Source organism: Henckelia pumila, chromosome 4 (genome assembly GCF_033568475.1).
Source record: "Henckelia pumila isolate YLH828 chromosome 4, ASM3356847v2, whole genome shotgun sequence".
Classification (NCBI taxonomy): Eukaryota; Viridiplantae; Streptophyta; class Magnoliopsida; order Lamiales; family Gesneriaceae; genus Henckelia; species Henckelia pumila.
Window position 1 is genome coordinate 69,891,849 of NC_133123.1, and position 72,089 is coordinate 69,963,937.

General features: G+C 36.0%; 6 protein-coding genes across 8 annotated transcripts; 4 read left to right on the forward strand and 2 right to left on the reverse strand.

The window, feature by feature from the left end:
* The first annotated feature begins 6,331 nt into the window (after window positions 1–6,331).
* LOC140865425 (protein TIC 21, chloroplastic) lies at window positions 6,332–9,403 on the forward strand. The gene is made up of 4 exons (XM_073270069.1): window positions 6,332–6,648; window positions 7,136–7,393; window positions 8,517–8,720; window positions 8,951–9,403. Exons 1-4 carry the CDS (start codon window positions 6,358–6,360, stop codon window positions 9,062–9,064), a joined length of 867 nt encoding a protein of 288 aa, XP_073126170.1. The 5' UTR covers window positions 6,332–6,357; the 3' UTR covers window positions 9,065–9,403.
* A 1,030-nt stretch (window positions 9,404–10,433) lies between these two features.
* LOC140866294 (uncharacterized) lies at window positions 10,434–12,968 on the forward strand. The gene is made up of 2 exons (XM_073271263.1): window positions 10,434–10,835; window positions 12,370–12,968. Exons 1-2 carry the CDS (start codon window positions 10,566–10,568, stop codon window positions 12,634–12,636), a joined length of 537 nt encoding a protein of 178 aa, XP_073127364.1. The 5' UTR covers window positions 10,434–10,565; the 3' UTR covers window positions 12,637–12,968.
* A 407-nt stretch (window positions 12,969–13,375) lies between these two features.
* On the forward strand, window positions 13,376–18,952 carry LOC140863998 (uncharacterized). 2 transcript variants are annotated; one of them, XM_073267853.1, is made up of 10 exons: window positions 13,376–13,600; window positions 15,470–15,537; window positions 16,333–16,358; window positions 16,626–16,716; window positions 16,974–17,069; window positions 17,293–17,361; window positions 17,562–17,620; window positions 17,699–17,821; window positions 18,395–18,466; window positions 18,544–18,952. In XM_073267853.1, exons 1-10 carry the CDS (start codon window positions 13,508–13,510, stop codon window positions 18,606–18,608), a joined length of 762 nt encoding a protein of 253 aa, XP_073123954.1. In that variant the 5' UTR covers window positions 13,376–13,507; the 3' UTR covers window positions 18,609–18,952. The 2 variants fall into 2 exon arrangements, with proteins under 2 accessions (XP_073123954.1, XP_073123955.1); XM_073267854.1 differs by having other exon boundaries at window positions 13,471–13,600; window positions 15,442–15,537.
* A 6,240-nt stretch (window positions 18,953–25,192) lies between these two features.
* On the reverse strand, window positions 25,193–29,219 carry LOC140865509 (triacylglycerol lipase 1). Its single transcript, XM_073270179.1, has 9 exons — window positions 28,925–29,219; window positions 28,265–28,366; window positions 27,232–27,372; window positions 26,750–26,860; window positions 26,523–26,666; window positions 26,404–26,444; window positions 26,240–26,316; window positions 25,968–26,063; window positions 25,193–25,713 (listed from the first exon to the last, which is right to left on the reverse strand). Exons 1-9 carry the CDS (start codon window positions 29,084–29,086, stop codon window positions 25,391–25,393), a joined length of 1,197 nt encoding a protein of 398 aa, XP_073126280.1. The 5' UTR covers window positions 29,087–29,219; the 3' UTR covers window positions 25,193–25,390.
* A 24,895-nt stretch (window positions 29,220–54,114) lies between these two features.
* Window positions 54,115–58,159, reverse strand: LOC140863553 (uncharacterized). Of its 2 annotated transcripts, none has more exons than XM_073267058.1 (3): window positions 57,714–58,159; window positions 55,139–55,251; window positions 54,115–54,719 (listed from the first exon to the last, which is right to left on the reverse strand). In XM_073267058.1, exons 2-3 carry the CDS (start codon window positions 55,241–55,243, stop codon window positions 54,267–54,269), a joined length of 558 nt encoding a protein of 185 aa, XP_073123159.1. In that variant the 5' UTR covers window positions 55,244–55,251; window positions 57,714–58,159; the 3' UTR covers window positions 54,115–54,266. The 2 variants fall into 2 exon arrangements, with proteins under 2 accessions (XP_073123159.1, XP_073123160.1); XM_073267059.1 differs by having other exon boundaries at window positions 55,643–58,159.
* Window positions 58,160–60,664: 2,505 nt separating this feature from the next.
* LOC140861180 (uncharacterized mitochondrial protein AtMg00300-like) lies at window positions 60,665–61,100 on the forward strand. The gene is made up of 2 exons (XM_073264189.1): window positions 60,665–61,009; window positions 61,065–61,100. The coding sequence occupies exons 1-2, from the start codon at window positions 60,665–60,667 to the stop codon at window positions 61,098–61,100; spliced, it is 381 nt and encodes a 126-aa protein (XP_073120290.1).
* The last annotated feature ends 10,989 nt before the right edge of the window (window positions 61,101–72,089 follow it).

Genomic DNA, 72,089 nt, shown 5'->3' on the forward strand with positions numbered 1-72,089 from the left:
ATGCTATATGCAAGCCTCGATGTCTGATGAACTCCAAAGGCAATTTGAGGACACCGTGAATGCTGCTGACATTCACGTACAACTCAAGGAACTTTTTGGGACTCAATCGAGAGCTGAAAGGTTCGCTACTGTAAAAGAGCTAATGACGTGTCGCATGCGTGAAGGAACTTTGGTCCGTGATCATGGGGTACGAGTGATTTGGCTCATACAGAAGTTGGTAACGCTTGATTTGGTGTTGGAGCATGAACTCAACGTGGACTTATTACTTATATCTCTTCCTTCTTCGTTTGACGGATTTGTGGTGAATTTCAATATGAACAATATAGAGGTCTCCCTTGAAAAGATGGTCAATATGCTTGTAACATATGAATCCACTTTAAAGAAGGATAAACCGGCTTTCTTGGTGGGCTCCTCATCTTCTGCTAAGAAGGGGCCAAGTACAAATGGTAAGAAACGTTCTGCCCCACCCAAGAAAACCGAACCCGAGAAGAAGTACAAGACAAAAGCTTCAAACATGGAAAAGTCCAAGGATGTTTGCCATTACTGCAAGAAGCCCGGTCATTGGAAACGTAACTGCAAGGAATATCTAGAGCAGTTGCGAACTGCGAAGGGTATGTTCTATATTGAAATAAATGTTTCACTTAATACTACTTCTTGGGTATTGGATACCGGATGTGGATCTCACATTTGCAATGATTTGCAGGTGATGACAAGAAGTCGCAGGCTTAGAATGGGTGAGACCCAGCTGAGGCTCGGAAATGGTTCCAGAGTTGAAGCTAAAGCTGTGGGAGATGTTTATTTAATTTTGCAGAACGGTTTTAAGTTACTTTTGAGAGATGTTTTATTTGTTCCAGATTTGATTAAAAAAATTATTTATGTTTCTATTCTTGATAGAGATGGTTATTCTTGCAATTTTGTGAATGGAATTTGCAATATTTACAAGAATGAATGTTTGATTGGAAATGGACAACTTGAAAATGATCTATATAACTTAAAATTAAAAGACGTTCCAATAAATTATGTTGATAAACCGGCAACAACAAACAAAAGGAAAATCGATAGTCAAAACCCGGCAAACCTTTGGCATGCTAGGCTAGGTCATATTTCCTCAAGGAGGATGAACAAGCTAGTGGGAGAGGGCATGTTTGATATGTCTGATATTAACTCTCTATCTACTTGTGAGTCCTGCCTAAAAGGAAAAATGACTAAATCTTCTTTTAAGGGGAAACCTGAGCGTAGTCAAAATCTGTTGGATTTGATCCATACAGATGTTTGTGGTCCATTTAGAATTGGTACTCAATATGGCCACACCTACTTCATTACCTTTACTGATGATTATTCAAGGTATGGGTATTTATATTTAATGAAATATAAGTCTGAAGCATTTGAAAAGTTCAAAGAATTCAAGGCTGAAGTAGAAAACAAGCTAGGTAAAAGTATTAAAGCACTTCGATCGGATCGAGATGGAGAATACTTGAGTACCGAGTTTTTGGACTATCTGAAAGAGAATGGGATTCTCTCTCAGTGGACTCCTCCTATGACACCACAGCTGAATGGTGTATCGGAGCGTCGTAATCGAACTTTGTTGGACATGGTTCGATCCATAATGAGCTTCACTGAGCTTCCACCTTCGTTTTGGGGCTACGCGCTTGAAACGGCGGTGTTGTTGTTGAACAACGTCCACACCAAAGCAGTGGACAAAACACCATACGAGTTATGGAATGGCAAAACTCCTAAGTATTCGTACTTGAGGATTTGGGGATGTCCTGCTTACGTGAAGCAGACAGTGGGAGATAAGTTGGATAGTCGATCCACCTTATGTTATTTTGTAGGGTATCTGAAGAATTCAATCGGATATTATTTCTATCATCCTGCTGAAACAAAGGTGTTTGTTTCAAGGAATGCCACCTTCTTGGAGAAGGAGTTCTTATTAGATAAGAAAGGCGAGATGATGGAACTCGAAGAAATTCGAGAAGAACCCGAAATACAAAATAACGATCCTACACCTCAGGAACCATTGATAGACACGCCTATACCTAGAAGATCCGAGAGGACTTCTAGACCTCCTATTCGATATGGTCTTCTTCTTGAAGGGGATCAAGATGAACCCGATGTTGGATGTGATCCAAGAAACTTCAAAGAAGCAATTTCTGATGCGGATTCAAATTTATGGCTTGAAACTATGCAGTCGGAAATAGATTCGATGCATACAAACCAAGTTTGGTCTTTAGTAGATCCTCCCGATGGAATTGTTCCAATAGGGTGTAAATGGATCTACAAGAGAAAGCTTGGGCCTGATGGTAAGGTATTGACTTACAAGGCGCGATTGGTGGCGAAAGGTTATACTCAAAGACAAGGAGTTGACTATGATGAAACCTTTTCACCAGTTGCAATGTTCAAGTCCATAAGAATCCTTATTGCCATAGCTGCTTGGTATGAATATGAGATATGGCAAATGGATGTGAAGACTGCATTTCTTAATGGAAACATTAAGGAAGAGATCTATATGACGCAGCCTGAGGGATACACATCCATGGGAAGCGAGCATAAGGTATGCAAGCTTCAGAGATCAATCTATGGTCTAAAACAAGCATCAAGAAGTTGGAACCAAAAATTTGATGAAACAATAAAGGATTTTGGTTTCATCAAGAACCCGGAGGAACCATGCGTGTACAAGAAAGTAGTTAAGGATGCTGTGACATTCTTAGTACTTTATGTTGATGACATCCTACTCATTGGAAATGATGTAGGGATGTTGCAGTCAACAAAGATATGGTTATCAGGTAGATTCTCGATGAAGGATTTGGGTGAGGCATCCTATATTCTAGGGATACAGATCTATAGAGATAGATCTAAGATAATGATAGGACTTACTCAAGCTACTTACATCGAAACCATATTGAAAAGGTTTTCAATGGATGAGTCCAAGAGAGGACATCTACCTATGTGTCATGGAGTTTCTCTATCCAAGTCTATGTGTCCCAAGACTGATGAAGAGATAGAGAAAATGACATATGTACCATATGCGTCAGCCATAGGTAGTATCATGTATGGGATGATATCTACCAGACCGGATGTAGCATTTGCTCTGAGTGTCACGAGCAGATATCAAACTAATCCCGGTCAAATGCATTGGAAAGCCGTGAAGGACATTCTTAAGTACTTACGAAGGACTAAGAATATGTTCATGGTATATGGAGGAAGAGAACTAAAATTGGAAGGCTATACCGACTCTAGCTTCCAAAGTGGCGTGGATGACTCGAAGTCAACCTCTGGATTTGTGTTCATGCTCAATGGCGGTGCTGTCTCTTGGAAGAGTTCCAAGCAGGACACCACAGCGGATTCCACCACTGAGGCAGAATACATTGCAGCATCAGCTGCTGCTAAAGAGGCCGTTTGGATGAGGAATTTCGTCCAAGAGTTGGGCGTCATTCCTGAAGTTGTTGGTCCAGTCCCGGTGTACTGTGACAACACGGGTGCCGTTGCTCAGGCAAAGGAACCAAGGTCTCATCAAAGATCCAAACACGTACTGAGGAAATACCACATCATCCGGTAGATTGTGGAAAGAGGAGACATCACTGTCAAAAGAGTGGCCTGTGCAGACAATATCGCTGATCCACTTACTAAGACCTTGCCAGGACCATTATTTGACAAACATCTCGAAGCAATGGGTCTACGTAGTATGACTAGTTGGCTTTAGGGCAAGTGGGAGATTGAAAGAGTGGGTGCCCGGTGAGCCAACTTGTGGCTAAGGGCTTTGATGACTCTTTGTATAAACAATCTTTTGTTTAATATAATTTACACTTTTATTTATGGCAATGACTTTATCTTTCTTCATATTGTTATATTGTGATATACTATTGTTGTTTTGATAAAGACCTTGAATATACTATAGTGTATGTAAGATGTGGTAGTACATGGGGATGTCTATCATGAAACACATCTTATAATCACTGTATATTCTAAATCGTTCCTAGTCGATTGAGCCATCCGTTAATAAGGATAAGGATCGCTCGAGTTTGAGACTAGCATTTGCGATGCAGAGTACCACGTTTCATTGGTAGGGAACATAGAGATGTTCGACGCATGCAAATGTATATTCATATGATGAATGATCGAACTACCCTATTCGGACTTTCCAAGTGGTTATCACTTATCGAGTGGATGAAGTCCGCGGTTTTGGTTGTACACCATTAGTCCTTACTACTTGAAACATCATTGAGACTCTATATGCTAGTACTGTGCTTTGACTCGTTTACCGACTCTATTGGGGTCATCAGGTGTCGGGATTGGGTACAGTTACAACACATATAGGAGTCGATGCTTTGTTGTCAAGGATTCACCACATACTTGTGAGTGTGGATATCCTATGCGATCTGAGGAGATATTAGTGTGACGAATCTCTGGCCAGAGTACATGATGTGTTTTAAGAAATGGTTTCTTAGTAGCACATGCGATGTCACTATTTGATCTTCAAGATGTATTGCATAGTTATCGAATCTCGAACGACTCTCGATTTACCAATGGTTGTTGATTCGATCGGGATATATGGATGAAGGGACCGTACTGTACGCTAACCAAAATCTATTGGTTCTTGTAGGCACTATCAGTGATACCTAGGGAATCATGGGGCGATGTTGCTAGGCGCTCTTACCATGATTCGATGGGCAAGTCGGAAATTGTTGTTCCGAGTCACAAGGAGTTGTGAGCCAACGGCTAGCTGTATCCCTGTACTATTGAGGGTCACACAGAGTAATGGATTTTTAATCTCCGTTGAGATAGTTAAATTTAAAGAGTTAAATTTAATGAACAAAGAAGTTGGACTTCTTATTTAAGAGTAGAGGAGTAAGATTTCCTAAAATGACATAGGGATGGGCATTTTTGGAAACCACTGAATTCGGATTCAGAAAAATTTATCTTGACTTTAAAAGGTGCAGAAATGGTTTCTGTGAACATTGGTAAAATCGGTTTATCAATCAGAATCACGATGAATTTTATATTAATTTCTGAACATGCGGGCTTTGCTTGTCAGGCTTGAACTTATGACTAATGGGCTCTAAGCTGTTAGCAGTCCACATTATAAATAAGTTATTGCAGTACAGAAATTAGACAAAAAAGGTCACAATTTTCGAAAACCTAGCTGATTTTCTCTCAAAGTGGCCGCCCCCCTTCCCTCTCTACTCGGGAAAAATCCAGCCTGTGAATTTTGAATTACAGTCTGGTTTAACGGATCAAATTCGTTAATTCTCTTCGTAGAAACTTCTGATAGATTTTCTAGTGCAATCTATCAGAGGGATTAAATCTCTGTTCGTGGACCTGATTGAAGAACAGTTCGTCCATCAGTTCCAGGGATATACAACAAGAGCAGAGTAATCTGTTGGTGTCCATAATCTCGATTCGAGATTGGAGGTAAAAATTTATAATTGTTATTTAATTTTTACACACACAATTTAATCGTAAAGTTTTGATACCCATTATGGAATCGTTCCATATAAAATTTTTAAACTTCCGCTGCATCGGGTATCAATTCTGATTGATCTGATCGCCGTTATCCAACAACAAAGGCACTTCCTACGGCAATATTCAGAAATCATATATATAACATTGGGATGCGCAATCTACGGAATATGTGAAGAATCACTCGTGTTAACATGAGGGGGAGTTTATGTGGCTGCATTATTTTTTTCTTGCTATGGTTTTTATCCCATTGGGTTTTTTCTAGTAAGGTTTTTAACGAGGCAGTACAAAAACACGTAATAAAGACAGTTATCATATCACGATCATCATCACAAAGGGGAGTGTTGAAAATATATTATATATATATATATATATTGTTTCTTTCAAGTGTCCACCTATCATGCCCACTACCATGCCCACCAATGATGTGACACTATTCTATTGGATGTGATAAAGATGTGGTCCAATAGAATAGTGTCACATCATTGGTGGCCATGGTAGTGGGCATGATAGGTGGGCACTTGAAAGAAACTCTATATATATATATATATATATATATATATATATATATATTAGAGTTGAATGTTGAATATTGAGTTGTAAAATATTAAAAATTAGTGTGTGATGATGTAGATGATGATGTATTAATTTTTGGACTAATCTCCAAATGAGATCTATAAATAGGTCTCTCCATTTGTGAAGAAATACACAATTGAGTTGAGAGAAAAATATTATAAAATGTAGAGTTTGATATATTTTAAGTTTTGAAATTTTTAATTTTTACCATAAATTTTTATTTTTTCACATCAAAAAACAATTTATTTGTTTTTTTAAAAAAAAACTCCGAAGACGTTAAAATCGCTGAAGACGAATCGAGAACTTGCTTCCCGAAACGCGACTATGCCCACTCTACTGTTGCCTGCAGCTCGCTCCGCTGTCTCACCACCACCTACGCCGTGTGCGGCGGCGCTGCGTAAGCCCTTGCCGTGTAATCTTCTTCCCTCTCGACCACTCCGTTTCAGCAGCACCATAAATCCTCATTCATTTCTTTCTTCTTTGAATTGTCTTAGAGGTTTATCTTCTCCTTACTTTATTCTCAATAACCACAGTAGGAAACCCACAGTTTCGGTTCCCATTTCTGCTGGCTATGGCTCTACCAATGGTGATTCTGAAAATGGAAAACTCGCTCAGGTATGTTGTTTCCCTTTCTCTCTCTGAACGCGTGTGTTTTACCTGGATGGGAATTGCAATGGCCTTCCTTAATTGACGTTTCTCTGGTGACATCTGAGTTGAGACTTTTATCATTTTCAAGTTTCATGTTTTGAATTTAGGGTTTACGATATTGTGGTTTGTCGGAGATGAACTTGTGAGTTGTGATTATTTCATGTTAGGTGTTTTAGGATTAAAGATCAGATTTTGTTCTCAATTAAGTGTTTTTTATTTTTGTTTCGCTGAGCATTTTAACTAGATGTCTTGGAAGCTGATGAAGTTTGTATTTGGGGTCTTCTATTGAAATTATGTAATAATCCATTAAATCAGAGAAGAATGATCTTAAAAAATGCGAGAAGTGAACTTAATCCAGATTTTGGTATCCTGCTTATTAGATTTGCTTAGTATATTAGTATAATGAGGGGTCCCAATTGTTGAAGCAATCATTAAGTTGAAATGTCCATATTAGGTTTCAAAGAGATTAGAGAGCACCTCGAGGAATTTCAAGAGATGGGGAAGTTTTGGTTTCTGGGGACAGCTAGTGTGTACGGTAGTTTCTGCCACGATCCTTTCATTTTCTGTCGTTATCACTGGGAAGATCACGTCGCCTGCTACCTTTTACTCTACTGCTGGTGGTATAGCAGCTGCATTCATATCTGTGTTCTGGTCATTCGGCTATATTAGGTTATCTGAGAAACTTCGGAAAACAGCCAACGATCCTTCTAAGGTAATGTACAATTATGCACAAGTAGCGTTAGATTTAATGTTTGAGCTTCAGTTGGCCAGCGTTACATATTTCCCTCTAGTTCAAACAATATGTGATCCCATTGTTACTTATGATTGTGTATATCTGTTGATTTTTTCCCCCACTTTTATCTACTTGGGCGGAGCCTTAAATGTTCAATTTCAAGAAGTTATACTCTTTCCTTGTCTGAAAGTAGCTAACATATTTTGCCTGAGGACCAATGCTGAAAAATTTAACTTTGGTTTGGAAGTTGGGAGAGAAAAGAAGGGAGGAGACATCTCCTTTCCTGCCAAATCCTAACTCCCAAATAAAGCGGGTGTTTCCTGAAGGAAATATCTTTACTCTCTAGGGAAGCCAGAAAAGATGGTTTTTTTCGAGGGACCTACCAACTTTTCTTGATACATCAAAATTGACAAGATGATTATCGTAGTATTTTGACGTCGTGTTATATTGTATTATTTACCAAAAAAAGATGTTAATAACACAAATAAAATACATACGGGTCAAATTCTTTAGGATGAGATCAATCTTTCAATCCTTGGCTGTGAGTTCAGAAGATTTTAACATTTATGTTAGATTTTTACCAAGTTCGCAATCCTTGTATGGCTGGTTCACATGAACATGTTACTTATGTAATCCAGGACATGTCCACAATTTTATTTCAATCGCTATGCAAACTTGATCAAGCAAGTGGAGCTTTGTCCGTTGCCAACAGTGTGTGCTTGTACTTGTGCTTCCATAACCTCTATATAACCAAGTTCAAATACTTGGCTACCTGCCCTAGTCTTCTATGATCTATAATTTGGTAGCTCCCTCCACGAACTGACCGTGAGTGGACCCACCAGGGGGTGGGGGACAATCGTCTCCTCTTCAAAATCCAAATAAAATTTTAAAGGTTTGTTTGTAATTTCTAAAGATTGTCTCACCCCCTAAAAATCCATTCAGTTACCCTTCCTCATCCCACTAGTTTTCTCCCGTCTTCCGAATTCCAAGATCCACCTACGGAAGAAACCCAGTATATCAGTGCATTTGGTATAAACTATAAACTTAGTATGCTGGTTATTTCATGTCCTGTCAACTTATTGCAAGTTGAATTTTCCTCCAGGCGCCACCTCGTGCGGATGTTGTAAGAAGTCTAAAAAATGGTATAGTTGTAAATCTCTTGGGCATGGGCGCGGCAATACTCGGTATGCAAGCAACTGTCGGTTTATTGGTGGCCAAAGCTCTTACAACCTCAGGTAATCCTTATTACCAAGGTTCCTCTCCTGGGAGCAGTCCTGTTCTTGCCTTGGATGTTTTCTTGGTGCAGGTATCCTTCAGACTATTACTGATCATTTGATTTATGCGTCTTGCATCAAAGAGTTGGGAAATTAGGTTTTTTGGGATATGGGTTTGAAAAATAGATTTTTAGAAAAATTACTGTGAAAGTTCAAATTATCTTCTCATCGGGGGATGAGAGAATTGGCTACTGCTAGATTCGTCCTCAGGACGTTGGCTTGTAAATCTGTTATCTTCTCATTATATTTGATTGTTTTACAGGCATCTGCAAACACTATACTCTCACATTTTCTGGGGCTGATAAGCTCGTTGGAGCTACTGCGATCTGTCACAATACCGCCTTCGGAAAGTGCTCCCAGTCCTAAGCTTGCATGAGGTATTTGGTTGCTTAGAATCACTGGTGAAAATGAGGTTCATAAGCCAGTTCAGTGGTTGGTGTTTGGCCTAAGAAATTGTATCCAACTTCGAGCTTGAATCTTTTTATAGGTGAACCCTTTTGCGTCGGATTCGTGCGTGCTGAACTTGTATCACATAGCCAGCATTTGGAAAAAGGAAACCCTTCTTATAATTTCCATTTTTAAGTTCGTAATTGTTCTATGGCTGCATTGAAGGATTGAACAAGTCCAGTATATGTGAGTGGCCATGCCACTGAATCGAAAAATGGAAAATGTCACCAACGAGGATTATTTAGCCAATACTTTTGTGCTAAAAAACACCTGGTAAATAGTTTTATATTTAAACAAGATCAAAGTGGTTTCAAGCCAAATTTTTTTTTAAAACCACAAAAAATTATGTGAGACAGTGTCACGAGTTAATATGAGATTGATTTTTTTATTTGGGCCGTCTATATAAAAATATTATTTTTTATACTAAAAATATTACATTTTATATAAAAAATATTATTTTTATTTTTATATTATAAATATGTACAAAGTTGATCTATTTTATTTTTTAAAAAAATAATACTGAAGTTTTTTAGAATAATATTTTGCGTTTTCAGCTAAAAAAAATAATAAAATCGATACCACGGAGTGAAGGCCAATATACGTAAAAATGGTATTGTATAAACTGAATATCGACCAAATTCAAACTATTTCACTGTTAGTTGACGAAGAAGTCGTATAAAATTGTTACATTTGAAATTTTCGAACAAAATTGCCAATTATTTTTAAATACTTTTATCCGATCCATCTAAAATCTATTGATTCAAATACATTTATTGGTATCTTCAGCTATTTTCTCCTACTTTAGATTGAACCACAAAGAGATATTTATTTTATATACATTTTCTCACTATATATGTGATTTATACAGATATTATCAATTTTAAGTTCAAATAAAATTTATTTAATTTTTTTTAAATCAAATTTATTTATTAGTATATATTTTTACTATTTTATAAAAAATCTGGCCCATATAAAAACTGATTCGGTCCGCCTGAATGACACCATCATCAAATTACATTTGTACCCCCTTCTTATTGTTCATGGACAAAATTGACCCAAAAATAAATAAATAAATAAACGTGCACACAATCAGTTTTCTTTTCCTCTAACTTTCCATTCATTTCTCTCTCCATGTTTCTGCAGTTTATAATTTTAAAATAGAAAAACCAAAAACTTCAAATTCAAAATCATTTGAATTATCTATATGTTTTTATTTTTTAATGTTGATATTATTTTACACACACATTGTGGCCTGTTTTGCTAATTAATATTAATGATCTGGTATGATCTGGGCCTTTCGGGTCAAGGCCCTGAAGCCCAATCATCAAAGGATTCGGAAATGTTCTTCCCCAGGAAACAGGAATCTATACCAAATCAACTATCCAAGATTCAGAATCTAGGGTTTATGGGTTCGTAGTGATTTCCCCAAAATGTCGTCTTCGTCCGGCCGGCCGACGTCCGTAGCTGCCGGAAGCTATCAGGTGGTTCCAGTGGCGGAGAAGGCGGTTTCTTCGCTTCCTCCACGGCCTCCACCTTCTTCTTCGTCATCATCTGCTTTGGTAGAGTACGCACCGCCTGTAGCTGCGCCAGAAGACGAGGATCTCGAAATCAAGCTCCGCCGCATTATCGAATGTGTTCCAGTTCGTGTCAACAACACCTCGGGAAGTTCTGCCGGTTCAGGATCGGGTGATTTCCATCAGGTAGTGGTTGCCACTAGTTTCTGCGATTGATATGATATCTACTTTGTAACCACCGCTAAGCAATCACTATAACTTTAAAAACAATGTAGTCCCAAGGCCATATCTTTGCATGTTTTGTGCAATTTTCGTGGTTGTGTTTGATGAAAATTGTGCATCTTTTAAGTACTATTCAGAGTAATCGATTAGATTTGCCATGACTAAGTTTCTTCTGCAGTGGCGGTGGTTCTTATTGTGCACTTTTATTCATGAAGTTGAGTCTGAACATAGGAACTGCTGGTGATTGTTATTGAAAATCTTTATCAAATATTTCAGAAGTTAAATGAAGAAGATAGAATGCAATTTTTAAACTGAAAGCTATGTTGCATGGATACGGGTATCGGATCGGATACGATACGGCTACGGCAATACGGGAAAATTTGAAAATATAGGATACGATACGGCTAGGATACGACCATGATTAAAAAAATATAATATTATATATATATGGGTGACTTAAAGATTGATGGGTTCTCATCCATCAAGTGAATAAATTGGCAGAAACTGGAGAGTGGAGGGCTGTGTGCGATGAGCGACGTCCGGCAGCGGCCGGCGAGTGGAAAACTTCAAGCAGTGGGTTGGTGATGATAGACGACGAGAAGCAGAAAGTGGGAAAGAGGAACGAACGAAGAGAGAATAGAAGATTTAGGGCTTTTTTAAACCCAATTGATATTAGTATATTAATCAGAAGTCCTTATAAATTTCTTATTTTTCAATTGCACCCTTAAAACTTAAAATTTTTTGCGATTTGACCCGGGCCGTACCCGGAAAACGTACCCGGGCCGTACCCAATCCGTACCCAACCCGTACCCACCTGGTCAAACCTGAAAAAGTCAACGACACGGTTTTTGCCGTATCCGACATGCGTATCCGCGTGTCGTACCCGATACTCTAATTTTTTTATTTTTCAAAGTACCCATGCTACATAGACTGAAAGGTGTTTAGAGTTCCATGCCTCTGTGTAGTCGAGTCATAATGGCCTTGGAGCTTGTTTGTCTTGGTTATTCGGAGCTTTATCAGATCATTTTAGAATTTAAGAACGATGAAGAATGTAACTTTTGGGGGTGATTTTTGTCTGCTGAAATGATGAAGGTAACTAGAGTATATGCCACTTGATATCATCGTGTTTTATCCACCTTTGTGCTTAAGCTCTGTTGAATCTCTCTTTTTAGAGAAGAGGCTAGAAACGTGTGATTCACCATTTTGGTTAGATTCATTTGTTTTAAACTAACTTGATATAGCTAGCAGTTTCAATTGGGTTCATACAGGGTAGCATCTGAAGTAAGGAAAATAAGCCTGAGGGAATATAGCAAATTAGTGCAAAAAGTTGGAAACTATGGTCCTCTTATTTCTACATGTCTTTTAGACATCTTCAAAACTATGAAAACTTGAAACTATTAACTATATGTTATCGGGTACAGACATATTATTCTCGATTCTTTACTTTAATTATAATTACAAATATTTAAAAATTTTGTTGGGTTATTGATGGTGACAGTATCGGCAAATGAGGCGGAAGGAACAAGACCGGCTAGCAAGGATGGACGTCGACTACCACAAAAGGAAAGAAATCTCAGAATTCAACCAGAGAAGAGAGGAAAGATTAAAAGCTGCAGAGGAACGTACACTGAAGAAACGTTTAAGACGTCAGAAGAAGAAACAGAGAAAGAAAGAGAAAAAGAGCAAACTGAACGAAGGTGGAGAAGATCGTCCGAATGAGCGATCATCAGACGAGGATGGAGATTCAGATAATGATGAAACTTAAGAGGCAAGGAAGACGAGTCCGATGCTTAGGCTCCATCTCCGAACCCAAGTGAGCTAACCAATCAAACATAAAAGAAAGAATAGTTAGTTTGCTATGAATTGTAGGTTGATGGTGTTGCGTCAATGTTGTGTAAGATTGGACATCTGATCATGGGAAACAAGTTACATTGGACCCAGGATCAGATGATTTCATGTTGCAAGTTGAGTGTATAATCTTTGTTGATTTGATTAAATTTTCCCAAATGGAAAAAAAAAAAACAGGGTGCGCGAATTATTAATCTTTGAGATTTATTTGACCCTATGTTGGGTATCGAATATCGATCCAAATTCCAATGGTTGTGATAGGGTCGCATCACAATTTTTTTTTTAACCATCGGATATTGGGAGTTTTCGAAAAAGTACGTATAATTTCATCAACATTTTATTTGCGGTTTGGTTGGTCAACATAGGTAGAAGATTTATAGAGTGCATATTAGATTTATCTAATGTTTTTCGAAAGATTGCGGTTGTGATTTTTATGTCATAAAAATCATCTACCATGAATACTCACCAAATTAAACCATTCTTAAATAATAGTTTGAATTTAATAATAACAAATACGTGTGTATGTATGTATGGATTGTGTATTTGTGCAATCATCACGAAATTTTATATTTAAATTTTCCCAAAACAATAATTTAATTCAGGACTGCACTCTTAAAATAACTTAATTGGGCCTGCCTATTACTCCAGATTTCAGCTGAAGCCCAATCCATATCAGTACTCCATTGAACCAGAAATGGAACAGATCTCTGCATCCATGAATTCGCAACACCAAAACTCGCAGTAAATCGATCGAAAACCAGAAGAAGATAGTTGAGAGGAAGAAGAAGATGCTGCCCACCTCTTCATCGGCGAAGGGGCGCTCGGGTGCTCATGCCCGACCCAATTCGGTCCTTCCCCAGTACCTCCGCAGAATAGTTAAGGTAATTAACATTTCCATTTGTACGAAACATTTTACAGATCTGATCTTGATCTTTGATGGTGAAATTCACCTTGTCATGAGGATTTTGTGTCTTGATTCGGTGATTTTTCTTTTCCGGTTGTCATTATTATGTGGGTGAAGGACCCGAGCTTGATCGAGTCAATAGAGGAACAAATGTGTAATGTTTATGTGTATCGTTTCTATTTTCAGTTTGTTTTGTTTCTCTAGTTGAGGTAATGTGAGTTCTTTGGTGCTTGAAGTTGGAATTTCGGGGAATTGAGCTGGAACGTCTCGTTACCGCTATTTCAGCTTCGTTGTAATGCTGCGGAATCGGAACATTCCCGATAATTCCTTACTGTATTATTTAAATACATATTAATGTACTTTTCTAAATGACAATTGTTCTTCGTATTTCATTGACCGCCTGTTCCAAATTGATTTATTGGAAGTTCTGCAGCTACTAGCATGATCACCCCCTCCATGCTATACTCACTAGTCGTTAGTAGCTAGAAGAACCCGATCTTAGACTTGTGTTTATATTCTTGTAGATCAACAACAATATCGTTCCACAAACCTTGCTTGATATTAGGACGGTTAGTTGCCAGAAGTCTGATTGAACCAGAGTTCTCGAAGGAAAAAATATGCTATCGCTTTCATTAGCTGTTTAAAAACCTGTTCCACAACCTTCTTTCTTGGAACATGGAATACAAGATGCATTCACGCTCTTTTAGGAGAAATAAACAAGCTTGAGTTCTGAAGGAAATAAATCAACCTTGAGCTTTATTGTTTTATGGTGCCTAAAATTGGGGGTATTTTTTTTTTAACCTCGGTCAACCATTTTTTTTTAAAAAATAACCTCTTTTAGTGTATTTCAAATACACCGCAGGAGGTCATTTTTTAAAAAAATGGTTGACCAAGGTTAATTCCTCAATTTTCCCCCTAAAATTGTAAGAGTCCTGTAAGGGAATAATATATTCACAATAACTATGTGGATTATTAACTTTGGCATTTTGCAATAGAGAGAAGCATTGGGCGAGTAGTTCCCTATTCATTGTTTTTTTCTTTGAAGAGCCTAGATGTTGTGTGCAAATAGAACATTGTGACTTTGAGCTAATAACATCAATGCTCTGAGCTGAATTATTCAGCTTGATAAATGCCTTTAGTGCTTTTCTCATGTCAATATGGTTGGAATGCTAATAGTTTGCATTCAGTGCTGAACCTTAGGGCTCAAAATTTCAGAGCCTAGTATTTTGCACTTACTATCCAGAACCCTAAAAAACCAAATTATTTCAGGCTAAATCACGAGTCAAAGGCATCTCTGGTTAACTGATGCACGGGATCTTTATTGTGGTGTTACACCATCTAAATATTAAAATTCAATGAGTTGGAGATACACTTCAAGAATGTATGTGTGTAATTGGTTTTTTAAGTGTGTATCTGATTGCCAAGTCTTTGGTTACATTTTCGCAGACTTTTTTATGGGGTGCTGTCATCAGATTATTTCTTAAGTGAAGGATATTAGTAACCTGCTGTTTAAATTTTGTTTAATATAGGCTAGTATTTAAAAACATGAAGAAATCCTAGGTGGGCTGTTAGTTTGGGTAGGCACGCAAGTTTGAAGTTAGTGGATGAATTGAAGATTGCTTTTGTAACTATTATCTTAGCTGTGGTATCTTGATTTAATTTCGGATATGGTGTGGTTAATATCAAATCAATTTCTTGTGCCCATGTAATTTCTTCATTTCTGTTTTTGTTTTTCACTCAGAAGCGTGCCGATACTTTTGACTGTCTGTAGTTGTGTATTTATGGTCTATAAATGCCTCTGTTTTGATTTTAAATCAGTGACATTTTTTTGGATGGCTCAATGTAGTGGCAACAAATGGATATTGAATATACTTTCTGGCAAATGCTTCATCTATGCACTTCTCCAAAAGTTGTGTGAGTTTCTATCTTCCATAGATGGCTGTTGGTGTTCCATAATCATTTAAATTGTTATATGTTGTTTATAATATTTAGTTTGAGTTGGCTTACTTACCTTTATTAGATACCGTGTATATTGAGAAAATCTAAAAGTGCTCTTAAGGTCACCTGAATTTAGTTCTAATGCATCTCGACTTTGCTTGGACCACCCGTCTCTTTATAATTGTGATTTGGGAATATAGGTGAATAGGCTGAGAGGTGTAAGTACCTTTTCAACCAAGTAAAAGCTATTCTTTAAGCCAAAGGTTGTTGCTTCATTTTTGCCATGATTTAAGTAGTTAAAACTTGCTATTTATTCTGTATTCGCAATATGGTTTACATCAAAGCGAATTTTACCAGTGTTGTGTTACATATATGAACAAAAACTTTTTTTCACTGTAATAAACACCTCAGATCTGAATTTCACATCACCTATTTGAAAAGAATGATGACCTAAAAGGGAAAAAAATGATATCGTCTCTTCATGTTTTGTTTTATAGAACTACCAGGACATCCGAAGTGGTATAGACTATAGAGAGAGTTTATATGCATTCACAAGTCATAGAATTTTTGTTGTGGTGGGTTGTCGTATGTGGAAGTCAGATGATTTTGTTAATGTAAGAAGCAGTCTATTGGTATAATTTGAGAATTCCTAGTAGTATAACAATCTATGTTATCTTAATAAAGCACCAGAAAACTTTAGCAGTCCCTTGCTTAATCTTTCTGATTTATAATCTTTTTCATTTTGCATGTGAAACTGTTCAATGAACGCAGATATCAACACACCAAGTATCACAAGCGTAAGTTTTTTTACTTTGCATCTTATCACACTTATGGAACCGACATTTCTATGAGATCATTATATTTCATTTGTGGACGTCAATTTTTGCCATGGATGCATTTTTCTGCTGAATGGATGGTTTCATATGTAACAGTTTCTTACTATATTTCTTTTTGAGTTATCTTTAAATTTTATGCACCACTTTATTAAGCAAGATAATTTGTAATTCAACTTCTTTTAAGCTTTAGTTGTTATTAATACTTTTTCCCATTTTTGTGTCATGTAGAAACAAAGAATCAGTGGGCACGTGATGATCCTGCATTTGTTGTGATATGTAGTCTCCTTTTGTCAGTTGCTACTATTGGTTATTGTGCTGCGTAAGTGCACTGTTTTCATGATCTTGGTTTTGAACAAACTTGTGCAGTCGACATTATTAGCTAGTAGATTTATTAAATGAAGATTAAATCAATAAATTATATTGCACCTGAGGTCAAATGTTCAACATAATGTTCTTTTAAATGATTGCAATACCGTCAATTCTTCAAATGAACCTCTGGGTGTTGTGTTCTTTTCACCCCTTGCAATTCTTCATGTGTATTCTAATGATGTTATTTGACATCTATCATTTATTCAGGTACGATCATAGTGCAGGACATGCTGTTTTTGTGGTTATTTCAGTATTGCTTTTCCATTTCCTTGTGACAGGCGCAATTTTGGCTACTTGTTTTTGGTAAGGAAAATATGAATATGGGTAGAGTGGTCTTTCGTATTATTGCATTTTTCTATGTTCTCGATTTTATCGTATCACTTTTCGAGGAGCTACATTTCTATGACAATGCTTGTCTTAATTTAAGTTTTTACCAGTCAGATCTTTGTCGGCTAGTTCAGAACTTTTGACAGTTTTCGAAGATGATAAGAGTTTTAGTTGACCAAATTTGTCAAATTTTGTCCAGGCTCTTGACTAACAACTATCTTCGAGAAGAATCTCTGAACAGTCATGTCGTGGAGCAACGGGTGGAATGGCAAGTTCCGATCTTTTGCTAATCTCTTGTATTATTGCATGAGTTAGTCTGCATATCTTTGGTTTCTGTATATCTCATAACATTGTTTTCTTCTCATGTTAGTAAAATTATGCCTCATACCTTAATTTGTACGATGTTTTTGTGCTAAGAAGAACCCTTTAATTTTCCTGCTAACTTAATGTTGACCCGACTTTGTGAAGGTTGTATTCTTTTGACGTACACCTCAACTCTTTCTTCCCTATGTTTGTGCTGCTATACGGTATGTATAAAATAAATGGGCCTTATCTTATGGTTTTTCCTCCTATCATTTACTTACTGATGTCTTTGCATTTTGCAGTCGTTCATTATTTTCTATCACCTCTTCTACTGGCTCATGGTTTTGTCCCGGTGTTACTATCAAATTTGCTCTTCATGGTGGGAACTTCCTACTACCATTACCTAAATTATTTGGGTTATGATGGTGAGATGAGTTACAATTTCTTTTCATTTGGTTAATGAATAATGACAGTCATTTCTTAATCATGCCCTTTTGTCTCTGACCCTCGGATTAGGCTATGGACCTCATCAAGTTATTTGTTCCATCTTGTGTCAAAGTGAAGGCATTAGGCTATAATGACGTTCATGAAATGTCCAAAAGATTAAGGGCTTTGTATAAACTTTTCTCAGCTCATTAACTTCAGAGTTTGTGATGGAAAACACTGAGTCATTTCCACCTAAATCACATGTTATGCTATGAACTCATCTGATTTTGCGATTCTTCTGGTTTGCAAAGAATGCTTTCCCATTTAAAAGCCAGGAGGACCATATATGCAATCAAGTCGAGCGCTGTTGGGAATAATAAATGTCACAAGCTTCTTACAGCTTAGGCAGTTTGATTATTTTTTTAATTATTAGTGCGATTAAGTTTAACGTATTCAGAAATACATGACATCCTTCAAAATAATGATTCTTTTGTTCTCCCACATATCTCACAAAGTTTTCTCCACGGAAGGGATTTTTGAAGTTTAAAGGATAATTTGTCTCCCTAATGCAGTATTACCCTTCTTGGAGAGGACCACTTTGTTCCTATATCCAATTGGCATCGTCCTTGTACTCTTCCCCATCTGTAAGCATCTTCACTCTATATTCTAATATGTGTTCGAATTTTTCAACAAAGAGATGTAGATTTTACTTTTTTTGCAGTAATTTTGAGTGGATTCAATCCATCGAGATATTTCATGAACATGTACTTTAGCCAATTGCACTAGATTCATCTAACATCTCAGACGCCACGCATGACCAAAGAAGATTCCGAGAACACAAGGACGGTTGATTTGTAAGTTCATGTACTGGAGGAGATGGAAAAGAGCTGCCATTTGTTGCAAAGAACGAGTAGGTATAGTTAGCCTTTTTTGTCCTATTGCGAGTGACATTGTAGTTGGGCACAGGGAACAAGGAACTGTTGTTAATCATAGAAATTTTGCTTGCAATTCTTCAATGCACGCGATCTCATGTATATGCCAAACGGGCGGGCTTTTAGATTAGAGTCTCGAATACTGAGTTTCTTTTACGGCTTGAAGTTATATAAAAGCATACGAGATTCCCCCTAGTAAACCAAAAGATCAGTTGTGCGTTGTTTTGATTTGGTTTGGTCCCGTTTGGTTTCGTTTGGTTTGTGTTTCGATATCAAATATATACTCTAAAGTCTAAAGTATCAAAATGTCACCAAATCATTTACACTGTCTATGAACTAATGTCAAAATTTTGAAGATGGATGGATCATTTGATTGGTCGATCAACTAGTAGATGGTTCTAGTGAATGGGCTAACATGTTATTCTGGGGTTTTTTTTTTTTTTAATAGGAGAAGTTTATGTGGGTTATTTATAAAAAAATATTGTTTTTTGTGAGACGAGTTTTTTATTTGAATTATTCAAAAAAAATATTATTTTTTATGTTAAAATATTATTATTAATTATAAATATAGGTAGGATTGACATGTTTCATGAATAAAAATTTATGAAATCGTCTTACAAGAAATAGATCTTTGCAAGAAACTAGGAGAAAAACTAGATGAATAATATTTTTAATTAAAAAGTATGAAATGATGGATCGATTTATTATATTTTCACTAACAATTTAAATCGATATACTATGTTTCGCACATCTGTCTATCTTATCAAAGATTGCTTACAGCAAAAACTTTTAAGCATGAAAACATAGCAGAATAAATCTGATTTTGCAATTCCCAAGTCCCAATAGCGAATATGGTTTTATTTCGTTAGTGGGTGATGTACAAGTTTATGTCCATCTCCTGGAGGGCTTGGGCCTGAGCTTGAAATCCGAACGAAACTGTTCGTCAGATCATTAAGCCCATGTCCGGAGCTGGAAATATCCGAATCCTTCGAGGCTACCTGCTCTTCAATCCATATTGACTTCTGGACAACGGGCCGGGCTTCGGCATGGTAGTTATCGGGCTTTAAAATCATTATTAGGAGACAAGAAAGAAGAAAATAGATGAATAATTTGTATGATTTCTCCATTTCGGGGAAATTATTTTTGTTGCGTCTTTAGAATGTGAAGTTCCTACATTTTGTGCATGAATTTATAGATTATTGGATTTGAAATTGTTGCTATTGATGTTGATCGTTTGACTTCCAAGTATTTCAATTTATGGGAGAAAACAATCATTAGTTTAAGTGTTTTTTTAATGTAAAATAAAAATAAATGGTTGTCTATGTTTATAATTTTGTCTAAATAAATATGAATAATAAAAAAATATATTAATGTTCTATTTAAGGAAATTGATGAAGAATTCATGGACCACCTTTTGTAATGTTACACATTTATTGATCCAATTTTTTATCCTATGCAAATATTATTATATTTATACATGGTTAAAAAAAATTATTATACACGGACAATTAATTTAAAATTTTTGATCGAGCTCACGTGTTTGAATCAAATTTGAATTCTTAAATGTAGCATTAAGGTACTTACTATTATTAAAAAAGGGTTGACCTCAAAAGGGACCCCCCATTTCACATGAGTTAGAGACCCATTGATTCATGCGAAAGCTAAATCGAGGGATGTGCACAAGCAACACGGACCTAAAAGAGGGAGCAACATGGTTCAACCCTTAGAGCATACCCCCCACAATATTTCAACAGAGAATATGTTTCACACGAAGATCGAACTCGCGTCTCTTCCCACATCATCTCAGGTCTTACCAACCCACCTATGCCCCTGTGGACAGAAACTTACTATTCTTATACTGGCATGATAATGTAATTTTAAACCCTAATACGACGCTATTTGATTTTACTATTATTATTATTATTATTATTATTATTATTATTATTATTATTATTATTATTATTATTATTACCACGGTTTGAATTTTAAATAAACAAAATTCAAATTTTTTTTTCTTCAAAGAAACACAAACCAAATGCAAATTGAAAGAACCAAAGTCTGCTAATACAAGATGAAATTTTCCAAAGAACCACTTTCACGTTGTCAAGAAAATGATTCGGAGTTAGGAAAAGGATCCATCAAAGAGGAAAAGACGAATACAAAATCTTGCTTTAGGAGCCAACTACAATGTTTGATTTTGAAAAACAAGCGTGTAATCAAACACATGAAGCAATACATGATAAATAAACGTTTTGAGTAACGTGTGGTTTTTCGAATTAATTTATCTTTATTATATTATAATACTTCTTTACATTTTAAAAATTGTTTTAGTATGTAAATGATGACACAATTATAATATTACATTTATACTTTCAAAATATCTTTCTCTTTTCATTGTTGTTGGATAAATGGACACAAACAATTCAGCCTCAGTATCTTCATCTCCCAACATCTTCTCCCACTATCTTTGTTTTTTCAAATCAAACGATTTAAATCACTATATTCATTTCCTAACATCTTTTTCCACTATCTTTGTTTTTTTCAAATCAAATATTTAAAATAAAATAAAATACATAAGATTTATATATTATATCACATACGCAAAGCGTGTATTTAGATGCTAGTATTAATAGTAGACGACACAACATTTAAACAGGTCTTTTTAAACGTAATATTTGCTAGAGGAAAAATGTGTGTATGTATATAAATTTAACTATTTAGAAATGATCCTGACGCTAGCTCATGGTTTCATTGTACCCTTGAGTGCGGGGAACAATTCTTATATATGTATATCGGTATTATTCAAATCAGCAAAACGTTCCTGAAATTTTATTAAATAATAATAATAATAATAATAATAATAATAATATAATCTATTAAAATTATTTAGCATTTTGTAGTAATTTAATCAACTATATGAGGTAAGTAAAGTATGATGTAGACCTTAGACTGTAGCCATGAAGGACATTAAATGAATTTGATACGAGAACAAGTTAATGGAAATGAAAGGCAAAATCAAGTGTCCACCATGAAATAATAACGATTCATTTAAATAATTCATTACCACGAGTTCATTTTTAAATTAATGTTATAAAAAGTGTGAAGCGTATCGATGCACGCATGTTGTAAGACCCAGAAATATTAAATTATTAACTATGGGATTTGAGAATTAAATTCCATATTATGGGCTAATATTGATTTGAGAGGTTATGGAAATGATATATTTAATTTTCGAGTCGAAAATATTTAATTTGAGAATTTATGGATTTTGAGAATTAAATTCCGAGAATTCTTAAATTAAAAGAATAAATATTCGATTTGAATATTTATGGAATTTAAGATTAAATTTCATGTTTCGGGAATTAAAGAAGATTAATTTTGAAGATACAACCCGATCAGGGACTGGTTTGCAAATATCGAAGTTTGAAGGGCTAAAATGCAAAAGGCCAGGATTATTTAATTAATTCGAATTTATTTAATTCTAATCCGAGTATATTTAATTTAAGAATATTAGACATGTCGATGCGTAGGAGCCAAGCTTCAAGCTTTTTAAGCTTAAGCGCGATTACTGTGACCTTAAGCGTAAAAAAGCATTTTTAATTTAAACTATAATTTTAGTCATCTTAAACAAATCAAGTGTAATGCATTAATTCTTTGTGAGATTCTAATTCAATTTATTTCATCATTCATTTTATATCCCGTGTCATCGAACATAAACTAAATTAATTGGTCTAATTTAAAACATTAGCTGTAAAATCCCTCAATATGTTCTGCATTCACATCATCGCTACACTTGGCCATACAATATTATACATTTTTGTAATGAACTGGGCTGACCCAGTTCATTCTTGAACTCATGATCTTCTCCCCCTTGGTGGGGAGTTTTTGCCCTCCCCAGGATTCGAACCTTGCACTCCAGGTCATAAATGCAATGTTCAAGGTTCGAATCCTGGGGAGGGCAAAAACTCCCCACCAGGGGGAGAAGATCATGAGTTCAAGAATAAACTGGGCCAGCCCAGTTTATTACAATTTCTAACATTGCTAACAATCACTCACTAGTAAAAACGCTAATTTATAATCTATTTTCGTTTTATTAATCAATTTTGATTTTTAGAAAAATCACATTTATGCGTATTTAATGACACTTGACATGATCAACCTATGTCTGACCATTTTCTTACCGCTTTTGACCGAAGCGAAGCGTTATCAAAATTTCAAGCTTAAGCGAGGCTTAATCAAACTTTTTAGAACATTGTTTTAAACACAATAACGATTCATTGGAATAATTAAGCTAAAATTGATAATACACAAAATGAATCAATGACAATGATACTCTACGACAAACAAAAAAAAAATTTAATTTATGATTAGGTTCCTACCACCTCATCATCTGATTACAACATTAACATTCATGTCATTTCGTCCATGAGAATAATTGAAATTAAAAAATAATTTATCATCCTTTATCATTCATATTTATCATCTCATCACTCACGATGGCTTATCCCATCGTGTGATGCTAACAAGTTTTACTCGTCTAAAATTTAAATTTCAAATCTATCTTAACCATTTCTATTAAATATTGGACTAACCCAGAAGCTACATATATAAAAGCGTTAAATTTTTGCAGTGCTTACTTATATTATTATTAGTATAAGAAATAATGTATTTTGGCAAACAAAATAAGTAAGAATCGAGTAAAGTGCAGAGAGGCAAGAGCAATTATGATAATATCAGTGTTCTAAAAAACTTGATTAAATATCGTTTAATTTCGTTTAAAATTGAAACTTCTCTATAACGCCTTGTTTCGACTAAAAACGGTAAAAAAACGGTCAAACACATGTTGACCATATTAAGTATCATTAAATACGCTTAAGTGTACTTTTTTAAAATACCAAAATTGATTAATAACACGAATTATCAAATTTATTAGTAAGTAGTAATGCTAGCAATGTAAAAAATGTACAATATTGAATAGTTAAGTGTAACAATGATGAGTATATGCAGTACATATTCAAGAATATTAATACTAATATCTTAAAGTAGTATAGTTAAATTGATTTTGTATTTAATGACAATTGATATAAAATGAAGGATATAATAAATTGAATTAGACTTTGGCAAAAAATCAATGCATTCAGATAAATTTATTATATTTAGGCATTATTTACTCTATTAATTTGTGTTAGATATTTAAAATTTTAGTTTAAATTAAAAACGTTTTTTTACGTTTAAGCTCTTATTAATACCACATACGCTTGCTTACTTTCACGCTTTGTAGAACATATTATTAATTGATAACGAGTTTATTTTTATTATGTTATTTTTAGATATGTAGAAAACTATTAATTAATATAATTTTAATACTTTTATGTTATTTAGAACTTGAAATTTATTCGTTTAATATTAAATTTATGATAATTTTATCATTTTATTTATTATTTGAAGTAATATAATTAAAATTTTAATAAAAATTAAAAACGTTTTTTTGCATTTAAATTCGTAGACTCGTAGTAATCTCGTTTAAACTTGAAAAACTTGAAACTTAATCTTCACGTTTCGACGCGTTTCACGTTTTTTAGAACCTTGGATAATATTGCCGCCTCTATGTTAGGTGTCAATCCACAATCGATAGTTGGCATCAATTCAACAAAGTTTTGCCACTTTGGGGAGTACTAAAACCAAACCCACTCCACAAATTTGGGTTTAAACCAATGAGGATCTTGGATCCATAATAAGACCTCATTCTACTCATTTCTTTGACAAATTAATTTCATGGCCTAGATTTAAAGTTCAATTTCACATTCATGGGAGTAGAAAAGTATTGCAATTTAGAGTATTGAAAAATCAATCGTATTTAACACCATGTAAAAATTCACAAAACGTAGAACTTTATGTACAATAAATTATCTTTTTAAAATCGAATGTTAAAATTAGACATAAAACATCTTATTTCTTAAAGTGTACATATGCTTTTAAACGTAAAACTCTATATAAAATAAATGATGTTTTAAAACCAAATGTTTTTTTTTTAAAAAAAAATCGAGCATAAAACATGTCACAAATTTGGTAAATGTATTTGGTTTTTAAAGATCATTTGACTTTATATGTATGCGGTGCGTGTGTGTTGTTGATTCATTGCATGGAAGAGGAAGGTGTAGTTCTCAAGAAAAAACAATTAATGAATCGAATCAGGTTCGAGAAGACGTATTGAAAAGTCGAGTGATGCTCGCCTAACAAAAGGGAGTTTTTTTTTTCTTTAAACAAGTCCTTGTTTGATCGTAATTTTTTGATATTTAATGGATTTGTTTGATCTCTGAGTGTGATCCCGTGGACAAAGGTTTTTACAACGTTAAAATCCAGCGTTCTTTGTGTCTTGTTTACTTTCCAGTTCATTCAAATTTATCTACTATAAGTAACTAATAATAAATAAAAATATAAAATATACACAAAAACACATTTACATACATAAACATGTCAGTGCAGAGAATAAAATATGTACAATACAAGTTCAGAATTCAAAATATGTACAATATAAGTTCAGAATTCTAAGAATGTATTTCAATACGCATGCAATAACAGAAAGAAGTCAAGAACTGCTAAATGTTCCAAGACGCATGCAATAACAGAAAGAAGTCAAGAACTGCTAAATGTTCCAAGGGAGCTGAAAAATGAAACCATACTATCGTATACGTCTCGCTTTGATTTTGTACTCAAAAGGAAATCTATATGGCCGTAGTTTTCAAGATAAAGCACATTCGGTTTCGATTTCAGTTCCTTGAGAGTGTGCTGGACATCAGCAACATCCGCCAATGCATCATTTCCCCCATAGCCCATCCAGATTGGCAATGAGTTCGGTATGGAGCTCAGATCAAATACTGGTGGCCTTATCTGGCTGTACTGCATCATATTTTTCCACATGCCATAGTCGTACATCGCAAAAGTTCCTTTACGGATCACTGTCAAAAGAGTAATTAAAATTTCGGCGTCCCAAATCCCAATAACCAAATAATAAATAAAATCTGTGCATATTTGTTTTACAATTTGACAAGTGATTGACACTGCTTGTTACAGTAGCATTGAACCAAGAATGGAACTCTCATTCACCGTTTCTCGCTCCTTCCAATAGGCGAAATCCAGGAAACTAGATATTGATTCAGAAAATGCTTTAGGAGCAAAGGTAATGAGAAGATATAGAATCAAAAGTGCTTACTCTGGAATAAATGGTGTAAGTTCTTGGAAGATGTTGGATGAGGTTCAAATTCAAGGTAGGAATCAATCCGAGAGCTATTGAAGCAACAATTCTTCCCTGAAAATTTCATGCAACAAGGCCTTTAAAACAATCAGAACACAGTAAATATATGAATCAAGACCTGTTTGTGCCACGTCTATAATATCGTCAGCTTTTGATCGATACCAAACTTAAGACGAGGTTACTCTTACTGTAAAAAAGAACAGTTTCGTATCCATATTCAAAATTTGAACCTGTAATAGAAGTAAGCATATCATCACAATCTAAGTGTCCATCACACATCATATCCATGATGCGAGTGCCCAAGTCACTGAATACATCAAATACAAAAATTAAAAGGTTATCAAGAACTAAACAACAACCAATGAACAGGTAAAACTGCAAAGAAATGAAATACCTTTTGAAATTGAGTTCATGAATGCCCATATCTAGAATTAACTAAAAAAAAATAAAAATTATTTCAGCCTGATTAGGAAAATTTATGCGTATGAAAAGATCAAGGCATGAGAAACAGACCTCGTCAAGATGCATTTTAACTAGTCTAAGGACAAATGGAGCAGTGATATGTTCCAAGTATGATATTGGACAAAGAAGTGCGGCAGCTTCAACCATTTTTACAATATCTGGTTGAGTAAAGGCAGTGAGAGAAATAATTGTTCCCTGTAAAGCAAAAGAGAACGACTTGAACTCAATGTCACATGCACTATAGAATGAAACTTCAAGGAAACCATGAGAAGGATGACCTGCGAGTGTCCAACAACAAAGACTTTGGAGTTTGTAATGGAATACACATATTGAATCATTTCTCCCAGATCATAACGAGCCAGCTCCTGCCAGCTCCAATCCCAAAATTTCTGAAACAAAATACATTAGCAATTTCAAATCCATGGCAATAAATCCATGCCTACAAACAAAAGATCTACACACAGAAAGTTCAGATCTCCTGTTCAGTTTAGAACATAACTATAGCATAACACATGGAAATCGTTTTTTTCTACAAACATGGCATTAATCTTTCAATGAATAGGAATAATATATTACTGCAAGTGTGTTCATTTTATCTCTTACTTAAATAAGATTTTAAATCGCAATATAATGAGGTCTTAAAAAGAAAATTGAGAAAATTAAATCGTAAGACACAGACCATACAGGCTTTGAGAATATCCTCATCAACCAACATACAAGTACGTTCATAATGATTAGAACCGATAGGGAACATATTTACCTTATCTTTCTCCGATAGTGATACATGGCCATGACTCCAGCGTGTTCCACGCACATTACCAACCCAGACATCAAAACCACGATTGGCGAGGATAAAACCCAATGACTGATTTGGGGAGTCCAGGAACCATGCATCACCAGCCTATCAACTCCATATATTGCACAAATGATCGTTAAAGAAAAAACAATTCCAAATATAAGGATCACTTTTTAATTGTAATTAATGATAAACATGAGTATCATGGATGAGTCCAACAGACGATAGAGAAAAGATAGCCTAAATGTGCACCTCAATTTAGTAACATACAACACAGAATACTAGTTTTACACTTCTGAGATATACACACCTCCTGTTAAAACAAAACACAATTTTTACAAATTTTTTTTTTTGATCAGAAACAAAAGTCATGTTATTAATTGGTAAAAAAGTTAAAAGTTACATACAAATTTAAAACACACACACACAATTTTTACAAGAGACACGGTCAATAAAGTTATGATCAGTTAAATTTGCATATTTCTGTAAATTTGAATAGATTGCCACCAGTTTGCTGCTTCCAGTTCTTGATTCCAATAAAAAAATATCATATGTCGATGAGAACTCCAACAAAAATTTAAGTTCGACCAAAAGAAAAGTCATGTAAAAGCACATAAACCACAAAGGATGAAGTCCTTAATCCATATGGCAAACTTGCATTTCACTTCTTGAAAATTATGGCACTTGGTAAATTTAGGCAAAAATCGAAAATACTTCTTCAATCCTTCTAAACCGATATGCAGGTATAAATTCTAAGTATGTTTTAACCATTAATACAAAGGGGGAATTCTGAAAAGTTTTCAAGAAGGATACAAGGCACTAAATCAATGTTATCGTAGCAAAGACTTTCACGTAAATTTTAATCCATATGCATGCAGTATCCTAAAATTTAATTTCACGTGACCAAGCAAAATGCACATGGCAAAACACCTCTCTCTAATATCCTCTTTTGGTCTTTAGTGACCAAATCGGCAATGACAAGCAAGAAAATGCTCACCATAAAAAGCCCGTGAATGAGCAAAACTGGAGGACCTGCTTCCTTTCCAGAAGCAGATGCAACGCGCTGGAGACCCAATATGTATCCATCTTTTGTTTGAGCCTAGATCAAATCATTACATAAGGATTAGTTCTATCATCCAGCAATTCATTCCACCCAAGTAGCTTACATTAGTTCTGTCATCCAACAAGACAGAATCAGAAAACAAACTCAAAAACCAGATCAAAACAACACTACTTAAGGTAGACAGATATCAAATCATGCAGATATATCACTGAAATCAAAACCATTGAATAGGAAAAAGTTAAAATCATCGACAACCAAATTCCATCACATTTTTCTTTCAACAACTCAAGTATCTACTTAACGGAAAAACTGGTAGCTGAATGCCAAGAAAAAAGGATTGAATATACTCATCAAAACAAGAAATTTCACCCAGCAATAAATTTCCTCAAACATTTCATCCGCCTTTTCCTCTGGGGTGACGGAAGGAACGAAAACATTGTTCATGGGGTTTCTTTGCCATATGAGCACAAGACAACTAAACACCCTAATTTCAACTTCTCACATGGATGTTCGACAAGAATGATAAGTGGAACACGCCACGCGTTCAAAATACTTTTGAAGTGGACTTTCATGTACAATGAAAAAATTACTTACGGTGTGCTCTGAACAAGGGAATCCAGAGAGTTGGATAACATTTGCACACAATCCATCTGTAGATGGCACACGCCGGCGGTTTAAGGCATCGGAGAAGTCCTCCGCGGAAGCGACGGCGGAAGATAGGAGGAGTGCAGTGAATATCGCCACCATAATCTCCATCGCCGCCGAGCGATTGACCAGATAGGGAAGAAATTCGCTGCCGCCAGGCGAGGGGGCCGGACCGATGATCTGTTTATAGTATCTTATCCTACGCGCGGCAAATGGGCGTTTGGAGGATCCACGGATTAGTGATTTTGCATTATTAATTTTTTTTTTACACGACGTGAAATCAAAATTTTAAAAAGCTTAAAGTGTATCGAAACATGGAGTCAAACTTCAAATTTTTTAAGAAAGAGCGATTACTGGAAGCTTAAATATATGTTTAAGCGTAAAAAAATATTTTTAATTTAAATTATAATTTTAGTCATTTTAAATAATTCTAGTGTAATGTAATAATTTTTTGTGAGATTTTAATTCAATTTATTTTATCGTTCATTTCATATTCTGTATCATTGAACAAAGTCAAACTAAATTAATTGGTCTAATTTAAAACATTAGCTATAAAATCCTTCAATATGTACTGCATTCACATCATCACTATACTTAGCCATACAATATTATACATTTATAACATTGCTAATAATCACTCACTAATAAAAACGCTAATTTATATCTTATTAATAAATTTTGGTTTTTAGAAAAATCACATTTATACGTATTTGATGACACTTGACATGGTCAACCTATGTCTGACCGCTTTTGGTCGAAACGAAGCGTTTTAGAGAAGTTTCAAGCTTAAGCGAAATTAAACAAGGCTTAATCAAATTTTTTAGAACATTGGGTGAAATAATTGGCTATTATTTGAATTACTCAAATATTTTGAGTTCTTCTTTTCTTCCTTCTTCTTTGATTACTTTTATTGTATGAGACATCGGTTCTAAACATCTAATCTCGGACTAAACAATAATAAAGCATACAAAATCCAAGATTAAAAGCAATAATATTAAAAAAAAAATTTAAGAAAGGCGCCTCGCTCGATCGGTAAGATTCAACCGATCGAGCGAGCAAAGATTTGCAAACTTACTGTCCAAGGAATTCCAGCATCGCTCGATCGGTAAGATTCAACCGATCGAGCGGGCACCTTTTCTGCAAAACAAAAACATGGCCCAAAGTCCATCGCTCGATCGGTCAAATCTTACCGATCGAGCGATGGTAGTACAAAAATGAAAAACAACAGAATTCTTGCAAAAGCTCAAGTCCAATAAATTCAAAACATAACAAGGTTCAAAATACATGCAGCGACAACATTCAATCCATAATATTCGAATAATAGAAACTACAAACATTAACCAAGTTTGAGTTCTAAACATGCTTCAAACTTATAAACTAGATTGACATGCTTATTCGACTTCTAAACCGAGTCTCACTTCTATCCCTTGATCTCGAAGCTAACCAAGCCTTCTCTGACTTGATCCTGCCCCACCTGATGCCAATTACACATACAAAATAAAGTAACAACCGGATAACTCCAGTGAGAATGATATTTCCAGTAAAAGCAACATAACATGCAATAACAAGTATTAACTCAAACATGTAATACAGACAACATATTCAAAGCTAATACGAATAAAATGCATGTCTTTAAAACAGGGATATCAAAACTGATAATCAAGGAATTGCTGCTCTGATTTTGGGATCCCGAGGATGAGATCACGTAACAACTCATCGACTCTTCCGATCGAGGTGGTGCCACGTATCCCAATCCTCTAGACTTTGATGCGACTATGAGAAGTATGCCGACAAAATACAAGTCTCACATTCTAGAAAAAGTATTGATGCAAGTATGTGCTTTTAAGGAAAACTCAAGAACCAACTGTCTCAAGTATGCTATTTCGCTAAAAACGATGACTGCTTTTACCTTTCGATGCAAGTATCTCCAACTCTGGATACACTACAAAAGAGGTTATATCAAAATCTAAACAACTTAAATAACAACTCTCAAGGTAAACTCTTTACCTCTCTTCGTCCAACTCTTCGACGATCAACTTCTGCTAACTCTGGGCTCAAAAACTACAAACGAATCTGTTCATAGGCAAAAGATGATTAACAAGGACGAACAAACCCATTTGCCAAATTCTACGATTCAAACGGTTCAAAATTTCAAAACTCAAACTGGAGGCATAACGGCTATAAACTGATCAAACCGAAAAATCAGACAGCAGTACAGCATTGCAAACAACTCAAATCAATGCTAAAACAACAATAACAAATCAAATCCAACACATCTCAAAATCCCCATTTTTTAATTATGCTTCTGAAAATCATAACAATTTCGAACGACGCTCTAATTTAAAACCGACGGAGAATAAACGATAAGAACTCGTTCAAGAACAACATACTCAAAACTCAATCGATAATATCCAAAAAATGAGGTCTAGCTGATCGAAGAAAATCTTACTATAGAACGAAGCTCTCGCTGCTGTGATCGCTAATCTGCCTTCAGAAATAAATTCTAACGGATGGATCAACCGAAAACTGAAATTTGAAAGCTTGAAGAAGCTTTGGGACGGCTTCAATGGCTGAGAGGCGAGATGAGGGATAAGAAGGAGCAATGAAGACTAGTCAAAGGTCTTAGATATTATAACAAACTCCAAAATTGCGTTTTAGTCCATGAAAAATCCAAAATTTGCAAAACAATCTCTGATCAAAATCAAGTCGGCTCTTGAACTCTGTAATCTCCGATTATCTCAAATAAATTCAATTAAGATAATTTTGGAGAGTTACATATTGTGTTAGCATTGCGAATTCAATATTTGAACCCGATTTTTTTCCTTTATCTAGGTGTGTTAAATTTATACATATTTATTTATTTAATAAAAAAATAATTGGATAAATTTCGATCGAATTCTCCTGCCCTAAATATTGAAAGAAAAACACATTGATCTTTTCAAGAAATTATACTCAGTGCCATTGAGATGTTCATTCGAAAAAAAATACGAATTTCTTTAAATACAATTTGCACACCAAAAAAATGTGCTAATTAGGTTAACTCTTTAAAATATATATCACAATCAAATTATGGATCCTTGAATTATAGCGATTATTATTGAATTTCTGTAATATATTACAAATATTTTCTTGTAACATAAGAATGTTGCACCATCACACTAAGAAATGCATGCACCCTCACGCGAAAAACTGTATAGATATACTTGTAGAAATATAAAGATTGTATATTTTTTGATTTTATTTGAAGATGGTAATAAACAAAAAAAAGAATTGAATTTGTTGAGGCTCGTATTGAACACGATATTTTTAATAAGTTTTTGCCCCGCTCTTGGTGTTGACGAAATTTGGCAAACGTCTCCCAAGATACAACAACAAACTTGTGATAATAACACAATAAATAACAAGTTTAATAACCAGAAATGATATGAAATCTCTTCTGTAAAAATAAAAAGAAGCCAAATATGTGCAGAATGTATTTGAAAATATGAGAATCTAATTATTAAAAATGATCTTCGATTCTCATATTTATATTGTTTATATGTAAAGACAAAACTTTTCAATCATGTGGTATATTTTTTGATAAAAATAACTGAAAAAAGTCACCAAAAAAAGTAAAAAATATAAGAGAATTCGAAAAAAAAAATGCAACTTTTCGTGTGGCCTGCGCCACACCAAGTGCCTAGGCACCATTTTCAGGCGCCTAGGCGCCTCCTGTAGCAAGGCTAGTGCAAGGGTGCAGTTTTCGGCGCCCCTGCACCTCAATCAATTTTTTTTAGCTTTTCAATCTTTTTTTTCTTTTTCGAACTTCACATTTCTTTTTCGAACTTCACATTGCTTAATTTCAATTCATTAAGCAAAATAAAAATTTCCAACAATCCCCCACATGAATGAAATTAATGCATGAATGCACAGATGTCAAAGAGAGTTCACACAAAAATTCAATGTGTCAGGAGAGGTAGCGTGTGGCTTTGATCCTTCCATAGTAGAATACTATCGGATTTATTAGGCCACGAAGTGAACATGATGTCTTGAACTTCTTGGCGGTTTGTATAAACCCAGACAATAGTACCTACACAATGAATTTTCTTCATTTCTATTGGTTTTTCGATTGTGTCCGTTTTGACCATGGAACACATCTTGGCTTCATAAGTGTTTCATTGAGGTGACCCGTCCTCACACTTACATATGTGGTCTCCTATGAAGAGTATACTACAGTACGCCACATTTTTCAGGCAAGAAACCATTAAAAGTTCAAACTTAACCTTACTTCATGCGTATGTTACAACACTCTTAGTCCAAGGAATGAGTCGAAAAAATTCCAGAGTGTTACTCAAGTTCTCATAATTTAGTTGTCCCATTGAACCAAGATTTTAGGATCTCCAATCAACAAATTTGGGTTACCACTATGAGAGATTTATTTTGTAGATTTTAAGCTCATTCCTCTTGACAAGTTGTACACTTGATATCTACTCAATGCTTTTATAAGAGGATCCTCTAAGTTATCTTTTGATTTGACATAATCAATTTTTGAGATCAATTGTCGTACGGTATAGTGTCTTCGACAAATATGTCGAGACTTACCATTATACATAGCACTATGTGCCCTTGAAATTGCCGATTGACTGTCACAATGTATCATAATTGCAGGCACTGGCTTTGACCAACAAGGAATATCCTTCAGAAAATTCCTAAAAAATTTCTTCTTCTGCGGCTTTATCAAGTGCTATGAATTCAAATTCCATTGTTGATCTAGCAATTCAAGTTTGTTTGGATGACTTCCAAGAGACTGCACACCACCAATGCTAAAAACATAGCCACTTGTGGAGTTAGAGTCTTTGGTATTTGAATCCAATTTGCATCACTGTATCCTTCAAGCACCGCAAGATATCTTGTGTAATGCAATCCATACTCCAGAATGTGTCTTAGATATCTAAGCACCCTTGTCAAAGCCTTCCAATGAACTTCATTTGGATTACTTGTGAATCGACTCAGCTTTTTCATTGCACAAGCAATGTCAGGTCGAGTACAATTTGTTATGTACATGAGGCTTTCGATGATTATGGAGTATTCCAATTGAGAAACCGGTTCTCCATGATTCTTATTCAAGTGGACGCTCATATCAAGAGGCGTCTTTACAGGGGTGAAATCATATGCATTAAAATTTTTTAAGACAGTCTCAACACAATGAGACTGAGACAGGACTATCGCCTCAGGAGTCTTAGAGATTTTAATCCCTAGTATTACATTGACAATGCCCAAATTCTTCATATCAAAATATTTCGTCAACATTTTTTTTGTTGCTTTTATCACATCTTGATTACTCCCCATTATAAGCATGTCATCAACATATATACATACTATGACATATGAGTCTCTTGTGCCTTTAATGTAGACACATTTGTCACACTCATTTATTTTAAATCCATTTGATAGCATCGTGTCGTCAAATTTTTCATGTCATTTTTAGGCACTTGCTTCAGCCCATATAAGGATTTAACGAGTCGACACACCTTTTTTATTGACCCCGAAAAACAAATCATTGGGGTTGATCCATATAGATCTCTTCTTCCAACTCACCATTCAAGAATGCGGTCTTTACATCCATCTGGTGTATCTCAAGGTTATGAAATGATGCGATTGCAATGAGTAAACGAATGGAGGTCATTCTTGAGATTGGTGAATAGGTGTCGAAAAAATCAAGACATTCTCTTCGTCTATATCCTTTAGCCACCAATCTAGCCTTGTATTTTTTGATTGTTCCATCGACTTTGTACTTTTGTTTCAAGACCCATTTGCAACCTAATGTCTTGGTATTTGGTGGAACATGCCATAAATCAGAACACTCAACCAAGTAAATAGACTTATCAACTTTATTGCCATCAATCTTGCGGTGAACCGCGATTACATTTAACTTGAAGAGGCTTTCATCGAGATACCCCTTTCCAACAAAATGACCATTCTTGGTCAGTACAAATTGATTTGATTAAAAAACTAGCCTAAATCCATGTTTCACTAGTGATGACCCCGACATCAGATTTTTCCTTATTTTAGGAACGTAGCACTTCTGGGAGGGTCACTTCCATTCCAGACGTCATCTTTCAAGATGAATTTTCCAACCCCCATAATGTCCGATGTGGCAGAATTTCTCATAAATAATTTTCTCCCTGAAGTTGGAGTGTATGTGGAAAGCATCTCCTTATCTGAGTATATGTGGCGAGTAGCACCCGTATCAACCCACCACTCATTGGGGTTGTCCACCATATTTGTTTCCAACACAACTGCGGTTGTAGTAACCCGTAACCTAACTAAGGTAATTAAGAGATTGATCAACAAATTAAGCATTCTTAGCCATGAGAAAACGGAAGCTCCGTTGTGGCAAACGGAAGCTCCGATGGCGATCGGAAGCTTTGATTGGTAGCGGAAGTTCCAATAGTATTACGTCAGCCATGACGTATTTGGAATCGAAAGCTGTAAGGCCCGGGATTATTTAATTTAATCCATGATTATTTAATTTAATCCGAGACTATTTAATTTTAATCCGAGTATATTTAATTTGAAAATATTTAGAGTTTCGATTTAAATTCTAATATTCTTAAATTATTTAGGATTGAAATTGAATTAAAATAAGGGCCGAGGACTGAATTGCAATTTATGAAGTTTCTAGGGACTAAAGTGAAATATTATTTGAAGCTATCAGATTATTAGTTGCTTCATCAGCATGTATACGTGTGATGTATAGAGAAATTCAGAAAAATGGAGAGAAATTGAGAAACAGAGCCGAGATCTTCTTTGTTTTTTTTGAAACTTTGATTTTCAAATCGTCGTATCTTTTGATCCGATCGTCTGATTTCGATTTCGAAAAGTGTTCTGGAATCCTTACGATGAGGGCTTCGATCTAGTGTAAGTTTTTACTTCTTGCGGCATGGTTTGAAGTTCGAAAGTTGGTAGATATTAGATATTGATGATATGTATATGTTCTTCGACGTTTATGTATTCCGATATCGAAACCGGGTTGAAGAATTCATGTTGCTTGTACTTAATCCTGATTTTCAGCTTGTGTTCGATGGTTATAGCTGCTGTTATATGATTTTATGAGTGGTTATTGCTGTTGTGATATATGTATGAATTGTATTCGAAGTCGGAAATAGTTTCGATATTTCGTCGGTTACCGATTTTCAATCGCTACGCTGCCGGTTTAGGTTTTGAGACTGTTTTGATAGCCTATGATTGAGCTGAGAATCTTGTGATTGTATACTGATACTTCTTGATAATAATCGCTACATTTCAGATTAGTTTCAAGCTTGATCAACTCAGGAAGTCCGACTTTGAACCGAGGAAGTTTGCTGGAGGTTTGAAGTTATTGTATTGACGTTATATTGATGAGTTTGATCCGATTTTGGATTGATCATCTTGAATGAAGTTCGATATGATTGTTCTGATTGTTATATTTCAGATTGGAAGTGTTCAGAACTATGATATACGAAAGTATAATGACGACATCATGAGGTAGGGAGTTTGAAACTCAAGATCGATTATTCTTGAGTTGTCCCGCCAAAATCACATACTTGTTTATGTTTCGATTTGATTTTGATGTTGTCGATCCATCCCAGGTAGTGGATCTTTGATTTGAGTTGATATGATTATGATACGAGATGTTATTGAATTGGTTCTATGCCGAGGTCGGAGGTTGACCTTATTTTCGAATCCAGAATGATTTCGATAGATGGATATTCATGTCAAGTTCGTTTACGAATCTTGATGGCAAACGACGTTATATGAATCAATTCTTAATCGATATATGCGTTATTTACTCTATGGTTGAGTCGATTATGAATAGAGTCGATATGATTTATTTAACGCTTTATATATGTCGATTATACTGGGAATGATTTCTCACCGGAGTTTATCTGGCTGTTGCTTTATTTTGTATGTGCGCATGACAATAGAGGGGGCAAGAGCTAGTCAGCGACGACATTGATAGCTCGGGAGAGAGATTGAGCAAGTGAGGACTGAAAGAGTGGGTGCCCGGTTAGCCAACTTATGGCTAAGGGCTTTTATGACTCTATGTATAAACAATCTTTGTTTAATATAATTTACATTAATTAATGGCATTTTCTTTGTCTTTCTTCATATTGTTATATTGTGATATACTATTGTTGTTTTGATAAAGACCTTGAATATACTATAGTGTAAGTAAGATGAGATAGTGAATAAAGAGAGATCACTATTATGAAACACATCTTATAGTCACTGTATATTCTAAACATTTCCTAGTCAATTGAGCCATCCACTAATAAAGATAAGGATCGCTCGAGATTGAGACTAGCATTTGTGATGCCAAGTACCACGTTTCATTGGTAATGGACATGGAGATGTTCAAAGCATGCAAATGGATATTCATATGATGAATGATCGAACTACACTATTCGGACTTTCCAAGTGGTTATTATTATTTGAGTGGATAAGTCCGTGGTTTTGATTGTACACCATTAGTCCTTACTACTTGAAATATCATTGAGACTCTATATGCTAGTACTGTACTTTGACTCATTTACTGACTCTATTGGGGTCATCAGGTGTCGGGATTGGGTACAGTTACGACACATATAGGAGTCGATGCTTTGTTGTCAAGGATTCACCACATACTTGCGAGTGTGGATATCCTATGCGATCTGAGGAGATATTAGTGTGACGAATCTCTGGCCAGAGTACATGATGTGTTTTAGGTTACTCGGTTTCCTAGTAGCACATGCGATGCCACTATTTGATCTTCAAGATGCATTGCATAGATATCGAATCTCGAACGACTCTCGATGCACCAATGGTTGTTGATTCTTTCGGGATATATGGATGAAGGGACCGTACTGTACGCTAACCAAAATCTACTGATTTTTGCAGGCACTATCAGTGATACCTAGGGAATCATGAGGCGATGTTGCTAGGCGCTCTTACCATGATTCGATGGGTAAGTCGGAAATTGTTGTTCCGAGTCACAAGGAGTTGTGAGCCCACAGCTAGCTGTATCCCTGAACCATTGAGGGTCACACAAGTAATGGATTACTAAACCCCGTTGAGATAGTTAAATTTAAAGAGTTAAATTTAATGAAAGAGAAGTTGGACTTCTTAACTAAAGGGAGTGGAATTTCCTAAAATGACATATGGATGGACATTTTTGGAAATCACTAAATTCGGATTCAGAAAAATTATCTTGACTTTAAAAGATGCAGAAATGGTTTCTGTGCACATTGGTGAAATCAGTTTATCAATCGAAGTCATGATAAATTTTATATTAATTTCTATAATAACAGACTTGGCTTGTTGGGCTTAAGTTATGGATTATGTGCCTTAAGGAGTTAGAGTCCTAATATAATTATAACTTAATCTAGTCTAAAAATTATCTATAAATATAGATGTAGTGTTCGAAAATTAAAGGTATTCCATTCTTGAAATTTTCGAAAATCACTTATAATATTCTAAGGGAATTTTTGAAATTCTCTTCTCCTTTTTGAGATAATTCAGGCTGTGATTTTTGTAAAAAATTACATTCTGAATTGACAGATCAAATCTGTTTATTCTCTTCGATAAACATCTGATTGATTTCTAGTGCAATCAATCAGAAGGTTTTAGTTTTTCTGTTCGTGGACCTAATTCTGGAGATTGATCGAGCAAGTCATCGGTTCCCGGGATTTACAAGAAGAGCAGATTAAATTCTGTTGGAGTCCATAATCAAGCCTTAGCTTGAAGAGGTAAAAATATTTAATTGTGAATTTATATTTTTACTTGCAAGATTTTAATCTTTTGGATTTGATACCCACGATATGGAATCGTTCCATATCGAAAAATAAAATTTTAAACTTCCGCTGCTCCGGGTATCACATCCATGTGATCAAAGAACGCGTGTTCCAACAAGGACTCGGGTTGTAGCTAAAGGACTAGGCCTTTGAATGTATCAAACTTAGTAGACAATTAGAAACTTAAAGCACAATTTTGAGACTTTGTGTAGCTTGTGGTGTTATGATCCTTATGATCTTCGTTTGATGTAAGAAAGGCATGAATTTATACTTGAGTCATTATATGTGTATATATGCATGTTCCTGATTTTATCAACCATGCTTGAGTTGGTTTTGGATTAGATTTCCAAGTCTTGACAGCATAAGTGTTTCTGCAGATTTTTTTGGGCAGAGAGGCCGCTCGATCGGTAGGATTCAACCGATCGAGCGAGGCCTTAAAAATGCAAAACAGAGAATTGAAATTTTGAGCTCGCTCGATCGGTAGGATTTGACCGCTCGAGCGAGACCAAAATATGCCCAGACCCGAGAAATGAGATTTCCAGCTCGCTCGATCGGTAGGATTTAACCGATCGAGCGAGGTGCAATATTTTTTTTAAAAAAAATTTATTTGGTTTGAGTATTCTTTTAAATACATGATTAATTGTTTATTAATCGTTAATTACCCTAAGATGAGATTAGCAACCCGAGGTCCCCACAACAGGTGGTATCAGAGCGCTAAGTTTCTCGGACCGAGAATAGATGAGCGGGGTAGATCGAGTCTCCTATTTTGATTTAATTATGTCTATATTCTTGAAGCATGTTTATTATCTGAATTGTTTTACAGCTTTAAGAGTTGCATGTTATCTGTTATCTGATATCAGTGGAAGCATGTTAGACTGCAATTGAATCAGAACTCGATCTTTTGAGAAGACATTTTGTGCTTATCAGAGGAGGGACTGAAACAGAATTGTATTATGATGTGATGATGAATTGTGCACTAATCTGTTTGATTATCAGATATGCCTCCCCGACCAGCACCGACTACTAGACAAACTTTGGCAATGAATCAGCCAGAGCACACTAATGTTGCACAGATACCAGTGACAGCACTTGAACATGGACAGAGTAGTACTTCTGCTGATGTGTTTGGTGATGCTAATCCGATGAAAAAACTTTTGAAACGATTCCAGTCATTCAAACCCCCAACGTTGCAAGGAACTGAAAATTCTGTTGATTGTGAGAATTGGCTTGAGGATATCGAGTAGTTATTTGAATCCCTCGACTATACAGATGATCGTCGTGTGAGACTGGTGATTCATCAACTACATGGCCTTGCAAAGAGTTGGTGGATAGCGAAGAAGAGAGCGTTTGAAAATCAAGGTACTGTTATTACTTGGTTAGTATTTCGAACTGCTTTCTATCAACGGTTCTTTCCTGTTTCTTATCGAAAGGACAAAGGAGCAGAGTTTGCAATTTTGCACCAGGGACAGTTAAATATCAAAGAATATGATGCAAAGTTCACTAGCTTGTTGAAGTTTGCTCCACATATTGCTGTTAGTGATGAAGCTCAAGCCGATCAATTTATCAATGACTTGAATCCCGATGTATTCACTCTTGTTAATTCGGGAAGACCGAATATCTTTGCCGATGCTCTGAATCGTGCAAAGGGGGATGAAGCAGGAATACTGAGGCAACGAGGAGCACAGTTTGTACCACAGCCGATGAGACAACCACAAGAACAGCCACAGATTCCACCACCACCTCGATTTGATGCTGGAGGTAGTAGTAGTGGTAAGAAAAATTTCTTTAAAGGCAAAAGCAAACAGTTTAAGCGTCCAAGTGGTAGCTCTTCGAGTTCAAGTGGATCTAAATAGTTCAGAGGTGGACAGAAATCCGGTACTTCTGATGTTTACTGTTCCAAGTGTGGGGGACGTCATACCAATGAGCAATGCAAAGGAGTGTTTGGCAGTTGTCACATTTGCCAACAACCGGGTCATTTTGTAAGAGTATGCCCACATCGAGGTTCTGGAGGTGCACAGGGTGCAAGTGGATCTCGAACAGTGACACAACTAGAGAGGCAAGCATCCTCAATGCATTCATTCCAACCTCAGCCATCAGCACAGAGCCGTACTGGAGGAAATCAAGCTAGGAGCCAGCAACAGAGGCAACAAGCTCGAGTGTTTGCACTGACTGAAGAGCAAGCACAAGCTGCACCAGATGATGTGATTGCAGGTAACTGTTTCTTTTATGGTTATCCTGTCTATGTCTTATTTGATACTAGTGCATCACAAACATTTATTTCTGAGCAATTTGTTGCATTACACGAGTTGCCTGTTGAACCTTTAGCTACTGTAGTATCTATTTCATCTTCTTTGGGAAGAGGTATCATATCAGTGAAGTCTGTACGAAATTGTATATTACAGTCTGAAGGTCATGAGATTGAGGTTGATTGTGTTGTACTCGGTTTGTCTGATTTTGATTGTATTATCGGTATCGATATGTTAACCAAGCACAGAGCTTCAGTTGACTGTTTCCAGAAGATTGTAAGATTCAGACCTGATATGACTGATGAATGGAAATTTTATGGTAAGGGATCATGAGCCAAAATTCCTTTGATATCTGTTCTTTCTATGACTGACTTATTACAGAAAGGGGCAGAAGGATTTCTTATCTATGCAGTTGATGTACTGAAGACTAGCCCAAAATTGGCTGACTTGCCAGTGGTTAGTGAATTCGCTGATGTTTTCCCTGACGAGATACCAGGATTTCCTCCATTTCGAGAGGTAGATTTCAGCATAGAATTGATGCCAGGTACACAACCGATATCAAAAGCACCTTATCGTATGGCACCAATCGAATTGAAAGAGTTGAAAGAACAGCTTGAAGATCTGCTAGCCAAAGGTTATATCAGACCGAGTGTTTCGCCCTGGGGAGCTCCGGTATTATTTGTGAGAAAGAAAGACGGATCGATGAGGCAGTGTATTGACTACCGACAATTGAACAAAGCAACGGTAAAGAATCGCTATCCTTTACCTCGTATCGATGATTTTTTTGATCAATTGTATGGTTCGTCAATATATTCGAAGATTGATTTACGATCCGGTTATCATCAACTGAGGGTAAGAGATGAAGATATCCCTAAGACTGCTTTTAGAACCAGGTATGACCATTATGAATTTATAGTCATGCCTTTTGGTTTAACGAACGCACCAATAGTTTTTATGGGATTGATGAATAGAGTATTCCAAAAGTATCTAGATGATTTTGTGATCATATTTATCGATGATATTTTGATTTACTCGAAGAATTTATGTGATCATGCTGACCACTTGAGAACAGTTTTGAAGACGTTGAGAGAAGAAAAACTGTATGCTAAGCTATCCAAATGTGAGTTTTGGTTGAAACGGGTGGTATTTCTGGGTCATATTATATTAGGAGATGGTATTTCAGTTGATCCAAGTAAAGTTGAAGCTGTGATTAGTTGGCAGAGACCGACATCTATGCCAGAATCAGAAGTTTTATGGGTTTGGCAGGATATTATCGTCTATTTATCCGAGACTTATCGTCTATTGCGAAACCTATTACACAGCTTACACAGAAAAATGCACCGTTTGTGTGGTCTGAAGCGTGTGAAACCAGTTTTCTTGAGCTGAAGAAGAAGTTGACTACAGCACCAGTTTTGACAATCCCTTCAGGTACTGGTGATTTTGTTGTTTATTGTGATGCTTCTTACCGAGGTTTGGGATGTATTTTGATGTAGAAAGGACATGTTGTCGCTAATGCTTCTCGACAACTGAAACCACATGAAGTCAGATATCCAATTCATGATCTTGAATTGGCAGCTATTATTTTTGCATTGAAGATCTGGCGATATTATTTGTATGGTGAGAAATTCGAAATATTTTCTGATCACAAAAGTCTGAAGTATCTGTTTTCACAATCTGAACTGAATATGAGACAACGAAGATAGCTTGATTTACTGAAGGATTTCGACTGTGAAATCAAATATTATCCAGGGAAGTCAAATGCAGCAGTTAATGCCCTAAGTAGGAAGGTATGTGCCTTATCCTTATCTACTATAGGTGTATCTAATTTGATTGAAGATTGCTGTATTTTTGGATATATATTTGAGACAGATAGAAGACCGATGAGAATTTGTGCTATCAGTGTTGAGCCTGAGTTGTTGATTCGAATCAAAAAAGCACAGAAATCTGATTTGAGTGTACAGAAGTCGATTGAAATGATCAGATCAGGACATCAGTCTGAGTACAAGGTTAGTAATGATGATATTTTGTATGTGAATAATCTATTGGTTGTTCCCGATCTTTCAGATTTGAGACAGAATATCTTGAAAGAAGCCCATTGTAGTCGATTCAGTATTCACCGTGGAGGCAGAAAAATGTACAACGATTTGAAGAATCAGTACTGGTGGAAACAAATGAAGTCTAATGTGACTGAATTTGTATCAAAATGATTGAACTGCCAACAGGTGAAGGCTGAGAGAAAGAAACCAGGTGGCTTATTACAGAGTCTATCTATTCCTGAATGGAAATGGGATCACATTTCTATGGACTTTGTGACAAAATTGCCACGATCATCTTGAGGTTGCGATGCTATTTGGGTGATCATAGACAGATTGACGAAATCTGCGTGCTTTATTCCTTATCGAATGACTTATCGTCATGATCAAATGACAGATCTCTATATTCGAGAAGTGGTAAGATTGCACGGTGTGTCAAAGTCGATTGTATCTGATCAAGATCCTAGATTTACTTCGCACTTTTGGCATAGCCTACAGGAAGCTCTAGGTACGCGCTTACATTTGAGTACTGCTTATCATCCTCAAACTGACGGTCAATCTGAACGAACTATTCAGACTCTTGAGGATATGCTTAGAGCTGTGATACTTGATTTTGGTGTTACATGGCAAGATTCTATACCACTTGTGGAGTTCTCTTATAACAATAGTTATTAGACAAGTATAGAGATGGCTCCATTTGAAGCGTTGTATGGGAAGAAGTGTCGATCGCCATTGTACTGGGATGATGTGTCAGAGGTGCCTGAATTGGGACCGGATATGATCAGACAGATGACTGAGAAGGTGAAGTTGATTCAGCAGAGAATGAGAACAGCGCAGCACAGACAAATCAGATATGCGAATATTTGACTACGACCATTATCTTTTGAACAGGGAGATAGAGTATTCTTGAAGATTTCACCTTTCAGGGGTACTATACGATTTGGAAAGCGAGGAAAGTTATCTCTGCGATTTAGGTTGTATGAGATTCTCGAGAAGATAGGCAATCTTGCTTATCGACTCGCTCTTCCTCCATTCTTGTCCAGTATTCATGATGTTTTTCATGTTTCGATGATGAGGAAGTATCAGCCTGATGTATCGCATATTATCCACGTCGATGAAGCTGAACTCGATGACACTTTGAGTTATTTCGAGAAACCAAATCAGATTCTTGATAGAAAAGAAAAGCAACTCCGAACGAAGACCATTCCATTGGTGAAGATTCAATGGAGTCGGCACAGAGTTGAAGAAGCGACATGAGAAGTTGAAGAAGACATGAGACAAATATTTCCTTACTTATTCCACTGATGTGAGCTCTTATTCAGTTTTTTGTTATTCTTTATTCTTATGAGTATACAGACAACATATCTATATTGCTTATGAATTCGAGGACGAACTCATGTCTTAGTGGGGGAGAAATATAAGGCCCAGGATTATTTAATTTAATCCATGATTATTTAATTTAATCCGAGATTATTTAATTTTAATCAGAGTATATTTAATTTGGGAATATTTAGAATTTCGATTTAAATTCTAATATTTTTAAATTATTTAGTATTGAAATTGAATTAAAATAAGGGCCGGGGACTGAATTGCAATTTATGAAGTTTTTAGGGACTAAAGTGCAATATTATTTGAAGCTATCAGATTATTAGTTGCTTCATCAGCATGTATACGTGTGATGTATAGAGAAATTCAAAAAATGGAGAGAAATTGAGAAACAGAGCTGATATCTTCTTTGTTTCTTTTGAAACTTTGATTTTCAAATCGCCGTATCTTTTGATCCGATCGTCCGACTTTGATTTCGAAAAGTGTTCTGGAATCCTTACGACGAGGGCTTCGATCTAGTGTAAGTTTTTACTTCTTTCGGCATGGTTTGAAGTCCGAAAGTTGGTAGATATCAGATATTGATGATATGTATATGTTCTTCGATGTTTATGTATTCCGATATCGAAACCGGGTTGAAGAATTCATGTTGCTTGTACTTAATCCTGATTTTCAGCTTGTGTTTGATGATTATAGCTGATGTTATATGGTTTTATGAGTGGTTATTTCTGTTGTGATATACGTATGAATTGTATTCAAAGTCGGAAATGGTTTCGATATTTCGTCGGTTACCGATTTTCAATTGCTACGCCGCCGGTTTAGGTTTTGAGACTGTTTTGATAGCCTATGATTGAGCTGAGGATCTTGTGATTGTATACTGATACTTCTTGATCATAATCGTTACATTTCAGATTAGTTTCAAGCTCGATCAACTCAGGAAGTCCGACTTTGAACCGAGGAAGTTTGCTGGAGGTTTGAAGTGATTGTATTGACGTTATATTGATGAGTTTGATCCGATTTTGGATTGATCATCTTGAACGAAGTTTGATATGATTGTTCTGATTGTTATATTTCAGATTGGAAGTGTTCAGAACTAAGATATACGAAGGTATAATGACGACATCACGAGTTAGGAAGTTTGAAACTCAAGATCGATTATTCTTGAGTTGTCCCGCCAAAATCACATACTTGTTTATGTTTCGATTTGATTTTGATGTTGTCGATCCATCCCAGGTAGTGGATCTTTGATTTGAGTCGATATGATTATGATACGAGATGTTATTGAATTGGTTCTATGCCGAGGTCGGAGGTTGACCTTATTTTTGAATCCGGAATGATTTCGATAGATGGATATCCATGTCAAGATCGTTTACGAATCTTGATGGCAAACGACGTTATATGAATCAATTCTTAATCGATATATGCGTTATTTACTCTATTGTTGAGTCGATTATGAATAGAGTCGATATGATTTATTTAACACTTTATATATGTCGATTATACTGGGAATGATTTCTCACTGGAGTTTATCCGTCTGTTGCTTTGTTTTGTATGTGTGCATGGCAACAGAGGGGGCAGGAGCTAGTCAACGACGACATTGATAGCTCGGGAGAGAGATTGAGCAAGTGAGGACTCGGGTTGTAGCTGAAGGACTAGGCCTTTGAATGTATCAAACTTAGTAGACAATAAGAAACTTGAAGCACAATTTTGAGACTTTGTGTAGCTTGTGGTGTTATGCTCCTTATGATCTTCGTTTGATGTAAGAAAGGCATGAATTTATACTTGAGTCGTTATATGTGTATATATGCATGTTCCTGATTTTATCAACCATGTTTGAGTTGGTTTTGGATTAGATTTCCAAGTCTTGACAGAATAAGTGTTTCTGCATATTTTTCTGGGCAGAGAGGCCGCTCGATCGGTAGGATTCAACCGATCGAGCGAGGCCTTAAAAATGCAAAACAGAGAATTGAAATTTTGAGCTCGCTCGATTGGTAGGATTTGACCGCTCGAGCGAGAGCAAAATATGCTCAGACCCGAGAAATGAGATTTCCAGCTCACTCGATCGGTAGGATTTAACCGATCGAGCAAGGTGCAATATTAAAAAAAAATTTTATTTGGTTTGAGTATTCTTTTAAATACATGATTAATTGTTTATTAATCATTAATTGCCCTAAGATGAGATTAGCAACCCGAGGTCCCCACAAAAGCTCTGATCGGGAACGGAGGTTCTGATCTCCCTTATCCGCAGCCAGTCAATGAGAGCTTGACACATGGTAGATAGGAGCGATCGAAAGCTCCGATCGCGCACCGGAGGTTCCGATCGTTCTCTATATAAGGGGTGCCGAAGCCTCATTCTTTATGCATCATTTTCTGTCCTCTCTTCCATTCTTAGCTCCTTAGGCCGATTTATGGGTTTCTAAGTGCCCTATTGGAGATCCGGAAGAGGCATTGTGATCCAGACGTCGTAGAGGAGCTGTGGCTTAGTTGCGAGGCTATCGAAAACAAAGGATTGACGACGGACGCAGGTATAGCTTTTGCTTCCTAAAAATATTTAGTAGTATGCAATAGCTTAGTTAAGGCTTTTAGGATGCGATAAGTGATATAGTGATTATTGCTTATAGGTCTGGACTGCTAGATTGCTAGGATGCTCGGGGGTTGTCTTATTAGAGGTATGGACGTATTATCCGAGACACCCTGGTAGAGTATATATGTTCTATGACTGAATTTATATGATTATGTGTCATTGATATATTGTTGCATGCATGATCATGTTGAGCCTTGTGCCTTGATGTGCATAGCCAGTAGTATGGGTCGCTCAGCCCCAGCTATTTTAGTGGACGGTGGATCCACAATTTTTGGATCAGGTTCCCGTCTCACGTTTGATTGGTATGGGAGCCACCTTCTGGTGCGATGGCTCAGCGTGCTATATACCATGGCGCCAGTGAAGAAGCAGTATTCTATCTTGGATAGGTTTCCCGTACCCATCAAATGCATTTGTATTTGCATCCATAGCATGTGTATACTCGTACTTTCATACTGAGCGTCATGCTCACGTCCAAGTGTTTTGGAGGCAGTAGTCGTTGAGCTGCAGTGGTTGCGTGGCGAGTCTTCCTGGCAGGTGTTTTAGGAAGAACTTTTCAGTATTATTTTCGATGGGTTTTTATAATATTTTATTATTGGCCCGATTGTTCTGCCGGTGTATGGTTGTATTTGAATTTAAATATTTAGTTGGATTTGTTTTAATTCCGTTGTTAAGATTTAATTGCATGCTTAACTCAGAATATTTAGTGATTTCGAGTTGGATAATATTAATGTTTTTGATATCGACTTAATCTTTTTTTTAATGGATGATAAAAAATAAAAGATCTATTTCATAAAATTGATCGTAAATTTTCGTGAAATAATTTGCTATTCTTTTGAATTACTCAAATATTTTGAGTTCTTCTTTGATTACTTTTATTGTGTTAGCATTGCGTAATTATATATTTTAAATGCATTATTTCAAATTTATTTCATTTATCTTGGGGAGATAAATTTTGGTGAATTTATTAATAATTGTGACTGATTTCGAATTCAACATTTCAACCCGAATTTTTTACTTTATCTAGGTGTGAAATTTATACATATTTATTTAATAATAATAATAATGATAATTAATAATATTAATAATAGGATAAATTTCGATCGATTTCCCTTCCTAAATATGACCTTATATATATATATATATATATTCTTGTTATAAATTAATTTTGGTAGGTACAAATTAATTTTCTTTGACGAAAAAAAATATTACTTAATTTTCTGCACGCGTTGGAAAAAAAAACACAAAGATAGCTGAAAGAAAACACATTTTTTTTTCAAGAAATTATACTCAGTGGGATGTTCCTTCGAAAAAAAAATACGAATTTCTTTAAATACAATTTGCACACTAAACAAATTGCTCATTAGGTTAATTCTTCAAAATATAGACCACAATCAAATTATGGATCCTTGAATTATAAAATTTTTTATTGAATTTATGTGATATATTACAAATATTTGCTTATATATATATATATATATATATATATATAGTTATTTTATGGTGCCCAACAACTATGCCCAACTCCGTGCCCACCATGTACAATAGGTGAGTTGACCAGCACAATTGGTGAGTTGACTTATACATGGTGGACACGGAGTTGTGAATAGTTGTTGGGCACCATAAAAGAACTATATATATATATATATATATATATATATATATATATATATATATATATATATATATATTTATTTATTTATTTATTTATTACGCCAGCACACTAGACATGCATGCACCCACACGCGGAAAACATAAAATTTGATGTTTAATTTATTGAATAAAATTTCAAATTTTCATTATTGAAATTTGATTGAGTTGATTCTACTTACCAAATGACTCAATTCTTGGAGATACTCAGAACTTGCATGTAATGTGCATGATTGCATTGAATTAATATCCAAAATTTCGTCATTTGTTTTTTAAAAAAATAATGCTAGAGGTACAACATATATCGTGTACAACGATATTTACAACAAATATATCGGGATATTTTTTTATTATATCGCGATATTTTACATTCAATTTATCATGAGATTTTGATAAATGAAATTTTTATATTAAATTTTTTGTGTTGTACAAATTGATGTACAAATTTGGTTGTACATATAGCATTGATCTTTTAAAAAAATATCACTGGCAGTGTACCTAATTAATATTACTGAACTTATTGCGTTAACTGACTTCTTTGACTAGTGCAACATGAACAGAACTTATTGCGTTAACTGACTTCTTTGACTAGTGCAACATGAACATATATATATATATATATATAGGGGTGGGCCGGTACGGTATAACGTATCGAAAATCGGATATCGTATACCATACCGAAAAAATCGGTATGAAATTTTTCCATACCGATACCGTATCGTATACCGAATATACCGAATTTTTGGTATACTGAACTTTCGGTATGAAGAAAATCTATATCGTGTACCGATATCGAATTAAAAAAAGTTTCAGTATATCGAAAAATTGTCGGTATATCGAAAAAAATCGGTATACCGGCAAAAAAGTCGGTACTGAGTTTTTTTTTTTGGTATACCAAAATTTTTCATATATATATTTAAAAAAAAATTATTTTTCAGTATATCGGTATATAGCGAAAAAAAATTAACATACCGATACCGATATTTTGAAATTTTAAAATTGAATTCTAAAAAAAAGTGGTTAACCTCTAAGGAAACCCCATTTTACATGAGTCAGAGCCTCATTGGCTCATGCAGAGATTAAATTGAGAAATGTGCACAAGCGATAAGGATCTGAAGGAGAGAGCAACATAGCCCAATCCCAAGAGCATATCCCACAATATTTTATAGTTTGTTAAATTGGATTTGAACGTGAGATCTACAGCTTGTCCCATCTGCCGTTTCGAGATGCCCGTTAGCTAGTTGGTGAATTTTTTTTATTTTTTTTCCAAAGTAATTTTCTTCATCACAAAGTGTTTCTGTATATTTATTGATTTTAATGAATTATTATACCGTGTAATTCGGTTCCTTATTTATTTATTTATTTATTTATTTATTTATTTATTTATTTATTTATCTTCATTAACTTTTTCGTAGAATGTTTTGAAGCATGTTGTAGTGGATTGATCATGGAGCTAGTTGCCGAAAGTTACTTTTGGAACATAAAAAAATAGTTATTTGTATCAAATATCTCCGTAAAATATTGAAAATACACATTTCTCTTTTGTAAAATTATAATAGACATATTCAACCATGAATTTTATAAAATTATAACACACGCACCCCTTCATATAGTGATTGTTGCGCACACGATCATTTATATAATTGGACAAACATTTTGATTTTTTTTCCGCATCAAATACCACTGTGAAATATTAAAAATATATATTTGACTCTTTGAGAGTATAGCTTTTAAATTTATTCAACCCATAATACACAATTTTTATCAGGATCCAATTATAACTATTACCAAAAAATTTTCATTTTATTAATTTTTATTTTTATTTTAAAATTATTATTTTTAATTAATTTTTTTCTGAAAAAATATTATTACTTTATTTTGCTATCATTATTTTATTTAACTCACTTTGTGTTTTCAACTTCTCGATTAAACATGCATTCATAACATAAGGATTTAAATACATAAAAGTACCAAAATTGTTAAGAAATTTACTTTTGGTGATGATAAACTAGACTACCAGTAACAATAGACGGAAGAATGAGTAGCAACAGACTAGACAACTCTAAGCAATACCATGCATGCGCCAAGTCTAAAATAGTAGACTAGTAAATAGACTGGAACAAAATCAGTAGAATCAAACTAGTAAAAAGTAAGCGAAACAAGGAGCAGTTCGATAATCCTATCAACAAAACTAGTAAACTTACATCAAGAAAAAATCAGTAAACCATGCTTTAAATAACGGTTTTGTTTTGATAATACATCACATTTAATGCATCATACCAAACATTAAATGAGCATTTATTGCATATCCCTTTTGAGCATACCTACTTAAGATTATATTCCTTATTAAAGGGATAATCATTGAAAGAGTAAATAGAGCCGTTTTTATGGATGTTGAAACCAGCAACTATAAATATCAAAATTTCAAGTCTCTATACTCGAAGAATATTCTTACACATTTTTATTGAAATATCATATTTTCAAGAATCACATCTGTGTGTTTTAATTGTAATATTCTTGTGTGAGTATCAGTATTAAGCATTGTAAATTTTTGAACGGAGTCTATTAAAAAATTCTTAGATATGTGTGAGTGCTAGGAGTTTTGTTAGGCAGTTCGTAAGCCCTATTGAAGTGGGTTTGTACTAAGTGAGTGTATAGCGAATCAAAACTTCTAATGATACCTTCTGAAAACAGAAAATGAGAGACATATAATGTTTTATCTTTCGAACTTACATAAACAACTTTTGTGTCATTATCTTATTTATCTTTGAGCTTCAGTAGAAGTCTCTAGTAGTCTGTTTCCGCACTAATCCAGTAGAAGCAGCCTTGACTTTTATAGACGATATTCGCTTGGACAACTGCTAAAACTAGCACCTTGCATTTAGAAGAATTTGGAGAGTTCATTCAACCTTTCCTCTAAACATTTCGCATTGATCCTAACAAAAATATTAACCAAAATGATACGTTCATTCATATTACTTTTAAATTTAGGATTATATAGTTTTGAACCAAAATCTAAATTTTCAAAAATATCCATTGCACAATTTGCAATAAATAATAATACAAAATTTTTGTTAAGATCTAATTATAAAATATTTATAAAAAAAAATTCATTTTATTTATTTTTATTTTTAATATATTATTCTTAATTAATTTGTTTCTAAAAAATATTATTACTTTTATCTTTCTATCATTATTTTATTAAACTCACTTAGGTTCCGGACATGTACTTTAAATTTTTTTTATTATTTTATAAGTGAAAAAAATTAAAGTATGTGTTTGGATAAATGCTTTAGAAAACTATTTTTATTTAAAAAAAGTGTTTCCAAGCATAGTTTTAAAATTATACTTGAAATATGTTTTTAGCATGAAACCATACAAGACAAAGATGAACATGACTTTTGCAATGTTAATTTTTTTTTTTAAAGAATAGTTTTCCAAACACATATTTTTTTAAAACAATTTTAAAATATTTTATAAAAGGTTTTTAAAAAAACACTTTTATAAAAACATTTTATTTTGTTTGGAAATAAAAACGTTTTATAAGTATATTTTCAAACAGAACCTTAATGTTTTCAACTACTCCATTAAACATGTATTCATCACACAAAGAATTAAATACCTAAAAGTAGCAAATATTGAACTAAAATGATAAATTCATGCATATTACTTTTAGATTTAGAATTATATGGTTTTGAACCAAAATATAAATTTTTCGAAAAGATGCATTGAATTTGTAGTAAATAATAATACACATTTTTTTTTATTAAAAGCCAATTATAAAATATTTTTCAATTTATGAAACATATTATTATTTTATCTTTTTATCATTATTTTATTAAAGTCATTACGTGTTTCTAACTTCTCATTAAACATGTATTCATAAATAATGATTTAAATATCTAAAAGTATCAAAATATTGAACCAAAATGATAAGTCATGCATATTACTTTTTCGATTTAGGATTATATAACCACATTATTTTTTTTTTATTTTATTACAAATTGTGCAATACATCTTTTCGAAAAATTTAGATTTTGATTCGATACTATATAACACTAAATCGAAAAGCAATATGATTAAACTTATCATTTTAGTTCAATATTTTGGTACTTTTAGGTATTTAAATTCTTGTTTATAAATGCATGTTTAATAGAGAAGTTTGAAACGCGAAGTGAGTTTAAAAATAATTAAGAAAAATAAAGTAATATATTTTTTTAGAAAAATATTAATTAATAATAATAAATTTAAAATAAAAATTAATAAAACAAAAAATGTTTGGTAAATACCTTATAATTGGATCTTAATAAAAATTATACATTATGAGTTGAATAGATTTAATATTATACTATCAAAGGATCAAATATGTATTTCTAATATTTGGTGCAAAATAGAATCAAAGTTTGTCCAGTCGCATGAGTAACGTGTGTGCAACAATCACTCACATAAAGGAGCACATGTCCTAATTTTATAAAAGATCAGAGTTGAAAAATTAAAATTTCATAGGAAAGAAGTGTTCATTTTCAATAATTCATAGGAATATTTGGTGCAAATAACTCTAAAAAAACGAACTAATTTCGATTGAAATTTGACCAAACAAACCAAAAGATTTGTTATTATGGATTTAAAGCTTTAAATAATTCTATTCTGGATTGCTCAGCCTTGAATCTCATCATAGAAGACTGCAAACTTCTCGCTCGAGATGTTTCATCTTGTACTTTTGTTTTTGCCAGACGATCAGCGAATAAGGTTGTCCATGCTTTAATTAGGGAGACTGCTTCTATGCCCGATCTAGTAGGTAGCTTTGTTCCCTCTCCTACTGTTATTTCGAAAGCTATTATACTGCACTTGACTTATTAATATATGTTTCTCCTTTTGCGTAAAAAAAAAATTAAAATCTTAAATATTTTATTGGCTCGAAATCAATCCTGAAGCCTATGCTTCAGAGGACCTTTAAGGTCATCCTTCACTTTTCTCAAAATTAATTAATTAATGACATTTGAGCACACGCATTGTATATATGACGTAGTATTTGAGGAAAAATATGTTTTGTGTTTTTCAAAATTTTTATTTCCTGCCTGCAAAACTTTCTTTCAAAAAAATCAATGCACTTGAAATACTTTTTACACCAAAAGCTTTCCGGATTGCAGACAACGAACCAGTAATCTCTTGCATTCAAACTCTCGAATCAAAGCTTTCCGGATTCCAAGCATCTCACTGCAAGCGTTCAGCTAATGGTGTTGCTCATCTCTTGGCCTCGCTTGGACTTCATGGAAGTATGAAATTCACTGATTGTAATCCTTTGTCTATTAACAAACTTGTAAACCGAGACCTCTTTGGTTCTTAATGGATCCATGATCGAGCCCTGAGTTGGGTGGTGTAGATTATTTTACTGCAAGTGACGTGCTTACTTCATTCTTGTAAATTGTAATAGACTGCAGACATTTTTTTTTACAATATTAATCTTTGAGAATTGGTGGAATCCAACTAATAGTTCCCATATCACATCCCCTCATTTTGATATTAGGGAAATTTTGTTATATATTGGCCAAGGTCACATAAAAATATGCATCTCCCAGAAGCGAGAAAAGTGGCTGTTCACCTCAAGTGAAAACAAAAGTTAAAAATTTCTCCTAAAAAATCTACAACGAAACACTAAAAGAGGTATCAATCAAGGTAAACTTTAATGTCAATGCCATTGTCAATGAGGGACTGAACTACTGCTCTGATCTTCCCTTCAAACTTGTCTCTCTCCCTAGGAGTATATGTTGCTGTGTATACATCAGCTTCTCTAGCTCTATCAGCCAAAATCCGACCAATAGCCAAACAAGCAGGTATATCTGATCGTGATTTAAGCACAGCCTTGATATCATTCGAATTTGTACCGGCCACAGCAACTTGTTTGCACGTTACCCTGTGGGTGAGTGAAGCAGAGACAAAGCGTTTCGAAATGAAGACGTCCAGGGTAAATGGCTCCATAAAAGCAACAGTACGTTGCTTGAAAGATATGTGCTTGGTTGGATTCTTGGACTTCTTTCCCTTTTGGTAAGTATACGGCCGGCTATTATCATCGTCGAGAAAATCTTCAACACCAAAGAAGCTTCTAGGTGCAAGGCAAGGCTGTAACAGCACAGAGAAGCATTTTTTTATGGCCCCGTTTGGTATCAAAAGCCATCAAAAGCCAGACTTTAAAAGCACTTTTTTTTTTTAAAAAAAAAAGTCTTTTTTTAGTTAATAAAGTGTTTGGATGGCAAAATAAGTGCTTAAAAAAGTGCTTTTTAAGTCAAAATTAAAGTTTTTTCAAAAGCAAAAAATTATAGCTTAAAAAGCACCTTTTTTAAAGAATATCTACCAAATCCAAACGGGCTTTATATCTCAAATGTCATGACAAAATGTTGATGGATGAACATTTGATGCATCTGAACAAAGGGAGGAAAATCACACTCACCAGTCACCAACACCTAGTTCATAAATGAAAATTCACACTATTCTATTCAGTTCCGGAATTCTGACGATAATTAATGAAACCATAAGTTTACCTGACCACTGTGAAAACCATGAATCTGTGCACATGATAAAGGCCACATTTCACCTCTTCCTTTTGTATGACCACATAACTTGCGGCATATAACTCTCAGCATCATGAAACAACCTAAACAAAAGCAAGAATCCTTGTATCCTCGTGAACAACTTCAAGAATCATAGACTACAACTAAAGAAACCAATACAAAGAATTTAAATCACTCAAAACTTCTACCAGATAAAATTTCAACCACCTTTTGCGGATCACTGAATTTGAAAGCACAACAATGAGCATCCGATTCTTGAGCTAAAATGGATTGACAAAACGATAACGACTTCTCGTGTGACATAGGAACATTTTATAAAAGCAGAAACATAAAAAAAATGCCTTAAGCAATGACTCGAGCAGGTTGCGTGCATACAAATTTTTTCTCTCCATTTGATCCAAAACTCGCTACGACCATCAAGTGAACTTCCATTAAAAGAACCCGTAACACAAACCTACTGAAAATCCAAAGTACCTGTAGCTGATCGATGCACCAATCATCTCTCCTCTGTGTACGAAAGAGATGAATAGGAGCAGTGCCGTGTGCATGCAAATATAACTTCTTCCATATGAATTCAAACCTCGACCCATTCTAAAATCAGGCCCCATTTTTTTTTTAATATTGGCCCGTTTATGAACCTTATTCACAAGTAATCAATTGATACACTTCAACATTTTGTGTACATAACATTATTTCCAATTAAATTGATTGCTTGTATATACACAGTGTTATACATGAGATTATATGTATTTTTTATTTAAAATCTCGCCAACTGGATTTTGATCAATTTTTGCTATATTTTGACATACATTTTCTAATTACTTTTCAACTCCTCTTCCACTATTGAAAAGAGAATGAATGTTAATATAACAGAGTGTTGTACAGGGATTACAGATCTTCTCTTCAAAATCTTGTCAACTGGATTCTAATCAAATTTATCACGATATTTTGAGTTATATTTTCTAATTATTTCTCTATTCCTAGCTCATAATTGAAGAGAGGCCTTATTTAGGGATGTAAATGAGCCGAGACGAGACGAGCCTTATCAGGCTCGGACTCGGCTCGTTTGACATAAACAAAGGCAGCTTGACTCGAGCTCGGTACGAGCTTTTATCATAGGGCTCGGGCTCGGGCTCGGCTCGTTTAGTATATATAAATAGGCTCGGACTCGGCTCAATCTCGGCTCGTTTATCGTATAAAACGAGCCTAGCTCGAGTTTGGCTCGTTAAGCGAGCTCGTTAGCGAGCTCGCTAATGAGCTCATATTCTGGCTCGTTAAGTGGGCTCGTTTTCGAGCTCATCAAGCGTAAATTTAATAAAATATATCTCTATAAATTAATTATAAACTGAAATTAAAGTTTTCTTACATAAAAATAAAAATGGCAAACCTAATAACAAAAAAAACATCCCAAAATATTATATCAAACTTCCAAATACCAAACATAAAATCCTCATCTAAAATCTCACTAGTCACAACAAAGTAAGAAGAAACCATAAAATTTATCATCAAATATCCATCATATGCCAACAGTCCAATACGACGATATACAATACATAACATCATGACAGTAATTTCACTCTCGAAATCAATCAATCCTAATACTTCAACTTTTTAATAATTCCATAGACCAGAGACAATGCAGAATTAGAAAAACAATTAGAAAAAGAACTGCAAAAGCATATCCAATAAAGAACTTGTTTGGATTTTTCAGACTTCTTTTTTAAAATGATTTTTTAAACTCTAATTTTGGGCTTTTGAAAAAGATCTAAATTTGACTTTAAAAAGTGTTTTTCAAAGCACTTAAATTACCATCCAAACACCTTGAAAACTGAAAAAACATTTTTTTTTAAAAGTGTCTTTCTTGCGTGACTTTTGATACCAAACGGGGCCAAAAACTATCCTGAAAAGTCCGCTTCTCTGTTTTCTCAGAGAAGCAAATCAAGATCCTTCCCATTTCAAAACACAAAAATTTTCAACACACCATTTACAGTTCAAATAATTAATTTGAACCAAGATATCACCAAGCATCAAACCATGATGCTTATAACTAGAGGCATGCTAAATTTCATCAGCATAGTAAGTTACACGAGTTTCTTAAAGCCTGAGCAACACACACCTTATCAAACAAAGAAGCACCAACAATTCAAATCCAAGAAACAAAATGCACCAATAATGATACATCCAAACTATGTATCAGCACACTCGTCAACATAAATTTACAAAAAAATAAAATAAAAATGCACAAACTGCAAAATTAAAGAATTCAAAGCCAAATAAAATCAATCTCTGGCGCAATAAAGAGGAACAATAAAACAAAATTCAATAGACTGTAAAAAACAAATACATTAACACATCAAGAAAACAGCATATTCCTTGTTACAATTTTATGGCAGCTGACACTAGGATATGGGAAGAGGAACCCCAAAGGAGGAGGATGTAAACATGAGAAAAAGAGAAAGTATTAACATAAAGGACAAATTTTCAGAGTTTTTTTAATACAGTAATTGGAAATTAGCGCGACACTTCATAAGTGTTGATTTCTTACCCGGTCTTCTTTCGCCGCGCCTACGGACGGAGAAAGAAGAGTTTTCCGACGATGCTACGGCAGAGGCTGTCGAGGCGGCGAAGCTAGAGCAGATGCAAGAGGTTTTAAAAGAAAGAATATTTTAGAGGCTTGAAGCCATTTTCTTGGATGGGCAAATTATATATTTGGGCTTGTAGCGGCACCACGGCGGAGAAGCTCAAAACGCAGTTGAAAAAAGCTGAAACAACCAAGAATTAACCGATAACATCGCAACAACTCGATGAACGCGATTTGGGCAGAAACAACCATCAAAACCAGCGATCCCTGGCTGAAATCGAATCTACCGATGTAAGAACAAAACCCTCAAACAGATTGATGTTTACACAACGAATGAAGGATCTATGAGCCACATACTGCAGGTGCGCTGAGGGAGACGAAGGGCGATTTGCTTTGACTCGAGGTTTCTAAACAACAAGCGACTGCGAAAGTTGGTTTTTAAAAGTAAACTAAAAATTAAAAATAAAATAATTTTGTGTTTGAATAAATATATTAAAAATATTATTTGAAAGTTGAGTTTTAAAAAAAATATTTGAAAAGTTATAAATATAAGTTTTTTAAAAAATATTTATTTTGATTTAAATAAATGATTTTAAAAAAAGCTTAGAATTTATCAAAAAAACATTTGAACAATTTTTTTCAAAAATATATATATATATATTTTTAATGTTTATTGAAACCAAACGAGTTCAAAAGTGACTGGGTTCGGGATAGGTTTTCATTTATTTTATTATTTCTTTCCTTCAATTCATATATGTGTGTATATAAATGTACTATGTTAATAGGGTGATTACTTTAAATTTTTTTTAACAAAGAAAACAGATTTCATTAACTAGATACAAGATTTTTATGTACAGGGATAGACAAAAATAATGGAATCTAATCACTAAACACCACATTTACGTGAGCATGCAAGCCATGTCTTGCAACTTGCAAGTGTGTGTCTCACCTGATTTGCCTTTCGCAGACAGAAACATACTGTATCACCCAACAATTGTGAGCAGAGTTGGTGAATAACTATAGAAAGAGGCGCATCCAATGCATACACAGATGGGCTAGAAATAGCTTGTATAGCAGTTTGGGTGTCACTTTCCAGTATACATTTGTGCCAAGGCATATGAGAAGCGACCCTAACTCCCTCTCGAATCGCAAACAATTCGACAATGTGAGGAGAAAACCTACCCGTAAAGCATTGTATTTTCGCATAAAAAAACGTGACTAGAATGTTGGCAAGTGGACAAGTGGACCGTGTGCAATGTTTCATGAATGTAGACAAGCCATGTGACAAGCTGTACTGTGCCAAATACAATTCATAATTGAATTGTATTCTCGCATTCAGACGGAAATATGCATCTATAAATAGATGCATTTGGCATCAGTTCATAGCATCCCATTCTCAAGCAAATCATCCGAGCTTGAGTTTCTTCCTTTTCCTTAATTATTTATATATATATTTGTGAGATATGTTTTCTCTTATATTAAGAGAGTGAATGTTTTTTTGGAAAGACAAAGAGAGGTTGCAATTCTCCAAATATTATAGTAGAATCTTTTGGTCTTGCCCGTGGTTTTTACCCTAATAATTTTTGGGGGTTTTCCACGTAAATCTTGGTTTCTATTATTCTTCAATTTTCATAGTTTTAATCTCGTAATGGCGCACCTGCTGGGACCACAAGTGGTATCAAAACCTTGGCATAAAATTTCTTAAAATTCTGAGTATGCTCTGTGGTTGCAGCTTTGACTGATCTTCCAAGTTAGAAAAGATTTTTTGAAGATCTTATAAGGCAAGATTCTTGTAGTCAAGATGTCGGCAAAATACGAGATAGAAAAGTTCAATGAAAGCAATTTTTTGTTGTAGAAATTGAAGGTGCAAGCAATTCTAACAAAAGAGCGTTTCTTGGCAGCTATTGGAGATAGACCGACGGACATCACGGATGATCAAAAGTGGAAATGAATCACAATGTTGTTGCCAATTTGCACTTGGCTATAACGGATGAAGTTTTGTCAAGTATCTTTGAAATAAAAAGCGCAAAAGTTATTTGGGATACTTTGGCAAAACTGTACGAGGTAAAGTCACTACACAACAAAATTTTCCTAAAGAGAAAACTTTATACTCTTTGGATGGCGGAATTCTCATCGATGACTGACCATATCAACACATTGAATACTCTATTTTCCCGACTCACGTCTATGGGGCATAAAATAGAGGAAAAAGAACGTGCGGAGCTTCTACTTCAAAGTTTACCAGATTCATATGATCAACTCATCATCAATGTTACCAACAATGTAATTTCGGATAATTTAAATTTTGACGACGTCTTAACTGCGGCTCTTGGAGAAGAGAGTCGTCGAAAGAACAAGGAAGATAGGTTGGAAACGTCGAAGCAAGCAGATGCTTTACCGATGACGAGAGGAAGATTGACGGAGCGTAACTCAGTGGGAGCCACAGATATGGTAGATCCAACTTAAGAAGTAAGAAGAAGAATATTTACTGCTTTAAATATGGCGGTAAATGGCACTTCAAGAGAGAGTGTACGAAGAGAATCGAAAAGATATCTCAAGGAAATGTGGCCAGTACTTCAGGCGGTGGAGAAATATTATTCAGCGAAGCAGCAACAGTTGCGGAAGGCAGACACAAATTTTGTGATGCATGGATTATGGATTCAAGAGCGACGTGGCATATGACGTCAAGGAGAGAATGGTTCGATCAGTATGAACCAGTCTCAGGAGGATATGTATTCATGAGAAATAATCATGTCTTGGAAATCGCTGGAGTCGGTACCATTAAAATCAAAATTTTTGATGGTACTATTCGCACCATACAAGAGGTACGACATGTGAAGGACCTGACAAAGAATCTTTTGTCTTTGGGGCAATTGGATGATATTGGGTGCAAAACTCGTGTCGAGAATGGGATCATGAAGATTGTGAAAGGCGCGCCTGTGGTTATGAAGACGAAAAAAGTTGCTGCAAATCTGTTTGTATTATTGGGAGAAACACACAAAGAGGCGGAACTAGCTATTGCATCAATTGGTTTGGGTAAAGAATCAACAATGTTGTGGCATAGAAAGCTTGGGCATATGTCAGAACGAGGAATGAAGATTCTCTCAGAACGAAAGCTATTGTTGGGGCTTAAAAAAGTTATTCTACCCTTTTGTGAGCATTGTGTTACCAGTAAACAATACATATTAAAGTTTGGCACATCTACTGTCAAAAGCAAATGCATATTGGAGCTGATTCATTCTGATGTTTGGCAAGCACCGGTGTTATCCCTAGGAGGAGTGAGTATTTTGTCTCGTTTATTGATGATTTCTCTAGGAGATGTTGGGTGTATCCAATCAAGAAGAAGTGTGATGTTTTTGAAGTCTTCAAAGTTTTCAAAGTGCGAGTTGAACTTGATTCTGACAAGAAAATCAAGTGTTTGAGGACGGACAATGGAGGAGATTATACCAGTGATGAATTTGATGCATTCTGTCAGAATGAGGGTATCAAAAGATAGTTCACGATGGCTTACATGCCTCAGCAGAATGGAGTGGCGGAGCGGATGAACAGAACTTTGTTGGACAGAACAAGGGCCATGCAGAGTACTGCGGGTCTACCTAAGTCATTTTGGGCAGAAGCAGTCAAAACCGCTTCTTACATCATCAATTGTTATCCTTCAGTGGCAATTGATTTGAAGACTCCGATGGAGGAGTGGACTGGCAAACAAGCTGATTATTCTTGGCTACATACATTTGGAAGTCCGGTGTACGTTTTGTACAATGAGCAAGAAAGATCAAAGTTTGATTCCAAATCTAGAAAATGTATTTTCTTGGGTTATGCTGATAGAGTAAAAGGGTTTCGCTTGTGGGATTCTACTGTTCACAAGCTTATCATCAGCATAGATGTTATCTTCTAGGAAGATAAAGTGAAGGGAGACAAAGGCACACTGAATTCAAAAACTACTATAATTCAGGTGAAAAATAAGACAGACGAAGATCAAGTTTCTTGTGAAGCAGTACCAGAGCATGAGGAACAAGAACAAGTTGAGTCAGAGGTTTCCAAAGTGAGTCAGTCAACTCGAGAGAGAAGACCACCAGGTTGGCTTTCGGATTATGTCATTGAAAGCAACATTGAATATTGTATATTAACAGAGGATGTTGAGCCATCGAGTTTCCATGAGGCTATTCAAAGCTCGGATGTATCCCTATGGATGACAACGATACATGAAGAATTGGAAGCATTGGACAGGAACAAAACTTGGGATCTTGTTATACTACCACGAGGGGGAAAGCTATCGGTAACAGATGGGTCTAGATCAGGCGTGATGAAAATAACCAAGTGGAGCAGTATCGTGCAAGATTAGTTGTCAAAGGGTACGCTCAGAAAGAAGGTATTGACTTCAATGAGATATTTTCTCCTGTAGTTCGGCTTTCAATAGTCAGGGTAGTATTGAAATTGTGTGCGGTGTTTGACCTACATCTAGAACAACTAGATGTGAAAATGGCATTTCTTCATGGAGATCTTGAAGAAGAAATCTATATGCTCCAGCCAGAAAGTTTTGCACAAAAGAGCAAAGAGAACTTGGTTTTCAGGTTGAACAAATCTCTGTACGGTCTCAAACAGGCGCCGAGTTTCTGGTACAAGAGATTTGATTCCTATATCATGAGCCTTGGGTACAACAGACTCAGTGCAGACCCTTGTACATATTTCAAGAGGTCTGTTAATGATGATTATATCATTTTGTTGTTGTTTTATGTGGACGACATGTTGGTAGAAGGCCCCAACAAAGATCGGATCCAAGAATTGAAGGCACAGTTGGATAGGAAATTTGATATGAAGGACTTGAGACCAGCAAACAAGATTCTAGGGATGCAAGTTCACCGAGACAAAAGTAATAGGATGTGAGACCCCGTTTCTAATCTACTAATCTCGATTAATTAAACACAATCGAATACGAGAAGCCGCGAAAAAATGAATCAAATTTTTTTTTAAAAGAACACGCGCGCCCGCGCATGACACTCTGCCGGCCATGCGCGCCCGCGCGCAGCCCTCGGGCAGAAAACCCTTTGCTGCACAAGGAGGCGCGCCCGCGCATCAAAGTCGCATGCCCGCGCGTGCCTCTCGGGTTGCTGAAACCTGGACAAAAAATATTCACTCCACAAGCTCAAAACAACACTCCAAACAACCAAGGTTCCAACCATAGCTTAAACATGAAACCATAAGCTTGAAACACCAACAAAATGAGGTTAACAATACAAGTTCGACGACATAACTCGATCGACTAATCAAAACATTACAAGTCCAAAAGGTACAGCCCTACGACACACGGTGTCTCACTTCTATCATTCTCACCCCGAGCTAACCCAAACGACTCGGTCATGCTCCTGATCCTCCTGTTGCCAAGTACACATACAAACAAAGACAACAGCCGGATAAACCGGTTAAAAATATAATTTCTAAGTAAAAGAGACAGGCATACAATATCAGATAAACATCTCATAACGAAAAGTATCAATCAATAACAATTCAAAATGAGAATGAATGTATGCATGACTTAAAAAATCGGGACTATCAAATCAGATAATCGAAATATCAATCGGTATTCGGTTGAGATCCTGGGGCCAAGTCTTCACAACAACTCACCGACATACCCATTCGGGGTGGATGTCGTTCAACTCAACCCTAGACTTTAGAGCAACTATAAGAAGTATTCTGGCACTTGGAAAAACTCGAAATCCAAAGCCACTTCAATATAGCTCCCTAAAATGTTTATCTTCAAAACGAATCGAATAATCGGCTCAATATGAATGCAAGTGTAAACAATTAATCAATCAAGTTCACACAAGCAATTAACATGCAGTATGTGATTTTTGGGGCTCGAGAATCAATCAAACTTGAGTATTCAATCCCATTCAAGTTAATGTCATCTTTTACCTTTCAAGTCCGTCGAGGATTCAAATATGAAAATAACAACGAACTCAAATAAATGATCAATTGAATCACAACAAATCGAAACAAGGAAAACTCAATCAATATACCGTCTTCGATTCTCAATTCGATCAACTCCCAAGTTTGATCCAAACCCGAAACTCCAATCCAAATCTGAAAATGAAGATTATACGGATTCGGTGTCAATCCAACAACTCAAACAAACCCGGAATTGAACCAAACAAACAACTGATAAACCAAAACTCGATTTCGACAGCATAAAGGCTATAATCGTTCAAACCAAAAATCATCAACATCATCAAACCATTCTATACAATCCATATCAACTTCTCAACCAACAAATCAATCAAAATCCAACCAAAATCCAACACCCCATTTTCGAAATATACCTCAAAATTCATATAAAATCCAAACTTCGTTCTTTTTCCAAACAGACTTCGAATACACGATCTAAGCTAACTTAATAATAACATACTCGAAGATTATCAAATTCTAACAACCCAACAAAAATCAAAGTTCGAATATCGTAGCAAAAATTACGTCAGAACGAAGCCCTCGTTGCGGTGATCGTGAAACTCAACTCGGAACCAAAATCTGACGGTCGGATCGTCCGTATCAGACGGAAGAAAAGCTTGAGAAATCGTTGGCTATGGCTTCCTGTTCGGTACGTACGAATGGAGAGGGAGGAAGGAGAGGGAAATGAGTGATGGGAAAGGCAACTTGCCTTAGGATAATATATAAAATCCACATTTTGCATTCCGGTCCCTGAAACTCCCAATTTAATTCGATTCAATCCCGGCTCAATAAATCTCCAAAATAAATAATAATCAATTCCAATAATCACGAAAAGTAATTAATTTTAGGGCCTTACAATTCTCCCCCTCTAAGATTCGATTTCGTCCTCGAAATCTAACAGATCACAGACTGAACAAGAAAGAATCACACTGAAGACAAACTCACCTCAATCGAATAAATCTGGAAATCGATGCCTCATATCGGATTCGGTCTCCCAAGTTGCTTCCTCAACTCCGTGACGACTCCACTGAATCTTCACCAACGTAATCGACTTGTTCCTGAGCTGCTTCTCTTTTCTGTCAAGAATCTGAATCGGTCGCTCGAAGTAACTCAGAGTCTTATCAAGTTCGGCCTCGTCTGGCTGAAGAACATGCGACGAATCCGGATGATATTTCCGCAACATCGAAACGTGAAACACATCGTGGATGCCTGAAAGAGACGGAGGAAGAGCAATCCTATAGGCAAGATCGCCTATCTTCTCCAGAATCTCATACAGACCAATGAATCTTGGAGACAACTTTCCTCTTTTCCCGAATCTGACAGTGCCTCTGAATGGAAAAATCTTCAGAAACACACGGTCTCCCTGATCAAAAGACAGTTGTCTGCGTTTGACATTCGCATACTTGGCCTGTCGATCTTGGGCTGTCTTCATCCTGATTCGAATCAACTTCACTTGCTCGGCCATATCACGAATCATATCTGGACCCAACTCAGGTGATTTTGAAATCTCATCCCAAAATAACGGAGATCTGCACTTCCTCCCATACAAAGCTTCAAAAGGCGCCATGCCAATACTCGCTTGGAAGCTGTTACTGTACGAAAACTCCACTAGAGGCAAAGAATCCTGCCAACCTGAGCCAAAGTCAAGCACTACCGCGCGAAGCATATCCTCCAAAGTCTGGATCGTACGCTCGGACTGACCATCGGTCTGAGGGTGATACGCTGTGCTCAAGTTCAAACGAGTACCCAATGCCCCCTGTAGACTGTGCCAAAAGTGAGAAGTAAACCTCGGATCTCTGTCTGATACTATCGACTTTGGCACGCCGTGCAATCTCACAACCTCTCTCACATACAACTCGGCCATCTGATCATGACAGTATGTCATACGGTATGGAATGAAACAAGCAGATTTCGTCAACCGGTCAATCACTACCCAAATCGCATCACAACCTCTGACTGAACGCGGTAGCTTCGTGACAAAATCCATAGAGATATGATCCCACTTCCATTCCGGGACAGGTAAACTGTGCAATAATCCACCTGGTTTCTTCCTCTCGGCTTTCACTTGTTGACAATTCAGACAACGGGATACAAACCTCGTGACATCTCCTTTCAACTGCTTCCACTAGAACTGAGTCTTCAAGTCGTTATACATCTTCCGGCCTCCTGGATGAACACTGAACCTACTGCAATGCGCCTCTCGAAGAATACGCTATCTCAACTCAGAAATATCGGGTACAACAATATGGTTATTCATGAATAGCATATCATCCCTGACCTGAAACTCTGACTGATGACCTGATCGAACCTTCTGTTGGAAAACTGGCGTTCAGATCAATCACGATTGATACCCGGTGCAGCGGAAGTTTAAAAATTTTATTATGGAACAATTCCATAGTGTGGGTATCAACCGTTTAACGATTAAATTATAAGTGTGTGTAAAATTAAATAACAATTATTAAATTTTACCTTCAATCTCGAAGCGAGATTATTGGACTCCAACAGATTTCTCTGCTCTTGTTGTCTCTCCCAGGAACTGATGAACTCCTTCAATCAGGTCCACGAATGGAGGTTTAATCCCTCTGATAGATTGCACTAGAAAATCTATCAGAAGTTTTCTACGAAGAGAATAAACGAATTTGATTCGCTATTCCAGACTGCAATTCAAAATCACAGACCGGAATTTCTCACGCAGAGAAGGGAGGGGGGCGGCCGAATTTCTTTTGAGAGAGAGCTAGGGTTTTCGATTTTCTGTCTCTCAAATTACGACCAGTTGTTTTTAATTTCTGTACTGCAATAACTTATTTATAATGCAGGCCACTAACACCTTAGGGCCCATTAGTCATAAGTTGAGGCCCGACAAGCAAAGCCCGCATGTTCAGAAATTAATATAAAATTCATCGTGACTCCGATTGATGAACCGATTTCACCAATATGCACAGAAACCATTTCTGCACATTTTAAAGTCAAGATAAATTTTCCTGAATCCGAATTCAGTGATTTCCAAAAAATGTCCATCCCTATGTCATTTTAGGAAATCCTACTCCCTTACTCTTATTTAAGAAGTCCAACTTCTTTATTCATTAAATTTAACTCTTTAAATTTAACTATCTCAACGGGGATTAAAACTCCATTACACTGTGTGACCCTCAATGGTTCAGGGATACAGCTAGCCGTGGGCTCACAACTCCTTGTGACTCGGAACAACGATTTCCGACTTGCCCAACGAATCATGGTAAAGCGCCTAGCAACATCGCCCCATGATTCCCTAGGTATCACTGATAGTGCCTACAAGAACCAGTAGATTTTGGTTAGCGTACAGTACGGTCCCTTCATCCATATATCCCGATCGAATCAACAACCATTGGTATATCGAGAGTCGCTCAAGATTCGATAACTATGCAATACATCTTGAAGATCAAATTAGTGACATCGCATGTGCTACTAAGAAACCATTTCTTAAATCACATCAAGTACTCTGGCCAGAGATTCGTCACACTAATATCTCCTCAGATCGCATAGGATATCCACACTCGCAAGTATGTGGTGAATCCTTGACAACAATGCATCGACTCCTATATGTGTTGTAACTGTACCCAATCCCGACACCTGATGACCCCCATAGAGTCGGTAAACGAGTCAAAGCACAGTACTAGCATATAGAGTCTCCATGATGTTTCAAGTAGTAAGGACTAATGGTGTACAACCAAAACCGCGGACTTAATCCACTCGATAAGTGATAACCACTTGGAAAGTCCGGATAGGGTAGTTCGATTATTCATCCTATGAATATCCATTTTCATGCTTCGAACATCTCCATGTTCCCTACCAATGAAACATGGTACTCCGCATCGCAAATGCTAGTCTCAAACTCGAGCGATCCTTATCCTTATTATCGGACGGCTCAATCGACTAGGAACAGTTTAGAATATACAGTGACTATAAGATGTATTTCATGATAGACATCCCCATGTTCTACCACATCTTACATACACTATAGTATATTCAAGGTCTTTATCAAAACAACAATAGTATATCATAATATAACAATATGAAGAAAGATAAAGTCATTGCCATTAAAAAATGTAAATTATATTAAACAAAAGATTGTTTATACAAAGAGTCATCAAAGCCCATAGCCACAAGTTGGCTCACTGGGCACCCACTCTTTCACCTTCTCTATCAAACTCCGACTGCTCGGATCGGATCTCTGTGCCTCTCTGATCAATTGAAACAACTCTGGCTTGGCCTGAATCGCAAAAACTCTGATGAATCTCCTATCGGTCTCAAACTCCAAACCAGAAGTACAACAGTCTTCAATCAATTGAGAGACACCAATCGTAGCAAGAGATAAGGAACAAAGCTTCCGACTAAGAGCGTCTGCAGCTGCATTCGACTTTCCAGGATAATACTTGATCTCACAGTCGAAGTCCTTAAGCAAATCCATCAATCTCCTCTGTCTCATGTTAAGCTCGGACTGGGAAAACAAGTATTTCAGGCTCTTATGATCCGAAAATATCTCAAACGACTCGCCATAAAGATAATGGCGCCAGGTCTTCAAAGCAAACACAATCGCCGCAATCTCAAGGTCATGGATCGGATAACGAGTCTCGTGCGGCTTCAGTTGCCTCGAAGCATAAGCTATGACGTGCTTCCTCTGCATAAGAATGCATCCAAAACCACGGTGAGAAGCATCATAGTAAACGGAATAACCTCCCGTACCTGATGAAATAGACAAGATCGGAGCGCTGGTCAATCTCTTCTTCAACTAAACAAAACTGGCCTCGCACTCCTCGGACCAAACAAACGGTGCATTCTTCTGGGTCAACTGGGTAATCGGCTTTGCAATGGAAGGAAACCCTCGATAAAACGGCAATAATACCCTGCCAAACCCATGAAGCTTTGGATTTCTGGCACTGATGTCGGTCTCGGACAATTCATAACTGCCTCGATCTTACTGGGGTCAACATAAATTCCATCTCCTGATACAATATGGCCTAGAAAAACAACTCGGTCCAACCAAAACTCGCACTTCGATAGCTTAGCATACAACTGTTCGTCTTGCAAAACCTATAATACAATCCTCAAATGCTCTGCATGATCTGAACGGTTCTTCGAATAGATCAAAATATCGTCAATAAAGATAATGACGAACTCATCCAAATACCGCTGAAAGATACGATTCATCAGATCCATAAAAACTGCTGGAGCATTTGTCAAACCAAACGGCATGACTACGAACTCAAAATGCCCATATCTGGTTCTGAAAGCTGTCTTAGGCACATCCTCGTCGCGAACTTTCAGCTGATGATACCCTGATCTCAGATCTATCTTCGAATACACTGAAGAACCCTGCAGTAGATCAAAAAGATCATCGATCCTAGGTAGAAGATACTTTTTCTTGACCGTCACTTGATTCAACTGGCGATAGTCGATTGAGAGTCGCATAGAACCGTCTTTCTTCCTCACAAAGAGCACTGGAGCAACCCAAGGCAATACGCTAGGTCGGATGTATCCCTTGGCAATCAAATCTTCTAACTGATCCTTCAACTCCTTCAATTCTAACGGAGCCATTCGATAAGGTGCTTTCGAAATGGGTTGAGTACCTGGTGCAAGTTCGATATTGAATTCGATCTCTCGAATCGACGGCAAACCAGGAATCTCATCTGGAAACACATCCGGAAACTCGCTAACCACCGGTATCTTAGTCAACTCAGGACTAGACCTCTGCACATCTACTGCATAAATCAGGAATTTTTCTGCTCCTCTCTGAAGAAAACGAGACTTGGACAACGCAGAAATCAAAGGAATCCTGGATCGAGAACCCTTACCGAAAAACTTCCAATCATCTGCCATCTCAGGTCTGAAACGAACCACTTTCTGAAAGCAATCTACTGTCGCCCTATACTTGGTCAGAGCATCAATCCCGACAATACATTCAAAGTCAGATAATCCAAGTACAATGCAGTCAATCTCAATCGAATTCCCCTCGGATTCTAACACACACTTTCAGACCATTCTCACCGAAATAATTCCTCCACCCAAAGGTGAAGTGATAGAAACGACATCCAATAATGGCTCGACAAATAAATCATGCATCACGACAAATATTTTAGAAATAATACAGTGAGAAGCACCCGTATCAATCAAAACAAACGCAGGATAACCAAAGATCGAACAGTTACCTACTATCACTTCATTCGGAGCTGCATTGGCCTGATCCTCTGTCAGGGCAAACACCCTCGCCTGTTGTTGAGGAGGTTGGTTCTGATTCTGGTTACCTCCCTGACAAGACTGCTGCTGGGGCTGAAAAGAATGGAATGCAGAAGCTGATCTCTTGGGCTGAGCTGGCAGTCTAGAAGAACTGCCGCTCTGAGCTCTATCGGATCCTTGCTGAGGACAGACTCTAGCAAAATGACCCGGCTGCTGGCAGATATTGCAACTACCAAACACGCCTCGACACTGATCACTTGGGTGGCGTCCTCCACACTTGCTACACGATGCTCCTGAAGACCCTGAATTCTGCCCAGAACTGAACTGTCTAGAGCCACCGGAGTTCGATGAACTGCTCCCAGACTTCTTGAACTGTTTCCTCTTTGGTCTATACTGATCTCGCCTGTTTCTGCCACTGTTACCTCCCTCAACCCTCTGAAACTGATTCGATTGCTGAGAAGGTTGGTACTGATACTGGGATTGCTGAGGCTGAAACTGAACAGGCTGGTTCTGAAAAGATCTCTGCTGCTGCTGAGGAGCTACCTGATTTCCTCGCTGCATCAACAGTCCAGCTTCGGCTCCCTTTGCCTGATCCATAGCATATGCAAAGTTTTGGGTCTCCCGGTATTGACCAAGGTAAAGATCTCAGGATTCAAGCCATTGATGAAATGATCGTCTTTGGCTTCCTCGTGATCTGCAATGTGAGGAGCAAACCTCAAGAGACTGTCAAACTTACTCACGTACTCCTCGATACTCAGATTCCTATGCTTTAGATTCGCAAATTCGGCACCTTTTTCCTTTCGATACGAGACCGAAAAGAACCGCTTGTAGAACTCGGTCTTGAACAAACTCAAAGTGATAACGGTGCCTCGATTCTCATTGGACCTCTTGGTCGTGGTCCACCAATTCTTGGCAAACCCTGAAGCTGGTGAATGACTAACCTGATCCTGCGGTCATCGGTATAGTCGAGAAAATCAAAGAGCTGATCAATATCCTCTAGCCAACTCTCACAGTCAACGGAGTTCTCGGTGCCAGTCAAGGTAGGCGGTCAGAAAGATCGAAATCTCTTCAATAGAGTCTCCATCGGGGTCGCAGTTGCATCAAACTGATCCACTCCAGTACTATCCTGATCATTCGAAGGAGTTATAACTGGCGGCGGATTCTCAGTAGAAGGAGGAGTCAAAGGTGGTGGATTCCTTCTCAAAGATCGACGAGGTGCCATCTGATATCAAAGTTTAGGACACAATATCTCAAACTCAATCTCAATCTCAAAACCTCGGTGTCCAAACTCTGCTCTGAGTACTCATGAATCTCAATGATATCCAATGACAGATAATAACACATTTACAGATATATCACGTAATTCATGCTTTATAAATTAAATCACAAATCATGTAATTCAATTAATTCAAGAATCAATAAAGCATGCTTGCATGTATTTAAAATAATCATTTAAATAAATCAATCACATGCGAGAATTCAATTCATGCGGACTCGATCTACCCCGCTCGCTCTAGTTCAAATCCAAGAATCTTATCGCTCTGATACCACTTTATGTGAGACCCCATTTCTAATCTACTAATCTCGATTAATTAAACACAATCGAACACGAGAAGCCGCGGAAAAACGAATCAAATTTTTTTTTTAAAAGAACACGCGCGCCCGCGACAACCTCAGGCGCGCCCGCGCATGACACTCTGTAAACCACGCGCGCCCGCGCACAATCGTCGGACAAAAAATCCTTTGCTGCACAAGGAGGCGCGCCCGCGCGTCAAAGTTGCGCGCCCGCGCGTGCCTCTTGGGTTTTTGAAACCTGGACCAAAAATATTCACTCCACAAGCTCAAAACAACACTCCAAACAACCAAGGTTCCAACCATAGCTTAAACATGAAATCATAAGCTTGAAACACCAACAAAATGAGGTTAACAATACAAGTTCGACGACATAACTCGATCGACTAATCAAAATATTACAAGTCCAAAAGGTACAGCCCTACGACACACGGTGTCTCACTTCTATCATTCTCACCCCGAGCTAACCCAAACGACTCGGTCCTGCTCCTGATCCTCCTGTTGCCAAGTACACATACAAACAAAGACAACAGCCGGATAAACCGGTTAGAAATATAATTTCTAAGTAAAAGAGACAGGCATACAATATCAGATAAACATCTCATAACGAAA

Bases quoted from the DNA above. Each gene is read 5' to 3' on its own strand.
- LOC140865425 (XM_073270069.1), top strand. From the start codon at position 6,358: ATGCCCACTCTACTGTTGCCTGCAGCTCGCTCCGCTGTCTCACCACCA. The intron at 6,649-7,135 runs GTATGTTGTTTC...TGTCCATATTAG, and splicing joins AAAATGGAAAACTCGCTCAG to GTTTCAAAGAGATTAGAGAG. The intron at 7,394-8,516 runs GTAATGTACAAT...ATTTTCCTCCAG, and splicing joins CAGCCAACGATCCTTCTAAG to GCGCCACCTCGTGCGGATGT.
- LOC140866294 (XM_073271263.1), top strand. From the start codon at position 10,566: ATGTCGTCTTCGTCCGGCCGGCCGACGTCCGTAGCTGCCGGAAGCTAT. The intron at 10,836-12,369 runs GTAGTGGTTGCC...TGATGGTGACAG, and splicing joins GATCGGGTGATTTCCATCAG to TATCGGCAAATGAGGCGGAA.
- LOC140863998 (XM_073267853.1), top strand. From the start codon at position 13,508: ATGCTGCCCACCTCTTCATCGGCGAAGGGGCGCTCGGGTGCTCATGCC. The intron at 15,538-16,332 runs GTGAGTTTCTAT...CAATGAACGCAG, and splicing joins TGCACTTCTCCAAAAGTTGT to ATATCAACACACCAAGTATC. The intron at 16,717-16,973 runs GTAAGTGCACTG...TCATTTATTCAG, and splicing joins ACTATTGGTTATTGTGCTGC to GTACGATCATAGTGCAGGAC.
- LOC140865509 (XM_073270179.1), bottom strand. From the start codon at position 29,086: ATGGAGATTATGGTGGCGATATTCACTGCACTCCTCCTATCTTCCGCC. The intron at 26,861-27,231 runs GTAAATATGTTC...ATTTTGTTTCAG, and splicing joins CACTATCGGAGAAAGATAAG to AAATTTTGGGATTGGAGCTG. The intron at 25,714-25,967 runs GTAAGCACTTTT...CTCTTTTGACAG, and splicing joins CTTACACCATTTATTCCAGA to TGATCCGTAAAGGAACTTTT.
- LOC140863553 (XM_073267058.1), bottom strand. From the start codon at position 55,243: ATGATGCTGAGAGTTATATGCCGCAAGTTATGTGGTCATACAAAAGGA. The intron at 54,720-55,138 runs GTAAACTTATGG...GTGCTGTTACAG, and splicing joins ATGGTTTTCACAGTGGTCAG to CCTTGCCTTGCACCTAGAAG.
- LOC140861180 (XM_073264189.1), top strand. From the start codon at position 60,665: ATGAAGATTGTGAAAGGCGCGCCTGTGGTTATGAAGACGAAAAAAGTT. The intron at 61,010-61,064 runs GTGTTATCCCTA...TGATTTCTCTAG, and splicing joins CTGATGTTTGGCAAGCACCG to GAGATGTTGGGTGTATCCAA.